The 59894-nt window shown below is 40.4% G+C and overlaps 1 protein-coding gene across 1 annotated transcript; it reads right to left on the bottom strand.

Moving 5' to 3' along the window:
- Positions 1–24424: 24424 nt before the first annotated feature.
- On the bottom strand, positions 24425–58524 carry DCT (dopachrome tautomerase). Its single transcript, XM_041731330.1, has 8 exons — positions 57944–58524; positions 48790–49089; positions 46297–46397; positions 45997–46163; positions 43345–43524; positions 41636–41771; positions 28690–28891; positions 24425–25189 (listed from the first exon to the last, which is right to left on the bottom strand). The coding sequence occupies exons 1-8, from the start codon at positions 58332–58334 to the stop codon at positions 25017–25019; spliced, it is 1650 nt and encodes a 549-aa protein (XP_041587264.1). The 5' UTR covers positions 58335–58524; the 3' UTR covers positions 24425–25016.
- Between the last annotated feature and the right edge of the window lie 1370 nt (positions 58525–59894).

Genomic DNA, 59894 nt, shown 5'->3' with positions numbered 1-59894 from the left:
CCAGGGCCTGATCCGGGAGACCAGGGATGGAGTCCCACGTTGGGCTCCCTCCATGGAGCCTGCTTCTCCCTCTGCCTGTGTCTCTGCCTCTCTCTGTGCCTCTCATTACTAAATAAGTAAAATCCTAAAAAAAAAAAGAGAGAGAGAGACAGAAAGAAAAAAGTGAAAAATAAAACCACCCCATCATCCAGCAATTCCACTTCTGGGAATATATGCAAAGGCAAAAGACGCAGTAACTCAAAGAGGTATCTGCAGCCACATGTTCTTAGCAGCATTCCCTACAATAGCCAAGACATAGAAGCAACCCAAGGGTCCATTGGTGGATAAATGCATAAAGAAGTTGTGGTATATCTATATCCTGGGGTATAATTCAGCCACACACACGAAAAACAGGGAAATCCTACTGTCTGTGACAGCATGGATGGCTCTCAAAGGCATGATGCTAAGTGAAATAAATCAGACAGAGAAAGACATACTGTATGATCTCACTTATATGTGGATTCTAAAAGAACCAAGAAACTAAAGGCAAAAAATCAAACTCATAGAAACAGAGCTCAGACTTGTGGTTAACAGAGAGGAAGGGTAGGAGGGAAAATTGGAAAAGACAGTCAGAGGTTGAAACCTCCAGTTGTAAGATAAATAAGTTCTAGGGATGGAAGGTACAACTTGACTCTAGCTAACACGGCGGCATGGTACATAGCAACGTTGTGAAGAGAGGAAAACCTAAGAGTTCTCATCACAAGGAGAAAAAAAACAACCATTTCCTTTATTTTCCTTTTAATTGTGTCTAGATGACAAGATGGACAATAGCTATACCTATTGTGTAGTCACTTCACAATACATGTAAATCAAACCAAAAAAGAATTCCTCGCTTTGCATTCTCCCTTCTCAGCTGGTTTGAACCAAAGCTGATAACATTGCCATGGTTCTGAGGTCAGGTCGCATCCATTTTCTAGAAGGGTTTTCTTCTGGCCTCCTCTCTAACATCTGAGATTATATAGGTTTTTATTTATTTATTTATTTTTTAATTTTTATTTATTTATGATAGTCACAGAGAGAGAGAGAGAGGCAGAGACACAGGCAGAGGGAGAAACAGGCTCCATGCACCGGGAGCCCGACGTGGGATTCGATCCCGGGTCTCCAGGATCGCGCCCTGGGTCAAAGGCAGGCGCCAAACTGCTGCGCCACCCAGGGATCCCTATATAGGTTTTTATTTATTTTTTTTTTTTTAATTTTTATTTATTTATGATAGTCACAGAGAGAGAGAGAGAGAGGCAGAGACACAGGCAGAGGGAGAAACAGGCTCCCACCGGGAGCCCGACGTGGGATTCGATCCCGGGTCTCCAGGATCGCGCCCTGGGTCAAAGGCAGGCGCCAAACTGCTGCGCCACCCAGGGATCCCTATATAGGTTTTTAAAAAGTCTTTTGATCTGGCCCACAACTGGACTTCTCTTAGGCAACTCTTCCTCCGTCCGTGTGGCATTCTGAGGTCCCCACCAGAGACCACTTGTGTGCGGAGGGGCCCTGCCTGGGGCTTTTGACAAGCTTTGGCCGGTCCCACAGCCCTGAGGCCTGGGAAAGTCGGCGTAACCGCTCTGAGGCCTACGAGAGACAGAAGGGAGCTATCATAAGCAGTATTTGAATATTCTTCTAGGGTCTTGCTGGCCTGCAGACTCCACTGATGCCCTGCGTGCCTTTGAAGAATACAGGGACTCGTCTCTGACCTCAGCCGGCACCCCCAGGGGCACAGCTGCCGAATGTGCCGCCCCCACATGCCTCCTGCACCAAGAAGGTACCGGTGGAGCTGCTAAACTATAAACCGCTTCCCTCCCTTCCATGATCTCTCTCCCAACGTGTTGTGGTGGGTTTTTTTTTTTTTTTAATTTGCTGTTTAATGCTGTTTGAAGTTTTAAAAGAGTTAAAATACAGCATGAGTTTTATTGGTCATCTTTATACTGTATGTTGACAGTTTTAAATGAAAATACAAGTGCACTTCACTCTCGTGCGGAAACCACTGAAATTGCACCATCTGTACTTCTTAGCTGGTGCATATGTATTTTGTTCTCACCAGGACAGTGAAAACACTGCACCAAACGAACTAGACTGTTTTCATTTCACTTCTTGATACTCACATCTTCTATCAACACTCTCTACCTGCCGCTTATCGCAGAGGAAGGAAGGCCAAGAGGAAAAGGAGCTATGGGTTGCTCTGGTTTCCTCCTTCCTTCGGTGTTGTACTGTGAGGGTGAGTCCTTGCCTAAAAGAGAAGTAACACAGCAAGAAACACTGTGATGAGGTCTGCTGGCCACTCGTGTTACCTAGAACACCATCACCCACTTTCTACATCCCAAGCAAGTTCTCATCCCAATGAAGGCATGGCCCTTAGGGGTCATCAGTGCTCCTACTTCCTAGTCTGGGTGCAACATGCCTGCTGGTACCCACTTTATATCTTGCTGAACTCCCTCACACACTGTGGGTGCCCTGGAAGTTTGGGTTCGTGGGGCATCTGCAAAGCTGTATGTGAGAGCAGGGGCAGCAGGCACACACAGCATGCATATTGCTGTCACACTACAGTGTTAGAGTGAGCAGGGGACCCTTCCAACCACAAGACCCCTGGGATGGTGCAGTCACACACCCAAGACACTGGACCTGGCACCCAGCCTGGGCTGGGCCATAGGCCTGGAGCCACGTGTGGCTTCTAGAGTCATGTATGGAAAACATTCACTACCCAGACAGGGGTGTCTTGAAAATAAAGATCCATTTCCCAGAGAATAACGAACCCTTGAAATAGTATATGTGGTCATTCAGCCTGTATGGGTGTGGGTTATCAAAAAGGAAGCTCTGGGGGATCCCTGGGTGGCTCAGTGGTTTAACACCTGCCTCTGACCCAGAGTATGATCCTGGAGTCCTGGAATCCAGTCCCACATCAGGCTCTCTGCATGAAGCCTGCTTCTCCCTCTGCCTGTGTCTCTGCCTCTCTCTCTCTCTCTCTCTCTCTCTCACACACACACACACACACACACACACACAAATAAATAAAATCTTAAAAAAAAAAAAAAAGAAGAAGAAGAAGAAGGAAGCTCTGGGCCTTAGAGTTCATTGAGTGTATTGCCGGAAGTCACTTTAAAAGGTGCTGAGATGATCCTATATATATATATATATATATATATATATATTTTTTTTTTTTTTTTTAATCTGAGAGAAAATCCGAGGTCTGAGTCAGAGTGAGGAGCTCAGGGAGCTCAGTGCTGGAAATACTTTAGAAATAGATGAACCGGAGCAAGTTTTTCAAGATCCGTGGTGCCTACGGACAGTGGTTTGAAGAAAAGGGGGTGTCCAGTCTGGACAGTGGAAAACAGCTCAAACCCTCAGACTGAGGCGGGGGCGGGCTGGTATACAGTCAAGAAAAGGAAGAAAGGAGGAAGAGATCCTGTTCTGGAAGCAGCCATGCAAGTCCCTTTGGGAAGCAGGGAAGATAGATTATCTGTGAGGTGCTGTGGTTTGAACTCTGAAGGTGGGAATCAGAGTTCAAACTCAGAAATCCAGAGGAAGCGATTGCCAGAAGCAGTGAAATGCAGGGAGTGAAGGAGAGGAGTGGGAAGCGGGGAGCATGTTGGCAGGGGCCTCTAGGCCTGCATGCCAGGGAGAGAGGAGGCAGGGGCCACAAATGGCTACTGATTGATGGTCTGGCTTTGCAGATTTGGATTGTCACTTGACTCTATTCAAAACTGACTGGCACGCACTGTTGTGTATCATGGTGTGCAGACTGCAATGGCTGAGCCCGGGGTGCCCAGGTCCTGGTTTCATGCTGCCACGTCTTCTCTTTCCTGTGGCCATGGGATACCGGTGACATGTTTCTAATCACTAGAAAACAACAGAAGTGACAGGAAGTCCATGGCCATATATGTGAGATTACATTTCGCGAGCCTGAAATGTCCATCGTGCTGGAAGTGTCTCTCCCTCGGTGGCTTTAGGAAGCAGGCCGCCTGCTGGTGAGGCCCAGGGAGCAAGGAACCAAGCCAGCCTTTCCCCAGTCCAGTGGCAACATACACTTTATGACCTGTAAGAGTCAAGGCAAGCCTTCTAAAGTTCCATACCCGTGTACTGGTTATCCACTGCTGCGTAACAAATGAACACAAACATGGAGGCTTAAAACAACATACCTCATCATCGCAGAGCTTCTGTGGGCATAGCTCACACCTCGATGGCAGTCTTGTGAGCACCCAGCAATGCTGTGCCTCTCTCCAGGCTCACGGGAACTAGGAGATATGTGTGTGCCTCTCCGGTGGTTTAATCCTTCCAGTCATCCTAACCTCAGGGTCAAACCATGTTGCACCTTTACTTCAATGGTTTGGTGGTCACCTCCTACAGAGGAGTTCCCAAACCAGTAGTTACAGCTCTGAACTTCCTCCCAAGTGCCAACTTGCATCTTTAATTTCCTAAAGTCGCTAATCCAAATAGTCAAACTTATTATCTATCATTCGAGTATCTAACCAATGTTTGCTAAGTGACTTCTCTGTGTCAGGCACTATCCTGGGCACTGGAAAGGAACAGACATCCCTGCCTTTGTGACACTTATTTTCTACTAAGTGGAAAGAGACAGACAGTGAATGTATGTTAGATAACGTTAAGAGCTAACGAGAATAAATAAATGAGAGAGGTGGATAAAAAGTGCCAAAGTGGGAAGCTGAAATTTTATATGAGGTGGACAGGGAAGGCCTCACCAAGAAGGTGACCTTGGCATGAAAATATGCAAGTTAGAGGGCAAGCCATGCATGTGCCAAGGAAGAAAGTACTCCCAAGAGAAGGAACAGAAAGTACAAAGGCCCATAGGCAGAATGTGCTATTTGAGGAAGAGCTAGGAAACCAGTGTGGCTTACATAGAATGACCAAGACAGGGAGAGTGATAGGAGTAGAATTCAAAGAGGGAAAGAAAGGGACAGATCTTATGGGTCTCATAAGTCATCATAAGGTTTTGACTCGCAGTGAGATGGGTGTGATTGGAGGATTTTGAATGGGGGTTTGCTGCTATAATAGACAGGATGGAAATAGACTGGAGCAGGATGAGGGCAGAAGTAAGACTTGCTTACTCACTTCTAGAACAGCATCAGACACACATACGTATTGGTCAAAAAATAAATGCTTAACACTTGAATGTTGTCAATCTATTGAGCATTTACAACTTTCTAAATTAATACTAAGTCTTAAAAATACTTTCCAAATTTGGTGTGGTAATTAGAAATGACCTTCCCTACGATTATATTATAAAGATAATTAACTTACATTTTCTTCTATTACTCTCACAATCTCATTTCTTAAATTTGAATTTTCATCTAGCTATAATCTATTTCGGTAAAAGGAATAACATTAGGAAGCCAGCTTTAAAATTTTCCAAATAGCTAGTCATTTATCCAAGCTCAATTTGTTGTATAACCCAACTTTGTCCTACTGAAAATCTGGTGAGATTTAGTTCTTTTTTTTTTTTTTAATTAATTAATTTTTATTGGTGTTCAATTTACCAACATACAGAAAAACACCCAGTGCTCATCCCGTCAAGTGTCCACCTCAGTGCCCGTCACCCCTTCCCCTCCAACACCCGCCCTCCTCCCCTTCCACCACCCCTAGTTCGTTTCCCCGAGTTAGGAGTCTTTATGTTCTGTCTCCCTTCCTGATATTTCCCAACATTTCTTCTCCCTTCCTTTATATTCCCTTTCACCATTATTCATATTCCCCAAATGAATGAGAACATACACTGTTTGTCCCTCTCCGATTGACTTATTTCACTCAGCATAATACCCTCCAGTTCCATCCACGTTGAAGCAAATGGTGGGTATTTGTCGTTTCTAATTGCTGAGTAATATTCCATTGTATACATAAACCACATCTTCTTTATCCATTCATCTTTCGATGGACACCGAGGCTCCTTCCACAGTTTGGCTATTGTGGCCATTGCTGATAGAAACATCGGGGTGCAGGTGTCCCGACGTTTCATTGCATCTGAATCTTTGGGGTAAATCCCCAACAGTGCAATTGCTGGGTCGTAGGGCAGGTCTATTTTTAACTCTTTGAGGAACCTCCACACAGTTTTCCAGAGTGGCTGCACCAGTTCACATTCCCACCAACAGTGTAAGAGGGTTCCCTTTTCTCCGCATCCTCTCCAACATTTGTTGTTTCCTGCCTTGTTAATTTTCCCCATTCTCACTGGTGTGAGGTGGTATCTCATTGTGGTTTTGATTTGTATTTCCCTGATGGCAAGTGATGCAGAGCATTTTCTCATGTGCATGTTGGCCATGTCCATGTCTTCCTCTGTGAGATTTCTCTTCATGTCTTTTGCCCATTTCATGATTGGATTGTTTGTTTCTTTGGTGTTGAGTTTAATAAGTTCTTTATAGATTTTGGAAACTAGCCCTTTATCTGATATGTCATTTGCAAATATCTTCTCCCATTCTGTAGGTTGTCTTTTAGTTTTGTTGACTGTATCCTTTGCTGTGCAAAAGCTTCTTATCTTGATGAAGTCCCAATAGTTCATTTTTGCTTTTGTTTCTTTTGCCTTTGTGGATGTATCTTGTAAGAAGTTACTGTGGCCAAGTTCAAAAAGGGTGTTGCCTGTGTTCTCCTCTAGGATTTTGATGGAATCTTGTCTCACATTTAGATCTCTCATCCATTTTGAGTTTATCTTTGTGTATGGTGAAAGAGAGTGGTCCAGTTTCATTCTTCTGCATGTGGATGTCCAATTTTCCCAACACCATTTATTGAAGAGACTGTCTTTCTTCCAATGGATAGTCTTTCCTCCTTTATCGAATATTAGATGACCGTACATTTCAGGGTCCACTTCTGGGTTCTCTATTCTGTTCCATTGATCTATGTGTCTGTTTTTGTGCCAGTACCACACTGTCTTGATGACCACAGCTTTGTAGTACAACCTGAAATCTGGCATTGTGATGCCCCCAGATATGGTTTTCTTTTTTAAAATTCCCCTGGCTATTCGGGGTCTTTTCTGATTCCACACAAATCTTAAAATAATTTGTTCTAACTCTCTGAAGAAAGTCCATGGTATTTTGATAGGGATTGCATTAAACGTATAAATTGCCCTGGGTAACATTGACATTTTTACAATATTAATTCTGCCAATCCATGAGCATGGAATATTTTTCCATCTCTTTGTGTCTTCCTCAATTTCTTTCAGAAGTGTTCTATAGTTTTTAGGGTATAGATCTTTTACCTCTTTGGTTAGGTTTATTCCTAGGTATCTTATGCTTTTGGGTGCAATTGTAAATGGGATTGACTCCTTTATTTCTCTTTCTTCAGTCTCATTGTTAGTGTATAGAAATGCCATTGATTTCTGGGCATTGATTTTGTATCCTGCCACGCTACCAAATTTCTGTATGAGTTCTAGCAATCTTGGGGTGGAGTCTTTTTTGGTTTTCTATGTAGAGTATCATGTCATCGGCGAAGAGGGAGAGTTTGACTTCTTCTTTGCCAATTTGAATGCCTTTAATGTCTTTTTGTTGTCTGATTGCTGAGGCGAGGACTTCCAGAACGATGTTGAACAGCAATGGTGAGAGTGGACATCCCTGTCTTGTTCCTGATCTTAGGGGAAAGGCTCCCAGTGCTTCCCCACTGAGAATGATATTTGCTGTGGGCTTTTCATAAATGGCTTTTAAGATGTCGAGGAAAGTTCCCTCTATCCCAACACTCTGAAGGGTTTTGATCAGGAATGGATGCTGTATTTTGTCAAATGCTTTCTCTGCATCTAATGAGAGGATCATATGGTTCTTGGTTTTTCTCTTGCTGATATGATGAATCACATTGATGGTTTTGTGAGTGTTGAACCAGCCTTGTGTCCCAGGGATAAATCCTACTTGGTCATGGTGAATAATTTTCTTAATGTGTTGTTGGATCCTATTGGCTAGTATCTTGTTGAGAATTTTTGCATCCATGTTCATCAGGGATATTGGTCTATAATTCTCCTTTTTGGTGGGGTCTTTGTCTGGTTTCGGAATTAAGGTGATGCTGGCCTCATAGAATGAATTTGGAAGTACTCCATCTCTTTCTATCTTTCCAAACAGCTTTAGTAGAATAGGTATGATTTCTTCTTTAAACGTTTGATAGAATTCCCCTGGGAAGCCATCTGGCCCTGGACTCTTGTGTCTTGGGAGGTTTTTGATGACTGCTTCAATTTCCTCCCTGGTTATTGGCCTGTTCAGGTTTTCTATTTCTTCCTGCTCCAGTTTTGGTAGTTTGTGGCTTTCCAGGAATGCGTCCATTTCTTCTAGATTGCCTAATTTATTGGCGTACAGCTGTTCATAATATGTTTTTAAAATCGTTTGTATTTCCTTGGTGTTGGTAGTGATCTCTCCTTTCTCATTCATGATTTTATTAATTTGAGTCTTCTCTCTCTTCTTTTTAATAAGGTTGGCTAATGGTTTATCTATCTTATTAATTCTTTCAAAGAACCAACTCCTGGTTCTGTTGATCTGTTCCACAGTTCTTTTGGTCTCGATATCATTGAGTTCTGCTCGAATTTTAATTAACTCTCTTCTTCTGCTGGGGGTGGGGTCTATTTGTTGCTTTTTCTCTAGCTCCTTTATGTGTAAGGTGAGCTTTTGAATTTGAGATCTTTCCAGTTTTTGAATGGATGCTTCTATTGCGATGTATTTCCCCCTCAGGACTGCTTTTGCTGCATCCCAAAGATTTTGAACGGTTGTATCTTCATTCTCATTAGTTTCCATGAATCTTTTTAATTCTTCCTTAATTTCCTGGTTGACCTTTTCATCTTTTAGCAGGATGGTCCTTAACCTCCATGTGTTTGTGGTCCTTCCATACTTCTTGTTGTGATTAAGTTCTAATTTCAAGGCATTATGGTCTGAGAATATACAAGGGACTATCCCGATCTTTTGGTATCGGTTCAGACCCGATTTGTGACCCAGTATGTGGTCTATTCTGGAGAAAGTTCCATGTGCACTTGAGAAGAATGTGTATTCAGTTGAGTTTGGATGTAAAGTTCTGTAGATATCTGTGAAATCCATCTGGTCCAGTGTATCATTTAAAGCTCTCGTTTCTTTGGAGATGTTGTGCTTAGAAGACCTATCCAGGGTAGAAAGAGCTAGATTGAAGTCACCAAGTATAAGTGTATTATTATCAAGGTATTTCTTGAGTTTGGTTATTAATTGGTTTAAATATTTGGCAGCTCCCACATTCGGGGCATATATATTGAGGATTATTAAGTCCTCTTGTTGGATAGATCCTTTGAGTATGAGATAGTGTCCCTCTTCATCTCTCACTATAGTCTTTGGGGTAAATTTTAATTTATCTGATATAAGGATGGCAACCCCTGCTTTCTTTTGAGGACCATTTGAATGGTAAATGGTTCTCCAACCTTTTAGTTTCAGGTTGTAGGTGTCCTTCTGTCTAAAATGAGTCTCTTGTAGACAGCAAATAGATGGGTCCTGCTTTTTTATCCAGTCTGAAACCCTGTGCCTTTTGATGGGGTCATTAAGCCCGTTCACATTCAGAGTTACTATTGATAGATATGAGTTTAGTGTCATCATATCTATTCAGTCCTTGTTTTTGTGGATTGTTCCACTGAACTTCTTCTTAAAGGGGAATTTTAAGAGTCCCCCTTAAAATTTCATGCAGAGCTGGTTTGGAGGTTACATATTCTTTCAGTTCCTGCTCCTGCCTGTCTTGGAAGCTCTTTATCTCTCTTTCCATTTTGAATGAAAGCCTTGCTGGATAAAGTATTCTTGGTTGCATGTTCTTCTCATTTAGGACCCTGAATATATCCTGCCAGCCCTTTCTGGCCTGCCAGGTCTCTGTGGAGAGGTCTGCTGTTACCCTAATATTCCTCCCCATAAAAGTCAGGGACTTTTCTTCTCTTGCTGCTTTAAGCATCTTCTCCTTATCTTTGGAATTTGCAAGCTTCACTATTAAATGTCCAGGTGTTGAACGGTTTTTGTTGATTTTAGGGGGGGACCTCTCTATTTCCTGGATCTGAATGCCAGTTTCCCTTCCCAGATTCGGAAAGTTTTCAGCTATGATTTGTTCAAATACATATTCTGGCCCTCTGGCCCTTTCCGCGCCCTCAGGAACCCCAATTAAACGTAGGTTTTTCTTCCTCAGGCTGTCATTTATTTCCCTTAATCTATCCTCATGGTCTTTTAATTGCTTGTCTCTTTTTTCCTCAGTTTCCCTCTTTGCCATCAACTTGTCTTCTATGTCACACACTCGTTCTTCCACCTCGTTAAGCCTTGTCGTTAGGACTTCTAGCTTGGATTGCATCTCATTTAATTGATTTTTAATTTCTGCCTGATTGGATCTAAATTCTGCAGTCATGAAGTCTCTTGAGTCCTTTATGGTTTTTTCTAGAGCCACCAGTAGCTGTATAATAGTGCTTCTGAATTGGCTTTCTGACATTGAATTGTAGTCCATATTTTGTAACTCTGTGGGAGAGAGGGCTGTTTCTGATTCTTTTTTTTTTTGAGGTGAGGTTTTCCTTCTAGTCTTTTTGCTCAGTGCAGAGTGGCCAAAAACAAGTTGTATTGGGAAAAAGAGAGAAAGAGAGTGAAGGAAAGAAAAGAGAAAAAGAAAAAAGAGAAAGAAGAAAAAAAAGGGGGGAAAAGAGAAGAAAAAGAAAGAAAAAGAAAGAAAGGAGAAAAAAGAGAAAAAAAAGGGGGGGTGAGGTGGGGGAAGCAATCAGAAATCAAGAAGAAAGAAAGAAAAAAAAGCACAAAACAAAACAAACAAAAAACAAAAACAAAAACAAAAACAAAACAAAACAAAAAAACCACGGGGGAGTATCTTCCGATTCTGTACACTTTAAGTCCCTTGACTTCCCTTGGAACTGGTCCGTCTCGCTGGTCTTCTGGGGGAGGGGCCTGCTGTGCTGATTCTCAGGTGTTAGCACTTGGGGGAGCTGCTCTGCCCCTGCCTGGTGCAGGGCTCGGTGGGGGTTGTTCACCCCGTGAGGCCCCGGGAGGAAGCCACAGTGGCGGGGGCAGCTCTGGGACCCCGGAGTCAGCCCCCGCAGTAGCTCTGGGGCTCTCCGTCTGCAGGGCCTGGGGGTTCCCGGGCGGGGCCGCTGATCTGCTCAGTTCTAGGCAGGAGCGTCCTTGCTGTCCTGGGCCCTCCCGGCCTCTGCCTGTCCCGGGGGAGGCCGGATCCTGGGCTGTGTCCCGGCGCCCTGTGCTCCGGGGCCTGCGCTGTTGGATTCGCGCTCCCGGCGGTGCAGCCCCCTCCGCGGAGCCGCCGCCCGAGCCCCTCCGAGCTGTTCCCGGAGCCCCGCAGCCCCCTCCGCGGAGCCGCCGCCCGAGCCCCTCCGAGCTGTTCCCGGAGCCGCGCCGCCCCCTCCGCGCGGAGCTTCTTCCTCTGCCCGGAGATTTAGTTCTGATTCTGACATAATATGAACTATTGATAAAAACCATTCCTTATGCCTACTTTGTCATGACACCTATACCCTCAACACAGGTATCTATGTACCACGTAAGGCGGTGGACTAACAGTTAGATCTCTTATGTTTCATCGCCAAAAACTGCTCCCTGTGATTAAAAAATCAGAAAGGAACAGATAAAGACAGAAACAAAAAAAATCACAAAATTTCCTCCAGTCTATGTGGTAACAGACTTGAATGTTTAGTATGACTCTGCCTCAGCACAGGATGAAAAGCAAAGAAATTAAGTTACTAGGAAAACCTTCTTCTTTCCCTCCGTCTTCCAATCCTGTAATATTTCCATTTTAATTGAAAATGAGAGATGGGGAAAATTATGTAAAGAACTCACCAGGGAAGAAAGCCTATTATAGTAGTAGTCATCAAAGAAATTTTGTTAGAAAGTCAATAACCATCATGAACAAAGTGGGGATGGCTGTGGCAATCCTGGGAGACCCCAACATTTGGGTTGAGTTATGTAACCCGATATTCCACTAGAGATTCAATCTGTCTTTCTGCATTGGGTTGATTTCATGTTCTCTGCTTCAAAGAAAGGGATGCCTGAATATGAGCCGGGTGTCTTAGGGAAGGTGAGTCATTGAATGTGGGTCTCTACAGCAGTGGATGTGGGACTCCATGGAAGCCTCCAAGATTAGCTTCTTTTGGAAATAAAAGCAGGTGGCACCATTGTCCCAGGAAAGAAGTGTGATCAGCCATCTGGACCTCCATGTCCCGAGGGGAAACACTGTCCTTCCTCTGCAGGGACAGAGACAGGGAGTTCAGAAACAACACTAATCTGATGTCAAACCCCATGGTCCTGGGGCAGCTGGTACCCAGGGTGAGGAGGGCATGTGTCATTGAGTGAGCTGCATCCAACTGCAGCTCAAGCAAAGAAAAAGAGACAGGACCCTTCAAAGGGCAGCCAAAGATAAAGGAGTACAGAACTTCTCAGTAAAGAGTGGGCCAGGATGTGGTTGAAGGGCATAAGTTCCCAGTTAAAAGATAAATAGGTGGTGGCGATATAAGGTACCGCATGATCGCTGTAGTTAACACTGCTCTATGCTGTATTTCAAAGTTGCTAAGATAGCAAATACTAAAAGTCTTCATTACAAGGGAAAAAACATTTTTTTCTTTTTTTAGATATCTACATGAGAGAATGGATGTTAAGAAAACTTGAAACTATTTCATAATATATGTAAGTCTAGCCATTGCACTGTACACCTTAAACTTAACATGGTGCTGTCAGTAATATCTCAATAAACTGAGAGGGGGGAAAAAAGAGCCAGAAAGAAAGGAAAAAGGATGTCAAGTAGTCACAACAGAAACTGTCCAACCCACAATGCCTAAAATAACTATTTGGCTCTTGACACAAAAAGTTTGCAAACTGCTGAGGTTTGCAAAACCTCAAATACAATAAATGCAGCTTTATTACTGCGAAGTTGAAAAATATGTGTAAATCTGTGGTTTTATATAATTGAAAGTAAATGAAATATTAAAGACAACTAAATTCAATTATTATTTCAAATGATTGGTCTTGTGTCATGGCCAGCAAGATTTGGATGAGTAATAAGATAAAGACGTAATAAAACTATAGATTTATTTTATAAATATTCCTTCATATGTTCCATAAAATTAAGCTTTGTCTTAATGTTAGCAAATTCAATGTTTTCTCTCTAAATTTTACATAATTTATGCTATGCTAGTAGCAAAGATTGGAGGATTAGAAATATAATATAAATGTACTTAAAGCATTCAATATTTTAATAAATTTTCATAAAACTGCAAAGTAAATGTAAATTTTAAATTACTTTTCATATTGTGGTTCAAAAATGTTTTGCTCTAGAATACTCAAAATGTATTAGGTTTTTACAAATAAGCAAGCTATTAATTAATTTCCAATTGAAATCAAAACTATAAAAAAGTCAAATTTGTATTTACTTTAAAAAAATTTTTGAAACATTACAAAAAAGTGAACCAAGGTGATTGGCTGAACTGTTTATAGCCAGTTTTCAAAATCCACACATGGAATCATGAGAAGCAATATAAAGAATGATTAATAATTAATTAAAAGCCAGTGCTTTTTCCCTCAGGGATGGAGTCAGACTAAAGATTATGCAAACCCTGGGAGTGTTGAGCAGGTCAGGAAGGGGAGAGCCCTGAGATGGAAATCCTAAATGTCTTACTATTGGGTCCAATATCATATAACTGGAAAAAAAAAAGAAATATAATTCTTTCTGGACCTTGAGGTTGCAACTTCAGTTATGCCTACTACTTTTGAAAGAGCCTTTTTAATTAGGGTTAGGAATATAATTACTATTTGTTAATTGAATTGTAACAGTGATGAGTGATAAAAGAGCCAAGTTACATTTGCTTAGTTTCTTTAAGCTTGTTCAGTAAGTATATAATTTGGAGAGAGGGGGAATGAAATTCATTTTGCTCAGATTTAGCACTTTAAATACGCAGACATTACTTTTACATGCTTAATAGCCTAATGAAACAGAATAGTCCAGGGTTAGGATTGCAAATTAAAATTAGCCTTAGCTAGGGGCACATGGGTGGTTCAGTTGGTAAAGTCATGGTCATGACTTTGGGGTCATGAGATTGGACTCTACACTCAGCCAAGGAGTCTGCTTGAGATTCTCTTTCTCCTTCCCCTTCTGTCCCTACCACTTCACACTCCCTCTCTCTCTCTCTCTCGATTCTCTCAAATAATTAAATCTTTATAAATAGATAGATGATAGATAGATAGATAGATAGATAGATAGATAGATAGATAGATAGATAGATAGATAGATAGATAGATAAAACTAACCTTGGCCAAATACCGTTTACTGGACAGCAGCCAAATCTAATTCTAATGATGGTAAATATCCAAAGACGTTGAGGTTGAATGACCAGCAGCAAAAATATATTCTCAGGGAGTGAAATGATATTCTAAACATTTCAAGTACACTTCACCATTTCCACATAATCTCTGATGATGCACTTTCAGGGTTTTTATTACCCTTTCTATTCTTTCCTTTTGCAACTACACCCACAGTTAACCAGGTAACATCCTGGGAGTGTTAAGTCTATCCCCACTTAATCACCATCTTCCATCCAGAGGTATTACATTTGTGAAACTTACCACTAGGGTTACTTTCTTATGTTTGTTTGTTTCCCACTCACCTTTCTAAAATAGTAAGGATTAAAATGAAATTAAATATTCAAATAAGTATGCAAACTGTGCAGGAAGAAAAACCTAACAACTCTGGAAACTGAGCCGGCCCTTGGCAGGCAGCCCCGCTGTGGGGTGTAGCACACAATCTTCATTGGTGCAATGATATATGCAAATCCCATGTGCAATGTGTAAGGCAGTCTAAAGGTATCAATGCATGATTTGGGGAAGAATATGTTGTCCAGCACTCAACTATGTGAAAGACAACAGACACAATATGAAAAGACCAAAAATTACCTCTGGAAGTTTGAAATTATAAATTGAAATCTTTGGGGTGATTGGGTAGCTTAGTGGTAGAGCCATCTACCTTTGGCTCAGGTCGTGATCCTGAGGTCCTGGGATCGAGTTCCCCAGCGGGCTCCCTACGGGGAGTTTGCTTCTCCCTCTGCCTGTGTCTCTGCCTCTCTCTGTGTCTCTCATGAATAAATAAATAATCTTTTTAAAAAATAATAAAAAATAAATTGAAACCTCCAAATATTTAGGTGTGTGCTAAGGGGCATGTGGCTTAGCAGGGGGCATCTCTTCATTTTTCCTGCCAGTAAATGGCTCACACTCCAGACAGAGATGGAGAGTTAGTCAACCCTTCCCTCACAACTGTTCAGTCTCCTGTTTATCTCCCACCTCCAAGCCAAACCAAAGGAGCAAACTAAGGAAAGGGCAGTGTCTAAGGATCCTGCGTATATCTGTGGTGAATCCAACTTGAGCCTGCCAGTAAAGTTCAATTCTTAGGAAGGACAGGAAACTAGGAGCATTTGCTCTGGCTTCACTAGCAAAGAAAGAAAAGAAAGAAAGAAAGAAAGAAAGAAAGAAAGAAAGAAAGAAAGAAAGAAAGAAAGAAAGAGAGAAAAAATGAAATTGGTAATGAAGCAGAAGCACCATGTCAGTTGCTTAAAGTTCACTCACATTTAACATTTCACACACCATTTACACTCCTGTTCTCTCTCCACCAAGTGAAAAAGGCAGTGGTGCCCTTTGGGGCTTCACAGGCTGGTTGGCCTCCTTGAAGTGTCTCTCTCCCTGTCACTTTCTCCCTTCCCCTTTTTCCTGACTCGGTAGTGAGAGATCTTCATGCCAGTTGAGACCATCTGTGGCTCAGTGACACTCCGCCCCCAGCGGAGCACCAAGAAATCACACAGGCCCTTCGGGCGTGAAAGAGCAATGATCCTCCAGCAGAATCATGCTTAGTTTTGCAGATAACTCTACAGACCCCATAGAGCCTGCTTTTGCGTTTCGGAGCTCTGATGGCTTGGCTTGATCAATGAGATTTCACCTGCAGCACTGATTTCACACACTGGGCATTCCAAAGAGATCTGACAGGTAACGTCAACATTTACTGAGTTGCTTTTCTGTTCCAGGCTGCTATAGGCTGAATTACATCCTGGTCCCACTTTATATGTTGAAATCCCAACCTGCATGCAGTATCTCAGAGTATTGCCATATGTGGAGATAGGGCTTTAAAGGGGGTGATTAGGTTTCAATGAAGCAATTAGGCAGCCCAAATCCAATCTGGCTGGAGTCCTTAGAAAAGAAGACATTTGAACACACACAGGGAGACACCAGTGGGGGCATGTGCACGGAAGAGAGACCATGTGAAGAGGCAGCAGGAGGGTGGCTGTCTGCAACCAAGGAATCATCAGAGGAAACCAACTCTGCGGGCACCTTGATCTTGTATTTCCAGCCTCCAGCACTGTGAGGGAATAAATTTCTCTTGTTTAGACCACCCAGTTTCATACATAGGCAGTGTTCTGAAGAACTTACGTATATGAACTCAATTCATTCCTACAACGACCTGTGTGTGGATGGAGTGGGAGGAGCATCTTGCAGACCAGGAAACTAAAGCCCAGACAGTGAAAAAAGAAAAAGCCCTTCTTATGCACCAGTGTTTTTCTTGCAATTTTTAAGGAACAAAGAAAATATGTTCCAATAAAGGCATAGATTATGGTGTCTGAAAATAAAGAAACCAGCTCCTCTGCTTTCTCACTTTATCTTTAAATTCCTTGAAGATGAGGGTGGCTCAGTTGGTTAAGTATCTGACTCTGAGTTTCAGCTCAGGTTATGATCTCACAGTTGTGGATCAAGCCCGGAGTTGGGCTCCGTATTCATTGCAGATTCTGCTTTAGAGTCTCTCTCCTTCTCTCTGCCCCCCCCCCACACACACACTCTCTCTCTCTCTCAAAAATAAATAAAATATTTTTTAAATTCCCTGAAGATGATTTACCTTCATATTGTAAGAGAAATCCCAGCTCAAACGTCTTAAAAGAAAGAAAAAAATTGCCCCCTTCACTATCAAAGTTTCCCTCAAGGAGACAAAATGGTTGCTGTGATTCCAGACTTCATGTCTCCATACCATAACACTCAAGGGTAAGACCTCATCTTTTGGCTTTACCTCCCAGAAACCTCAGAAAGATTTCTTTCCGAGGTTAAGTTCTTCCATTTTGAATTCATGGCTGAAACCCTACAGCCAAGGGGATGGAATGCAGTAATTGATTTAAGACAATAAGGTTCCCATCCAAAACACAGTTTGGGCAGCCCAGGTGGCTCAGCGGTCTAGCGCCACCTTCAGCCCAGGGTGGGATCCTGGAGACCCAGGATGGAGCCCCACATCAGGCTCCCTGCATGGGGCCTGCTTCTCTGCCTGTCTCTCTCTCTGTGTGTGTGTGTCTCTCATGAATAAATAAAATCTTTAAAAAGCAAAAACAAACAAACAAAAAACACACAGAGCTGAGGGTCTCAGGATGGAGATGGGAGAGTCTCCTGAATACCTTGTTAAATAAAGGTATCCAGGGGCACCTGGGTGGCTCAGTGGTATCTGCCTTGGGCTCAGGTCATGATCCCGGGTTCCTGGGATCGAGGCCCACATGGGGTTCTCCGCAGGGAGCCTGCTTCTCCCTCTGCCTATGTCTCTGCCTCCCTCTGTGTCTCTCATGAATAAATAAATAAATCTTTAAATAAATAAAAATAAAGATTTCCAAGGCCAGTGGAGAGGGGAGAATGAGGAATTATTGTTTAACAGGGCACAGAGTTTCTGTTTGGGATGACCAAAAAGGTCTGGAAATAGATGGTGGTGACAGTGCACAACACTGTGAATGTACTTAATGCTGCTGAACTGTACACTTAAAAATGGTTGAAATGGCAAACTACGTTACGTATATTTTGCCACAAAAAAATTAATTTAAAAAATAAAATTAAAAACTTTCTTAACACATTTCACTTGCATGCCAGCTGAAGCCAGTTGGTATTTCATCCGCAAAGTGCCCCTTTGCCATTGAAAATAGCCCTTGGGGACCCTCCCTAACCACTGAACCAGCGCCAAGGCCAACGGGCATAAAAAAAAAAACCTGCCAAATGTCAACACAGAAAATTATGCTCAGATTGTATTGAACACTGGCCTGTGACAGGGCTCAGGAAATACCAGGCTATTCATGAGAGCAGAGAACCCTTATCTTAGACTGCCAGATATTTCACACAGGGAGATAATTAAGGTCAAGTCTCTTACTGGTGGCTTGAATGGGAAAAAAAAATAGTGGGCTTTTTTAACAGATATCTTCTAGTGGCTTTTTTTTTAGTGTAGAGAGGAAAGGAACAAGCTCCAGTGGGGTAAGTGACAGCTATAAATGGGAAACGGGCTGCAGCATCTGTCTTGTCCTGCGTCTATCTATAGTGAGGTACATATGCAGAAGTCTCAGCCAAACCTTCCGGAGAGCAGAGTTCTTGCCTTCTGACAGCTACAACAGAGGTGAGCAGATTGCTCTGTGATAAAAGCCTGCATGCCATTGCATCCTGTCGCCAGCAAGTGGAAAACCAGGTCCGAGGCAGCCATCTAGCTGCAAGGTGAGTTCACAGTAACCTGCCGCTCGAGTAGCAGCTGTTCAAAACCAAGGAATTTACATCCACTACGCCCTCTGTCAATTTCCGAATGATTTTATCAAGCCTGCTCTTGTGCCGCTAAGCTGGAAAATGTGGACTGTGACATCCTGAAGCAGAAAAGGAACAAATTTGCATGTTACTGGGCTGGAAGAGCCCTTTGATTGTCAGAGACACACGATGATGCTGTCAAGCGCGGGCAGACAGGGCACCCGGGACACAGCAGATCTCCACTCCCGGCGGCTGACAGCAAACGATTTAGAGTCAGCACAAGATCAAAGAGTGGGGACTATCTCAAGTAAAAGTGTTAAAAACACAAAGAAGCCAACATCTTGATAAGAGGACATCGAGAGGAGAGAAATGCACGGAGAGAAAGAAAACGACCTTGAATGCATAATATGTTACAAGCCTCGGAATTGTAAAATGCCTGAAATGAAAAGAAAATGTGCAGCTGGGATGAGAGCTGCAGAGCTGAAAAGGTTGGAAGTTGTATGCTTGTCACAATGGAAGAAGAGACTATTGGGGGAACAATAGGCTACTGCAGGATTATGACTGAGATTACATGTCTGTGTTCAAGGCTGATCACTTGCCTGCAGAAGTAGGTCTGTGACTTCGAGCCCCAACACATATGCATTTTAGCCGAGTGTGCCTCCTTGGTATCAAACACAAGACTTTTGAAATACAAGTATTCTTCTAAGAAGAAAAGACCGATCCCTGGCAACAGTCGAGTCAAAGCTTGCTATTTAAAGAAGCACATAAAAATATTGGAAGTGAGACTTTCGGTAGAAACATTAATAATAAATTTGCTGCTTTGGGAATTAGCTTTTCAGCAAAGTGTGCCATATAATAACATATTTATCAATGGGGAATATATTAATGATTCCCTTCAAGAGAAGGCTTCATCTTCTGGAAGCATTCTAAGTGTTTCAAATCTGACTTCCCAATATTTTTTTGCCTTTTTCCTACTCTCCATAAAAACAGGTACCATCATTGTGTCTGGAATTGCCATTTGAGAGAACCACCAGAGAAGGAGAGTGACAGGTATATTAAGGTGCAAAATTTTGAGACTCCATTTTTCTCATGTACACACAACTTCTCAAAATAAGCAAAGAAGAAGAAGAAGAAGAAGAAGAAGAAGAAGAAGAAGAAGAAGAAGAAGAAGAAGAAGAAAAGAAAAGAAGGGAAAGAAAGAGAGAAGAGAAAGGAGACAAGAGGAGAGGAGAGAAGAGAGGAGCTGTGCCCTGTATTTCCTCCTTTAATCCTTGCCTGGGTATATATATTAGAAATGGAAACTTTATAAAAACTACATATAAAGCATGCTTTCTTTACTATTTGAGTCCTTTTTTTCAGTCACCTAATATCAGATAAACCCCCTGTGGGCACCCAAATAAAATACTTGCTTTTGGTACCATCATACCAGTTGTGTAGTCTTGAAAAGTGAGTTTTCCACAGTGAAGGATGTTGCCTGACACTATTCACACCCTCACCTGAACTCAGACACTTATTTATGCCTGGTTTCAACTCACCAATCGAGTAGTTTTTCTGAACACTTCTCAAAACTTTTCCAAAATTTACCAGCTTCTCAATAATAGATTTTAATTGAAAAAAAACATTTCCCCAACCTCCAGCTATGGTGTGATCTTATTAATAATATTGTATGATAAATTATCTCCTGCGTATATTTGACAAGCATAAAAGAGTTTTGCCCAGCAGCTGAAATGTTCCCCCAAATTTTTTATGGTTTGCATTTAACATTTCAAAATATATTAAAAGAGAGATTCTAAAAACTACTACTATTCTTAAAAACTACTACCTTGCTTGCACAGGAAATCATTTCCTTCCAAATAGTGTGCTTTATCTGTTCTGATTTCTGAACTGACAAATCTTGCAACATTTTTTTCCCCAATCTAGGCGATTAACCACAGTAAAGCTATGAGAACTTTAACACGTGGTGCAATTTTTTTTTTTTGCCATGGTGCAATTTTCTAATAAAACACAAGAGGGCAGGTTTTGCTTTAGTGTAGGCCTAATTTCACTCTGCTGTTCTTCAAGGTGGTCATTGTGCTAATTACGAATTCAGAAATGCTTAATAACAAAGTGAATGAGTAATCAGAGTTTGTGCTCTGGCAGTGAAAGCTTTGCTGCTTTAATAAATGACAAGCTTAAGTCTTTCTATGAGACATTATTTATGACACAGAGCACAATTACACTTGGGGGGACATGGGGGTAGCTTTACCAGAGAATGGCTTGAAGAAGAAAGAACCACATTCATATTGCATCCATGAAGTCTGACTTGAGTCAATGAGGCAAATTGCACAAATGGATTTAGGGTTTTTACCAAAGAGATACAATCTTGATGAAAATGAATAAAGCATACATGCTTTGAATAGAAATGTTGGGTTTTATTTTTTTTAGAAGACTTCAACTTATCCAATTGCTCACAATTTTCTTGCATGTTGTTTTCAAGATTTCATTAAACTACCACCAAAGCATAATTCCCGTTGCAGGAGTATTTTCATCTTGAATTACCCTTGTAACTAAAGCCAAAGTCTCATGTCATAGGTGGACAGTTTCTGAAGCAACCCTTGAGTCTGGCTTGCCTGCCTTCATTATTTGGCCACTGACTCCTTCCACTGAAACAAAGCTTTTAAGACATCAGATAGTGGAGATCCCTAAAATGATATCATGAAGTCTTCACTTTCTATCCTAGTCCCTACAAATGGTACGAATGAAGGCCTACTGATGGTGGGAAGAATATAGCTGAAAGTGCCCCCTTGCATTAGGGTGCACAGAGTAAACATCCAGGTAGCGTATATACAACTCAAAATCCAAAAAAGAGGTTGTTACTAATCTCATGTCAAGGATTCAAGACCTCACATGGTCTTCTGCTTTATCCAGCACATGTTAAAACAGATGCCAGAGGCCCTGAATGAAAAGTCCTACTTTGAGTTCAGTTTATTCAGTAAATAATATTTATAAAGGACTCAGGATGAGCATGGCTCTGTAGAAATAGGAAGAGTTCCACCTTGGGTTTTGCCATTGCATTGAGGAGAGTAACTATCTCCCCACTGGGGAGTGAAGTGGCTCTTTTATGTGCCTGTCTGATTAACCACCAACATTTTCTGGGTACTGAAAGTGCTTTGATACAATGGCATTGAACCTATACAGACAGGTGTCCAATCTGATCTCTAGAAGCTTCAATTCTAAATATGGAAACCAACTCCATATAACCTCATTGACTCTACCTTCTTTCTTCTGGGGTCTCCAACAAAATGTTTGAATTGGCAGGCTTTCCAGGAGGATCAGAAAGCTAGCTGCTGTGGGACCTTGGCTCCCTGGTCAGTGACTCGAAGTAGCCACCCTACCCCATCCCCAACCCCAAGACCAGTCTTTAAGACTGTGGGGAAGTCAAAAGTAACTCAAGACCTGGGGAGAGACGAGTGTCTTGTTTTTCTGCCTGTATAATTGAGAGCCAGGAAGTAGCAATTACTGAGAAACTCAAAAGAAGGTAGAAACATCAGTTTATCTAAGAACTTATTTTCAAAAGTGAAGTAGTATGTATTATATATACATATACATGTATACATATTCTAATATATGCATGCTGAGTACCAAAAAAATGGGAATGGATGTTCACAAATTAAAAAATAATAGCCCCAACAGATGAACAATATAATCTGCAAAACATTTATTTTTATTTTCCTCTTTAATAAATTTTTTATTTCTTGTTAATATGAGATTAAAATTATTCATTAAGATTACTATAATTAACAATGTTAAATCCTAAGCAAGACAGAAATTAGTATCAAAGAATTTTAAAATTAGAAGGGAATTTAATTCACAAAGGAAAGAGGCTATTAGATTTAATTTCACTTCTGAATGTTAACTTTATAACAGCATTTCTTTTGAAACAGTAATTCATATACATACAATTTTTCTAATTCTGAGGATATAAGCATGTAAAGTGGTCTATTCATTTTCTTCAAGGTTAGAGTTTTCCTCCATCATTGAGAAATATAACCAACCCTACAATGCTTCGAGGTATTTTATGAGCTGATTTGCATAATATTCATGTAGGTAAATACTAATTTTTTCATTCTAACAGGTTTGTTCTACCTTTAAATTTCTTAAAAGGTATTCATCATTGACTGACTGTAATGTCAGGAAATGTTAGAAAATTTTATTTCTCTTCTATGAACTACAAAATTAGGAAATCGTTTCTCTTAGGAAGACATTATAAAACATAATATTTATAAGAAGTTGCATCTGCTACAGATAAAAGTAGCTAAGTATAAATGATTACCCTCTATTTCTACCTCAGATCTTGCTTTAAATAAATCACGTGGGAACACAGTGAATGAAAATTCTGATGTACTGGAAAGGGAAGAGAGAGGTGGCTATTTGCTTTATAGAATTATTCATATGGCTCATCTATAAAAAGTCATTTTTCCTGCTACTTTTATTTTTTATTTTATTTTTTAAGATGTATTTTATTTATTTCAGAGAGAGAGAGAGCACACAAGTTGGGGGGGGGGGGCAGAGAGAAGGGAGAATTTGAAGCCGACTCCCAGGGGAGGCCTGAGCCAAAGGTGGCCTCTGTCTTACTACCTTGAGATCAAGACCTGAGAGCAAACAAAGAGTCCCTCCCTAACTGACTGAGCCACCCAGGTGCCCCTCCCCTACTATTTTTAACATGTAATTAATTTAAAGATAACTTTTTAGAAACACACCTACCATGAAAAGTTATGTCTTCATTTCAACATTTCTCTTTTGGCTTAAAAACAGGATGTAAAACCGTGTTCCCCAACAACCCTGAGTTCAGAGCATAAACCTTCCAGAATGAGTATGTTCATGAAACTTTGCTGTATTTTCCATAGATGCTGTTAAATGCAGGGATTAAGATCTACTTGTGGTGGTGGCTACAAAGGCCCATGCAGGGCTTCAGCCCATGAAGAACTCTGGGCTATCTTGATTCTCATCTGCTGAGCCCACTCTCAGATATGCCTGTAGCTTTATGAGGCTCACTCAGACTCAAATTCGGTTCAGATTGGGCTTTGTCCAGTTCTCTGGCTGTCACAGTGTCATTCTGAGGAGATAACACACCTTCTATTCCCCTCCTCCATATGTAGAAGACAGCTAACCCCAGGGTCCTCTTCCCATACATTCTTTACACACATCCATTCCAGTAGAGAGGAGGTAAAATGAATGGACAGACAGGCTACCTTCTAGAACTTTGGCCTCACCCCTGAAGCACATGTACCAGATAGGAGCAGATGAGATTTACCGTGACATCTCAGTAACTGCTAACTTCTCAGAAGTAGGGATCATCTTGGTAAGCCTGAGCATATTAGTAAAGATGGCTTCATTCTTATCTCTCGTGATGTGATGATTACGTAGTGGAATATAACCATTTAATTCTGAAGTGTTGTTTTGTATGGATGGTTTGCTTTTAAATGATAGGAGTTAGTTGATGAGCATCCCTAAATAACTGTCAGTACAGTGCAGCATTAAAGTCTGAGGTCAACTCTTAAAAATAAACCAACTGCATTATACGTGAATAATTTTTCATCTGAGGTTACCTGCTAAAGAAATTGGTTGGGACCAGCCAAATGAGACCTCAGAGCAATGGAACTCTAATCAAATTGTTAGGATTCTAGCCTCACAGCCTTTCCCAGCCACGCTTTCCTGGAAGAAGTGGTTCTATAAGTGTTAGTAGATTTAAAACAGTGTTTAATTAACTAGAAAACTCTGTAATTTAATCTCTCATCTATTTATCACTACAGGATCAATGTTTACCCAGCTATTGAATCTCATGATATGTCTACTGTTAAGAACTACAGATTTGGATAAATTCTGGAAAATCTAATGTACAAAAGAGAACCAAACTGATCATTCATTCATTCATTTATTTACTTTCCATCCTATTTGGAAAATAAGGCCTATTTTCATCTTCAAGTCCATTTTACAGGCTGGAGAAGACAAAAAAAAAGAAAGGAGAAAAATAAGCCACAGAAAGATGATCAGGAAGGCACCTAAAAGCATAGATGTTTATAGCCAATCTCATGGAGACTCAAGGAGTACCTGCCACCCCCGGCCCCCACCCCATTACAAAGGAAGACACTTGGGCTAAGAAAAAATGAACATGAACCATGTCCAGGTCTCAAATTACACTGACCTGCAAATTAAAATGAATGCTTCTCTTTCAATTGTGTGTGTGTGTTTCAGAACAAGGAGGCTTGATCAAAATGGGGAATTATTATCAGATACCACAAATTGTCAGCTTTACCTTCGTTTGATGGTAGAGATAGCCTCAAATATCCTAGTCTGTGTTTGTTAAACAACGAGTAAACTAGAAACTCGAGCTAAGCATCCTGTGTATTTGGGATAATCCCTGCAGTGGGGGACTATATGGAACATCTTCAGCTAAAGGAAGAACACTGAGTAATTGTTCATCAGCAAGGTCAGAACTCCAGCTTGGCTCATGCCTCTCTAGAGGAAGGCACGAGATCTCTAGGCTTCTTCTGTGTACTTCTTGTCGCTTAAATGTGTCTCCATTAGGGGTGTATAGCCTTTTCGGAGTCTTCGGTACTGAAGGAAAAACAGCACCACAAAAACACCAACCAAAGCCACCAGCATTCCCATGACCGCCAAGAGGGTTGTGGTCCAAGCTGGAGTTTCTTCAACTGGAATCAAAGCAGAAGATAAGGTTCTATGATTGGGAGTTTATCAGCTGAATATTCTCAGAGAAGAAAAGAATGAACCAATTTGCCTTTCATATGCATTTTTGTTGAAAAAGCAAAACTATACTGGCTAGAATAAAATTTATCTTCTTCCCCACCAACAATGTGTCATATCCACAATTGTTTGTCTTGAGGAAACGGCATTTCATTATTTAAATACAGCTGATTGCATTTTTTGAATTTCTTACAATAAACACTTATACAGAATAAACCCTCCAAGGAAGTATATAACTACTTTTGTGAGTTAGAAACTCATTTGTTAAAGTGGATGTAAAGTAGTATCTGGGGAACTGCAAAATACACAACCCTCAGGTGGAGAAATTCTGCTATTGTCTCTACCTTTTTATAGGGTGATAAATGTGTAAGGCAGATTAGATTAGCTATTGTAATAGGAGACATTCAATAGCAGTGCAGATGAAATTTGTATCCATTTAAATAGTTGTGAATAAAATCTGAATTTTCCACCTGATAAAGCTAATACTAGGCCCAAATATATTTTATAAGAACTCTCTACAAAATTAATGGGTTTCATTTTAATATATTGATGCCTATTTGTTGTTTCTTTAAAAATTCTCTTATTCTTGGCCAGCTATTTGGCCAAATTAAAATTTTTAAATTTTTTAAAAGATATTATTATTTGAGAGAGAGAGAGTGCGCATGCACAAGCAGGGGGAGGGGCAGCGGGAGAGGGAGAAGCAGATTCCCTACTGAGCAAGAAGCTGGGCTTGATCCCAGAACCCTGGGATCATGACCTGAGCCAAAGGCAGATGCTCAACCAACTGAGCCACCCAGGTTCCCCTTGGCCAGCTATTCTTAAATTCAATTTCTCTGACCTGGGTTCTTATTCTAAACCCTGCACAGGCCTAAATGTAAAAATCTTCCATCTAGTTTTTTCCTCCATTCTGCAGAGGGCCCTTACTCATCCTGAAGGGATTTCTCCAAGATTCTAATTTTTCTCCTCCAGCAATCCAGCATCTGTTGCCAGAACCATCTTCTTAAAACGCAGATGTTTATTCTGACATTTCTTTGTTCAGGAACCAAAATGACTATTCTTTTAATTGTGGAAAAATACATATGATGTAGATTTAACCATCGTAATCATTTTTAAATGCTCAGTTCTGTGGCATTAGCGCATTCACACTGTTGTGCAACCATCACTGCCATCTACCCAACAGGACTTTTTTCAGCTTGCAAAACAGACATAATACCTCCCCAGTGCCCCAGCCCACCAGCCCTCCAGCCCCTGCAACCCCCATTCTACTTTCTGTCTCTATAGGTTTGACTACTCTAGAAAACTCATATAAGTGGAATCATAAAGTTTTTACTGTTTTGTGCCTGGCATTTTCAGTTAACATAATAGCTTCAAGATTCACACACATTGTAGCATACAACAGGATTTCCTTCTTTTTTAAGGCTACATAACATTCCATTGTGTGCATACACCACACTTTGTTTATCCATTCATCCATCAATGGATATTGAGTTCTTTCTTTTGCCTATTGTGAATAATGCTACTATAAATAGAGGTTCACAAATAATCTGTTTGAGTACTTGCTTTTAATCCTTTGCTGGCTCGTATGGTAATCTGATGTTTAATTTTTTGAGGAGCTACCATATTGCTTTCCACAGAGGCTAAATACCACTCTACACTCCCACCAGCAGTTCACAAGGGCTCCAATTACTCCACAGCCTCATCGGCACTTCTTATCTACTGCTTTGTCAGTAATAGTCATCCTAATGAGGGGAAAGTGGCATCTCATTATGGTTTCTGCCTAGCTTTTAAAGCCCTCCATAATCAGGCTCTTCTCACAGATCCAGACTTAATTCAGGTAATCTTCCCAAGCCTTCTTCTCCAGCCAGGCTTCTTCACGCAGTTCTCTAAACAGACTACACCTTTCACAACTCTGTCCCCTACCTCTTTTCAATCTAAAATGCTCCCTTCTTTCTGCTTCACCAATAAAAGATCCACTATCTCTTTGAGTTGTTCAAAGACCCATCCCTTTCAAGAAGCCTGTCCCAAATGTCCTACTCCCTTCACCAATCTTCAGCTATCGTTGTCTCCCCAGATAGGATTGTGAATTTCTTTGTCAGACCAATAAATGAAATGTGAATTTGTGTCTTCCCATGTGTCTTCCCACATTCTGGGCATATTTAGACTCTCAGTCTACGCCTGTTAATTGGCTGATGTCAGAGGGACAAAGGCACATCCTAAACTTTGTGATTGTTACTCTATTCAATTCTAGAGAAACAAGAATGAAGTTTCAAAAAGATATCTCAGTTGTCCAAAGAAAGGAAACTTCAAATCAGTAAGGAGAACAGGCAGTCAAGGTTGCAGGACTAGAAGGAAAAGCAAGGGACAGATTCCTGGGTCTGGAAGACTCTGAAGTCAGAGAGAGAGAGAGAGAGAGAGAGAGAGAGAGAGAGAGAGAGAGATGAGCTCACAAGTCACTATGATGACACCACAGGCAGAGGTTTAGGGAAAATGGGATAGACACAAATGGGGAAAACTCACCAGCAGATGGACTCTGTTTTTTGGGGGTTCTGGACAAAATAAGATATTTTTAATCACATTATCTTTTCTTTCTCAATCTGTCCTAACATTGCCTAAGTGGCCCATGGAGCTATACTGGGCCCTGGGCCAATAGAAAAATATGTGCCCATATAGACACTTATCAAAACATCTTCCCATATTTTCAACCAAGTGGAAAAAGCCAATAAAAAACCTACAGTGAAAAAACATGACTTAAAGAACTTTAATTAAGAACACATATACAAAAAAAAAAAAGAACACATATACATGAATCCCCATGTAGCCCAATCTGTTTGCAGGCCAAGGTCAACCTCATAAACCGACCCAGCAGGGCTTGAAGGGGCTAATTGGAAACAACAGGTCTCATTACAAAACAAACAATAACAGCAGCCTGTCTTTATTTAAAATTTTGAGAGTGTATTCATCTTTTTTGCATTAATTTTGATTTTTCAAAAATAGTGCCTTACATTATTATTTATTTCAATTACTAAAGTTTTTGGTCCCCCCTCAAACTTTGTGCTCAGGGCCAGTGCTGCACTTGCCTTACCTCAAACCCAGCCCTACCATCAAGTAACCATTCTTCAAGTCCCGATGATCCCCATCCACATGTGGCTAATGCATTTTGATTTTATTGATTAGACATTTCAAACCACAGCTGTTTTTTTATTAATTCAGATTATTTACTATATATTTATTATATATTATTATTTATTAATTCAGTCACCAAATCAGTCCCTCTTCTGATGTTTAATTGGTAGTGTAAAGGCTCTTTTGCCTAACCTATATTCTAGAAAACTGCTAATAAAATTAACTAAACCTGAGTACTTGAATTCTAGATCTTGGTTTGCATTTTTAAAAAGAAAGGTCCTTCAGAAGATGAATGAATTACCCACTTCAAAGTTGTATTTGTTACCTGGTAGATCGATGGCATAGCTGTAGCCAAGTTGGTCTGCAGTTAAAAAGAGTTCTTCATTAGTCACCGGAGGGAAGAAAGGAACCATGTTATACATCCGATTGTGACCGATGGGTGCCAGCTCCTGAGGCCAGGCATCCACAGAAGGATTGGATCTTTTCATCCACTCATCAAAAATGGCATCAGTAAAGGAATGAAGTACCTGCAAGACAATTGAACATGGCATTGACATTGATCTATCTATTCCAATCAGGCCAGTCTGACTGGAGCTTTCTCTAAAGGGGAATGGGGTTCTTCCTGACATGAGGAGCTTCTCTATACCCAACCTTGTCATAGTGACATACCCACTGACATTTTTAGTTAAGTTTTCAAGGCTTCCTGACATCTCCCCAAACAGGATCATAAACCCCTTTGTCAAGCGAACAAATGAAAGGAAGTTCATTTGCAGATTTAACACTGGTTTGGAAACATCTGATGCTTTCAATAAGTGAGTGTTAATTATTAAGTTGAGGAAGATGCAAATATGATTAGATATATGTCTTTGGTTTGGTTTTAATAGAAGAGAAAGAAGAGGCTGTGTTTAACACTATTAAAATACAAATGAACAGGAAAGAAGAAAGAAGAAAAGAAAGAAAGAAAGAAAGAAAGAAAGAAAGAAAGAAAGAAAGAAAGAAAGAAAGAAAGAAAAAGAAAGAAAGAAAGAAAAAAAAAGAAAGAAAGAAAGAAAGAAAGAAAGAAAGAAAAGAAAGAAAATCTCCAAAATGAGTTTTCAAATTTTTTTCAAACGGATGGCTCTTCTATGTACTCATTTTATAGCCCTCTCATTTAAATTCTCAGTGTTAACGCCAGCAAAACTAAGTCTAAAAAATGTGATGTGCGTAGCGCTCATTTTTATTTTCTCACGGAAGCTATTAAAGTCCTTCTCAAATACAGCAATTATTACATGTCTTAAAATAATTAACAGCAAAAGTTCCACATTTATAGCCCCAATTTTGCAACACGATGTAAATGGGAAAGTTAGCCTTTCTGCTGGGTTCCTCTTTTATTCCTAGACTGTAAGTTCAAGGACCTAAGGACACTTCTCTTCTCGCCCCTGGGTCCTATGTGCTGTCATCCCAGAGCCTGTCACATGGGGGCAGGAGGGTACTGATTCCAATAAATAAATGCTTATCAAATGAATTCATTCACCTAATCAATCACCACTGTTCCTTGTACTCCAATTAGAGCACTGAACAAAGTATACTATAATTTGTTACTTATTTATCTATTTTCCTTAACAACACCTCTAACTCATAAAGGTCAGAGATCAGGTCTTTTCACCTGTGAAGCATCGGTTTAGCATTCAACCCAGACAGAATCAATGTTTAATAAGGATTTGTTGCCTGAAGACAGTGTCACGCAAAGCAGTTTTATCTTTTGTACAGTTTCAACTAAAGAGGCTCCTTTCTAACTGGTGCTGTTTCCTCAGCTTGCAATACCATTTCTTCTGTTTTCTGGTATCAGTCTATCAAAGACCAATGCAATGGTCTCTGCCCTGAAGCATTTTCCCTGATTGCTCCCAGCCTGGATTCATAACTTCTTGTACTTCTCAAACGCTTAAGTGCATTGCCCTGCTGGCTTGTGTTGCTGTTGTTTACTTATGAAATAATATTTTCAAATCTTACCCGAGGGTCCTTGTAGTTACTTCCCCTATCAAGCAACAGCGAGAACTTTCTACCTGCATTATCTCACATGACTACATACAGGATAGTTAAAGGAATCAAGTGATTTACTCAAGGGGTTCTTTTTTCCAAATGGATTTTTACAGTTCATGGCAGAGAAAATCATCTTAAAAACAAAAACATCAAATTTTAAGAACTGGGCTTTTGCAGAGATAAAAGATTTTTCTAAATTCTAAAATCTTAGCTTTGAATAACAAAACTGAAGCTCCAATGAAATAAAGATATAATGTTTATTGTATAAGCAACGACTTTGGAAGACACGTGCTAATGGAAGTGATCAATGTTTCCTACAAGGAGAGTTTAGAAAAAGTCACCAGCCCTGGTAAAAGAGCTAAATGTTAGTTGTTGGTGTAGGTTGCTGAAAAGGTACCTTATGTCCTGAATCCTGGGAACTCCAGATAAGGTTAGAAGTTTCCCACACAGAAAAGTTATGCTTCATCTTACAGCTGCAGCCTGGGGAGCCTGCCAGCTTCAAATAGAACTTTTGCCATGAGCATGGAGCCCAAGCAAGATGGAATGCCTAAGGATAACAAGCACTAAGAGTTGCTTACCAAATTTCCACCCTCCTCATTTTCCTCTGTAACTTCCTTTGAATTCTGAGTGAAGCAATGTATCAAACTATCTCTGAGACTGAACTAGGAGTCACTAGACATGACTTCTAAGAAAGGTATTTAAAGGTAGTGGTCTCAGCTTAAAAATGTCCCTCTTTCCCTTTCCATTTATCCTTGCTGTTTCCTGGAACATGGATGTGATGGTTGGTGCTGCAGCAGTCATCTTAATTACCAGTGAACAAAGTTAGGAAAAGAAGCCACTCACCCAAGGTGGTAGAGCAAAGATACAGAAGGGGCCATCATGACTATAGAGGTACTATACCAGCCTTGGACTGCCTGCCACTGGGGATCTTTTACATTAGGAGAAAAATAAACCTCTTTTTTGCTTGGGTTTCTATAACAGGTTTTCTGTTCTAAGCAGCTGAACCAAATCCTAAGCGATAGGCAGGAAAAGTATCTAGGGATGTACCAGAGTATATTTGCCAATGAAGGTCACATGGTATCTCCTGAGCTTTTAGATACTGAGTTCAAGTCAGAGATCAAATTGTAGTTAGAAAAAGAGACAAGGAACTCTCAGGACATAGAAAGGTCAGATTCAGTGCTGCAAGAAGCAAATAACTTTTGGAAAATACCAGAATTCACCCAGTGTAAAATTTAAATAATTAAGGAGGGGACAAGACTCTGCAGCAATTCATAATTTGGAGAGATAAAAGATCAGGGAAAAATAATGAGAGATTATAGGTCTCAGAAGGGCTATAAAATATTTTACAATAAATGCTCTACTAGGAACTATATACAGAGCACCCAATTTATAGAAGGTAGTAAAAGAGGCTAGTGTGTGCCAAGAAGATGCAAAGAATGCAATAAACAAAATGCTGCAAGCAATAACGTATCCACAGCCATAAAGAGAAGTAAGTAGTGCAACCTATAGAATAGGTATTTTTGTTAGAGTTGTCAACATTGTTCCTAAACAAGATACCTTCAATTGCTCTTGAGAAACTAATAGTATCTTTGTTTGACATGGGTTAAAAATGAGCTCAGTTAAAGTCTCTGTAAGGCTAAGTACAATTTGAGGGTACTTAGTAAAAAAAAGCTAAAGTAAAGTAACAGTATACCGTTGTTGCCTTATATCTGCTATAGAGATACATAGTTATATTTTGATATTAAATATTGAGTGCTTCAGATATGAGGTTACAATTTTGGTTTACAAACCCATTCTAGCTTGCTCCAACAACATAAGGATAGGTACAGGAAGAAACAAACTTTCACCTTGAAGGCAGTATTGAAGAAAATGTGGGGCAGCTTGGGTGGCTCAGCAATTTAGTGCCACCTTCAGCCCAGGGCGTGATCCTGGAGACCTGGGATCGAGTCCCACGTCAGGGTCCCTGCATGGAGCCTGCTTCTCCCTCTGCCTGTGTCTCTGCCTCTCTCTCTCTCTCTCTCTCTCTCTCTCTCTCTCTCTGTGTGTGTGTGTGTGTGTGTGTCTCATGAATAAATGAACAAATAAAATCTTTAAAAAAAAAAAAAAAAGAAAATGTGATTCCATGGGCTTTCAAGGTAAAAAATTTTTTTTTTAATTTTTTTTTTTTGTTTATTTATGATAGTCAGAGAGAGAGAGAGGCAGAGACACAGGCAGAGGGAGAAGCAGGCTCCATGCACCGGGAGCCTGACGTGGGATTCGATCCCGGGTCTCCAGGATCGCGCCCTGGGCCAAAGGCAGGCGCCAAACCACTGCGCCACCCAGGGATCCCCAAGGTAAAAATTTTTAAATGCAACCCTTGCAGAAAAAAAAAAAAATCAATCAATGGCTATTGTGTTTGCAGGCATAAAAGTACTTGAATAAAATACAAGGAAAGCGTGCATATATTTTTCAGGATCACTGGAGGATAAAGTTACTATCAGACTCAACCTTAACTAAGATATCTGCATCTGCACATTCGGATTCCTGCCACAATGACTGACACCAGTATGTCACCAAAGACCAGAACATTGTTATTTTCACCACTTGTGCTCATGCATTACTATCCAGAAGACATCATTCATAGTCAGAGTGACTCTTATTGTAGTAATGTTTTGTTCCTCTGAGAACTCATATGTGATAGACACCCATTTAAAACTTAAGGTAGGGGTGTCTGGTTGGCTCAGTCAGTTAAGCATCCAACTCTTGATTTTGGCTCAGGTCATGATCTCAGGGTCACGGGATCGAGCCCTGCAGCAGGCTCCACACTCAACATGAAATCTCCTTGTCCCTCTCCCTCTGTTCCTCTTCTCTCTCTCTCTCTCTCTCTCTTTCAAATAAATAAATAAAGTCTTAAAAAAAAACACTTAAGGTAGAAGGCATAAATAAAAAGTCAAGACAAAAGTTGTAAATAAAAGAATCCCTAATTGTAATTCCCAAAACCTCTCTCATCACACTTACTATTTCATGATGATATTTATTTACTCTTGCCTTGTTCTACCAAGAATTTGAGGCAATGTACTATCAGAATATTGGCTTTACATTCCCTAAAGAAACCATATGTAATACAGCATGAAATAGTTCAACACACACCCCCCCCCCCCGCCCTCCTTAGCTGACTCAGCTGGGACACAGGGAGGTGGATATGCCATAGATAGCACATTCAGTGAGAGACTTAAAACAATCTGAAAAAAAAAAGGACATTTGAGCAATAATAGTCCTCCAGGCAGTGCTCTGCCAGGATAGTGTATGGTTTCCATTTTGCCAATATTTTTTCTCCCTAACCTTTCCTACCTTCTTTCTCACTGAATCCTGAACAGACAAAATTGAAGATATTTTTCAGGCTTGGAGGAGTCACGCTGAAAAAGCACCTTTTCAGGTGCATGGGTGGCTCAGCTGGTTAGGCATCTGCCTTCAGTCCTGGGACAGAGCCGCTACATTGGGCTCCCTGCTCAGTGGAGAGTTTACTTCTCCTTCTGCCTCTGCCCTGCCCCACCACCGTTCACGCTCTCTCTTTCTCTCTCAAATAAATAAACAAAACCTTAAAAAAAAGAAAAAGAAAGAGCATCCTTTCTACATATATGAATATAATGGCATTGTATACAAAATACACATAAGTATACATAAAATGTATGCAATATATATTGTATGTAAGATACATTATCATGTATATAAAAAGAAATATCAATTATGTGTGGTGACAGATGACAACTATATGAATTGTGATGACTGTTTTTATGATATATACAAATATTGAGTAATTACGTTGTACACCTGCAACTAACTTAATTTTATATGTCAATTATATTTCAATTTAAAAAAGAAATGCTAGTTGAGCCTTTGAGGAAGAAAGCTTATACTTTAAGAATTAAATTTGGAACACATACAAACAGAGGACTACAAGAAGTTCTGCTATTAGACGAACATCCTCAGAAGAAGTCACTGATTCAGTCATTAGCACATGGGAGGGAGAGAACCAAGGTGATGTTAGCAGAGATTCTAGAGAAGAACTGAGATACTTCCAGGCCATTCATGTCTAAGGAATTATCAAAGCTCTAGGAGAAAGGAATCCAAATCAATGCTATAACCACTTTAAATTTGTATATAAATGTGGTTTGTCATTATACTACTTAATTTCATCAATGATGAAGAGTATGTAGTTCACCTCAGTATAGGTTTAATTTTTCTCAATACAGCATGGGTCTATCCTTATAAAGTTAAGAGCTGAAAAGAATTTCTTCAGGCATCATTTAGCCCCTGCCAAGTTAAAAAAACAAATTATCTCCTAGACTAAGCATATAGCAATCGTGCCACCTTGGGATTCTCTGCCCAAGCAGCCCAACCATATCCAATACCTCAGCTCTTATAAAATTCACCAAGGTGTCACACTCCTTAGGAATTGGTGACTTTATCTCAGTTGTTTAAAAATACATACATTAATTAAACAAATGTAGAATTATTTAACCTTCTGGAGGGCAATTTGTCAGTATTCACTGATATTTCAGATGCATTTATTTAATTTTTGACCTATTCTCCTGACTTATGCTATATGTTCATGCACTGTAATGTTGTTTGCAAAGTGAGAGATTAGAAACCACCTACACGACCATCAAAAGACAACTGGTTAAAAATTTCAGGATAAAGCCATCCTATAGAATACCATACAGCCATACAAAAGGAACTGGAATGGCCTTTATGAACTGAAATGGAATGATGTAGAATAATGAAAAAATACAAATAGAAGCAATGAAGTCACAGAAGTGTCTAAGTGTGCTACAATTCAGATAACATATTTGCTTGTATATTTATAAAATAAATCTGGAAGAATAGGGAAAAATGATAATGGCCAGCTGGGAGATGGCAGTGATACAGAGACTTCATTTTACATCTTTTATATTTGAACTCCTTCTGTGCATTATCTATTTTAAAATTTCGAAAAGAAAATATTTAGGAAACTAAGTAACAGCCTAAAATGTGTACATTATAAGTGCAATTGTATGAACATAGAATATAAGAGGAAATAAGCAGAAAATTGAGACTAAATTACAGACAGTTAAAAACCTTTTTGCCAATATTTCTGAAACTCTCAATTATTAAAAATTGTTAAACTATTTAAAAATTAAAAATTAACATAAAAGGTAGGCAATGTTAAATATTCAAGTTATTAGCTTAAGTATGCTTTTTTTTAAAAAGATTCATTTACTTTTTTGAGGGGGTGGGGGAAGAGACAGAGGAAGAGAGAGAAAATCTCCAGCAGATTCCCCAGTGAGCAAGGAGCCTGATGTGGGGCTTGATCTCATAACCCTGAGATTCTGACTTAAGCCAAAATCAAGAGTCAGATGCTTAACTGATATGCTTTTTCTTTTGTAAGAAAGAGAAACAAAATGGATCCATTTTTAAGTGCTTCACTCCTAGAGAGAGAAAAGCAATGTCCTATATACTTCTCTTTAAAAATTTTAACTAGGGATCCCTGGGTGGTGCAGCGGTTTGGCGCCTGCCTTTGGCCCAGGGCGCGATCCTGGAGACCCGGGATCGAATCCCACGTCGGGCTCCCGGTGCATGGAGCCTGCTTCTCCCTCTGCCTTTATCTCTGCCTCTCTCTATCTCTCTGTGACTATCATAAATAAATAAAAATTTAAAAAAAATAAAAAATAAAAATTTTAACTAAACTCAGACTAATTCACAAGTATTTTGTATGTTATTATGACCTATTCATTTTACTAATTTTATTACAGCCTAGAACAGTAGAGTCAGAAAGGGATTAACTTCACATAGTCCATTAGATTCTTATTTGTAGAAACTCATTTTCACTTTTCTTGCTTTTTTCCCCTAAATTAATGGAGCTATTTTATCCAACTATTAGTCATAGTCAAGAAATAAAAACAATGACAAGACTCTGTGTACATCTTATCCCATGTAGCATTTCAGTGTAGGAGGTGACAAACACATGAACTATGCAGTGAGTATTAGCCACGCAACCTATGACATCCCCAATCACTTAGGAATGGAAAGAATTAGAACTTGCCAGATGTACCTTTCTAAAAGAGTAACATCCAAATGCAGCCCGAAGAAGAATTGCTTTGAAACTGAGAGGAAAATATTTAGTCTCTAACATAGTTTCTTTCTTGGCAGTTAACTCAACTATTTAACTTTAGGGTCTATTGGTCTTTCTCTCCCCCGCCACTGTTAGATTAGGCCTAGATTCAATATTGAAGACAGCACTACTTAGCATTTCTGTGACCTAATCTTACTTTCCATGATAAATATGTGCATTTCCTTCAATTACCTTATGAATTATTAGGACTTCAGAGACTGGTTTCAGAGTTTTTCCTGTATTTTAACATTGTATCTTTTACTCATTATTGTGATCATATACAACTTTGTACCTCTCTTGCTTGAAGAGATTTCACTAAAATAATTTTAATAAATGTTGTATGTAATATATTTGCATAAATTGCCTTGTGAATTTGAAATTCCAGAAGCTATCACTCTTTTAATTGAAATGATTTAACCTGGATCTCAATATGTGCAAAAGTCATTTAAGCTTGAAATGGTCTCAACATGAAACTATATAAATAGCCTAAAGTAATTGTGAGTTCTGGAACTAGTGCTGAAACACTGCACGCCTGCAACAACAGCAAAAAAAGGCTGTGGCTTTTTGTCTATTTATATGCGTAGGACAACTTATATCAAAGAAAAACAGAATTTTAAATATTCAAGGTATTAAAAGTAATGAAGATGAGGATGATTAAACGTCTAGTATGTTGCATTACATGTAAGTCACATAATTCCTCATCCATAAAATCATAATGTGGGTTCTCCTAGAAGAGGAAGAGGAATATGATTGATATAAAATACTGCAGAGAGGGAACATTGATTCCTTAGAGCAGGATTTGGCAAACTAAAACCTGTGGACTAGGCTCTCTTTTGAGAGAGAGAGAGAAGGAATGGAGTGGGGGGGCAGAGGGAGGGGAGGAGAATCCCAAGCAGGCTCCACACTCAGATCAAGCCCAATGCAGGACTCAGTCTCACAACCCTGAGGTCATGATCCAAGCCAAAATCAAGAGTCAGATGCTTAACCAACTGAGCCACCCAGGTGCCCTTCACTACCTGTTTTTTAAATAAAGTTTTATTAGAACACCACATTGATTCATTCATGTATTGTCTAGGGCTGCTTTCACGCCACAGTGGCAGCTTTCAGTAGTTGCAACAGAGAGCATTTGGCCTGCATTCACGGAAAAGTGGTGCCTAGCCCTACACACTTACTGGGCAGCCTCCTAATAAGGAGATAAGATGTAACAATCCTTGAAACTTAAGGTGTTGAAAAGCAAGTTACTGGCATCACCCTTGTTTCCTTTAGTAGGAGAGAAAGGTTGTATGTGGACATATAATCCTCAATTTGTCAGAAGATTGTGCTGTTCTATTTATAATATTTTGAAGTACTGGATAAAGAGTGCTGTGACTTTTTTTTTCTCATGAATATAGACTGTGTATAAATTATATAGTTGAAAATATGTTTTATAAACTTAGAGAAATACAGTATAGATAAGCAGATTTAAAGATATAGAGCAGAGGAAGACACAAGTACTGCATGGCATAAGCTGACGGCGGAGATAAGAGCCAGAAAAATGATGTGAAATAACAGGTTAGAACCAATAAATAAGGCAAGCATCCTCCAGAAGAAACTAAGATGGCTGTGGAGAACTTGCACACAAGCCCCTGCCTTGCTGGAGGTTGGGAACAAGAATTCACATTTCTGACAACTCCTTCATGTTTTGCTACACACAAATATGAGGGAAGAAACACTTTTTAGAAAGAAAGAACAGTTCCATCAACTGCTCTGTTTTTGCATTTCCCACAGCTCACCCTTCCCAGGCATTCACCTATCTGGGAATCCAGAAAGCTACCTAGACCTTCATACCACCAGGCAAGCCTAGAGCATTGTGAGCTATACCTTTACCCTCCCTCTTCATATCTCCTTTTTTGTACCCTGGGTGGAGTAAAAATAATAAATCATCTTTGAAATACCTAAGTATTTCTTGTCAGTAAAATTGCCTTAGGGCACAACAGTCTGTTATGGAGAACAAGATAAAGAAATCTTAATTAAGGCTTGGAAATTCAGAGCCAACATACAGTTCTCTAATTCTTTCCCAGCGACTACCGTAAGAACACATTATTGTTTTATAATTTTTGTATTGTATTTGGCAGTTTCTAAGGCAGTCTCATATTATTCTAATCTATTAAGTGTTGCCTTAATGAGCACACCACTCTCCTCTAACACCACATCAAGCCCTGTGACCTGCCCTTTGCAGCATAGGAAACAGAGGCTTCACACAGTTCAGTGAGACTCCCAAAATTACACAATACAGGACTAAATAAAAAACTTATTTAATTTTTAATCCAGGGCTCTTTTGACGTGGCCTCCCTGGAGTCCAAAAAACAAACTGCTGTAAACTGATGGTTTCAGGATACATTATGATATGGACTGAATTATGGCCCTCTCAAAATCATTGTTGAAGCCCTAACCCCCAATGAGACTGTATTCAGAGATGGGACGTACAAGGAGGTTATTGGGTTAAACACGGTCATGTGTGTGGGGCCCTGAGATTATAGGACTAGTGTTCTTATAAGAAGAAACACCACTAGAAAACTCATTGCCTCTCTCTCCACTATGTAAAAACACAGCACCAAGGAGGCAGTGGTCTGTAAGCTAGGAAGAGGGCTTTCACCAGGAACTATGGCATTCAGTGCCTTGCTCCTGGACTTTCAGCCTCCAGAACTGTGAGATATAAATTTCTGTTGTTTAACAGTCTATTTTATTTTTGTCATGGCAACCCAAGCAGACTAAGATTCATTGATAAAATTAACATTACGGTTAGGAAAACTCTGGAAAAAGTGCTTATTACTATACAATCTATACTAATAACAATTCATCAAAATACTCTCAAAAAAAAAAAAAAAGGACCAGTGGTGCAATTTCTTCTTCTAATTGCTCAGAAACCATCAATCCAAGACACACAACCCTGAAAACAGACAATGTTAAAATAGTGGATAATGAGTTAAGTATCTGTAAAGTGGAGATGGTTGGAGGGGGTTAGCAGCTAGAATACAAATTTTTAAGATATCTAAAGGTTCTAAGCTAACTCTGGGTGAGCTGTATTTAAGGGGGGAAGAAAGTAACCCCAGACATCCTGGAGCTGGCCTGGCACTGTCTGGGAGGCCCTTGGTAAACACATTTTTAAAACTAACAAAACTTGGATTATTTACAATCCCAGCGTCAAGTTTCTTTCTGTTTTTCCTTTTGTTTTAAAGTGAGACAGAAATCAGACTCAAGCACATCAAGTGGGGGTCCATCACACTTTGAATTTTAAAGAACTATGAGATTTCACCCTAGTCAACAGCGGCCCGCTGTCCTGGCTGTATTTACTCTCAGGGATATGAAGGCAATTAGGAAATTAAGAAGCATCAGGGGTGTTTATTAGCTCAATGGTTGAGCATCTGCTTTCGGCTCAGGGTGTGATACTGGGGTCCTGGAATCGAGTCCTGCATCGGGCTCCCTGCATGGAGCCTGCTTCTCCCTCTGCCTGTGTCTCTGCCTCTCTCTGTGTCTCCCATGAATAAATAAATAAATAAATACATACATACATACATACAATTTTTTTTTTAAGATTTTATTTATTTATTCATGAGAGGCACAGAGAGAGAGAGAGAGAGAGAGAGAGAGAAGCAGAGACACAGGCAGAGGGAGAAGCAGGCTCCATTCAGGGAGCCTGACATAGGACCTGATCCGGGGTCTCCAGGATCACACCCTGGGCCGAAGGCAGGCACTAAACCGCTGAGCCACCCAGGGATCCCTCTTTTTTTTTTTTTTTTTAATTAAGAAACACCAAATGTGGTTTTTATATTAACTAAAGGCATGTGTCATTTTTTCTATCCAGCCTCCTTCCTCACTCTCCACCCCTCTGCTGACTAATACAAACTTTCTTCCCTGCAGGGAGCTCCCTAGAGTGGAGTGTGTGGGGGTTCACACACCTGCTCCGACAGAGGCGATGAACATGTGACCTTGCTCTGGCCAATCAGAATACCTCATTCCCCTTGCCACACTGGTTCACAGAAGGCAGATCATCCAGGCCTGGCCAATCCTGAGACTGTCTCCGTTACTATGGTAACATGGCTGCTCCCCCACTTGCTAAGCTGGTAGCATGCAGGTTCCTGGCTAGCTCAATTCCACGTGGGAAGAGGTTGCTTATGAAGACAGGGACAGAGCTGACATCATTTGAGCCCACAGATTCAGCAATACCTGAAACCAGCAGCACTCCTCAGTTTCCCAGTTATTTAAGTCAATAAATCAATTTTTCTCCTAAATTAGTTTGAGTAGAATCTGTTCATTTGCAAGCAAAAAAGAAATGGCTGAATATACCTGCAACTTTGCAAACTGACCCAAATCAATTTTTCTGTTCAGCACGACCGGGTGTTCATAGTGGGTGGGTATTGCCATAGTCCTCACCATCTCGAATAAACTTGTTACTAGGTGACATATAATCATGAAAGCAAGACCAGATTCTGGTAAACCTATGCTGATCAACAAGTAGACACCGAATGAGTAAAAGAACCTGTTCTTGTACACCCAGGGAGGTTCACACTCTCTTCTGACAAGTGTCTTACATGGAAGATTCAGTCCAAACTGGGACACAATGATATTATGACCCCAGGAGTAGCTCATTTTTAGGCATAATACTTTGTGAAGTGAGGGGGCCAGGGCCAAACACCAAACAGAGCTGTGGACTTCGTGTGCTGCCCCAAAGGTGCCAGGTGGCTGGGCTTCGTGCAAGAGTCATGGTGGTTCTACACTCATCTTCAGCATCACTCATTTTATCACTGAAAAATTATTGTCATTATACTAACTTGTTATATAAATTATGCTAAATTGTGATATAATATCATTATGCTAACTTATGAATCCACCTCTCAACTATAAACTCCTGTCTGGTGTCATTCCAAAACTAACCATCTCTAAAGCATGGGTGTGTGAAAAGGGGAGTTTAAATACTATCTAACCACCTCTAGGGTGGAGAATAAATAAATTTACATATGAATACATCCCTTTGTTCACAAAGAGAATAAAACACACACCAAACCTTAATCTTACTGAAAAGCAAATAAATCCAACATCAAATGTAGAAAATTTTTCATCTATTCTGAGCCTTTGAACATACCACAAAAACAGGATCATTGGCAGCAGAATGTGGCAAAGCGCTTGTCCCATTCAAGAAGGAATGAACCAAGTTGTGTAGGCTCATCACTTGAGAGTCCAGTATTCCATTTGCTTTATCAAATCCTTCCAGGGCATTCCTGAGAGAAAATCAGTTTGTCAATGACAACAGTTACAATTGACAAAGGTCTCTTTTTATTGTTTCTAACCTAAATAATAGTCTTCTAACTTGATATGGGGTAGGGAAATGGGCAGCTCTGTCATAGCTAATTAACTACAAATTAACTCCAACTTTTAATGATGATCTTCTATACGGGGCTGGAACTCTTAATCAATGCTACTTTTGCACCTGCTCAGTTGGATTAAACCTCTTTTATGTACTGTATGACAATTCTTCATATCTTTCTCCTGTGCCAGACTATGATCTCCTAGAGCACACAGACTGTTTTTTTCAGATTTTCATTGCCAGAGCTCAGTACCATGCCCAGCATAGGCTCTGTGATCAGAAATATTTTTTGAATTAACATATAATCTTATAGTCCCATTTTTCAACTAAGTAAACCTCTAGCTTGACTATAATATATTCAGCATTCTAAATTCAGCTCAACCAAATTCCTCCTATCCTTGTCTTTTTCTCCTCCTCATTTTTAGGAAATTCAAATTGTCCTTATCCTAACTCAGTGATCCTCAAATTTAAGCATGTATGGGAATCACTGGAAAAAAACACATATTTCATGCCCCACTTTCAGAATTTCTGATTCAGTAGGTGTGAGCTGGGTCTTCATATTTATATTTCTAACTAGCTCCCAAGTGATGCCATTTATGGTGGTCTAGGCACCGTATTTTGATAATCACTCCCTTAACTCAAATCTATAAAGATTGCACTCCATTTCAATAGCATTTTTACTACTGTGAAAAACGAATGCATTTCCAAACAATCTTAAATGTCAGCCTTTATATGACCTTTGACACTACTCTGAGAGCCATGTCCAACCCCCACACAGACTGTGAGCTCTGCTGCACTTAGCACAACCTTTGCATTTTTCAGTTTGCCCCACCCCAGCCCCATATAACCCATCAGCTGTATAATTCACACACAGTTAGGAGAGAGAGAATTTGGTTTGGGAAAAGACCATGAATCTATTCACCATGCCTTTTGGGAGCCCCATTCATCTTTGCTTAAAATCTTATTTATATCCCTACTTATTTCTCACAATTCTTAAAGTCTTTTTAGAGGGGGAGAATTATTAGTTGGCCTTTAAATTTCAAGTATTGTAATGTCATTGCTGTGCTGTAACTTGAGTTGCATTTGGCTTACAATACTCCTCTGAGATCTCAGATTTCAATCTTAGGTCTATGGCTGATAAATTTAAAAGAAAAGAAAAAGAGCATGAGCAAATATTTTTTAAATACTATATTTAGTGAAGTACCCTGGTTCTGAAGACTGTACCTATATATGTGAAATTAGAAATATAAATGATGGGTTTGAATAGCTAAGTTAGAAAAAATTAAAACTACACTATTCATTATAGTGGGTGGATGATGACTTTCCTAACACTGGTTCCTTATCCTCACATGTCAAGGCCTTCTGCTTACTTAGCTTTATACATGGCTCCCAACAACTGGATTTCCTTCCAGTTCATTACGACCAGTGGCATGAAAATCTTAAAAGTATTTTTAAAATGCCAATCTAACAGAGCTTAGAGCACCAACCTGAAGCTGAAGGTAGAGTTCTGGAAGAAAGGGGGGCTGTCAAACTTCTTGAGAGACAGACAATCTTGTATGTCTTTTAAAGTTGGCAATTTCTCACTGTTTAGTCCCACTTGATTTCTTCTTAACAGGCCTTCATAGGTCCCATTACACAGGGTGACCCGGCGGTTATAATCATCTAGGCTATAGGTTGTAAGGAGAGTAAAAATAATAAGTTTTAATTTGTGAATAGTATCAAAACTTTGGGCCAACCAAAAAAATCAAGATCTTAGTTGTGATTAAGTCTTATTAGAGTTACCTTAAGAAGGTCAAAAATACATGGTAAAAGTACTACCTCCAAAAGTAATTATGGATTAAGAAGTTTCAAAAACCCAGATGCACAAAATATGAATATATGCATAACTATGAAGACAAAGTGCCATTTTACTGGAAAGTAAGATCTCCAGAGCAAGATGCTGACTCCTAGGAGGTGCCTTTGAATGTTGTTGAGTAACTGAAGTTGAGCAACTGAGCAGAGTGACCTGTTTTATACGGAGCTAAGCCAGTTTTGGCAGAAGTGTCTGTGTAAAGCTAGGAGAACATTTTAGGCAAAATGAAGGCAAACGTAGGGTGCAAGAGTAAAAAGCAGATGAAACTAGGTAGAGGACAAATGTCAAGAGAAATGCTGTGTCAGAAAATGTTCCAAGGCAATGGGGATGAATATGGGGTAAACAAGGAGGCCAAAAAGGTTCCACACCCATTAAAGAGTATACCTGCTACGGTCTGGAATTCTACCAGTAGAGCATTACTTCGTTGTGGGATATAAAATATTGAAGATGTTTCTTTATGTGTGTGTGTGTGTGTGTGTGTGTGTGCGTGTGTTTTGAGATTTTATTTATTCATGACAGATACACACAGAGAGGCAGAGACATAGGCAGACAAAAAAGCAAGCTCCTTGCGGGGAGCCTGATGCAGAACTCAATCCCAGGACCCTGGGATCACGACCTGAGCCAAAGGCAGCCACTCAACCACTGAGCCACCCAGGTGCCCCTCTGTGTGTGTTTTAATGGGGATAGTTATGGGTATGTGAGAATAGAATCAGCACACATGTGAGAATCAAAGAGGCCAGTCCCTAACAATAAGGCAAAAAAAGGCCTCGAAGGCAGCATTTCTTAAACATGTGCCAGTGACATGGTCTATGAATTAAAGGTGCCAGAGTCAGGTAAGTTTAGGCAACCTCTAATAATAGACTTCCAGAGGAAAAGTTCTGAGATAGTTTCAAATTTAAAACCTTTTTAACTCAATATTCCCTAAATTTGATCATAGGAATCTCTCTTTGCATACCACCTACTAATACCCCAAGGCACTATGAGAAATGGTGCTTTATGGAATTATACCACCACATTAAAGAGCACTTATGACATCCCTACATGTTGTGGAGTAATATCCAGCAGGCTGTAGGAAAAGCTTAGGATGTAGGAGAGGGGATCCCTGCTAGGTTGGCCTACACCCCTGCAAACATGCCCAGACTGAAGGAAGGCGTTGACAAAGAAGCTCAGTGCCATGGAGCAGGAGAAAGACACAGGGCAGGGGAGCTAGGTAGCAATAGGGTTAAAAACCAGAGGATTTGGAGGAAACAGATAAATAAAGGAAGACAGAGGAGCCTCTTGGGGAATCTTTTTCTGAGATGTGTGTCAAGAAAAAAAACAAATGTAAGGTATCACTGAGGACAGGATTTTCCATGGGCTGCAGGTTTTTCAATTTGCTTATGATGTGTTCTTCAATACTTCAGAGATCATTCTGCCCTGCTCCATCCCCTGTCCCTTTCCGCTCACTCTCGCCTTATGGTCCAGCCATCCCAGGGTGTTACCAAAGACTTTTCCAGCTTTAGACATGATGTTCCCTCTACCTAGGACAGCCTTACCACACTCTCTTACGTCTGCTTGAGGTCTGTGCCTCTGCCTCTTAGAGACTTTCCCTCTCTTCCTAGCTTTGCACTTACATCAATCATGATACTTTTCACACTGTACTGTAATTTGTTTACAAGCAATCTGCCTTGGTAAATATAAAACAATATGCAAAAGGGAAGCTCGATTTTACTCATCCTTGTATTGTCATACGATTACACTGCTTGAGGAAAAAAAACAAAAAAAAATGATTACACTGCTTGGAATATAATCAGTACTTAAGAAATGTTTGGCTGAATGCAGAAACTACTTCTAATTTTATTTTTAATTTTTTTTAAGATTTATTTGTTTATGATAGACATAGAGAGAGAGAGAGAGGCAGAGACACAGGAGGAGGGAGAAGCAGGCTCCATGCCGGGAGCCCGATGCAGGACTCGATCCTGGGACTCCAGCATCATGCCCTGGGTCAAAGGCAGGCGCCAAACTGCTGAGCCACCCAGGGATCCCCTACTTCTAATTTTAAAACAGTTGATCTAGAAATGATAACCAAGCACATTCAATTCACAAGTGCGATTTCTATACCTCAATTTTTTTGAATAAAAGGGCTTAGAATTTCTTTTAAATCCCACTTCCCTCAGGAAAATCATTTTCGGAAACATGTAAAAAGAACCCAGCATGCATTCGGAACTGAAATATAAAGTGCCTCTCCATCTCTCATGCATAAGAAAATATGTCTCTGGATTTTTATTGCAGGTACATGTGACTTTACCTATCACAGACAATTTCCCAGTTGGAGAATCTTGAGTTCTCACTAATGAGAGTTGGATCATCTTGTCTCGCTGCCCCAAGAAGCTGGTCTGTGCACACATCACAATCATTCCTCCCAGTAGCAAAGTTCCAGTAGGGCAAAGCAAAGGATTCGTTGCCGATAAGTTGCTAAAAGCAAAATGCACAGCCAGTTATTTAACTCATAATATCAAATGCAATAAGAAAGCATATAAAGCAAACACTAACATGGGTCTTGACCAAATGCAAAATTAAAAATACCAAATGCTTAGTTTTGACCAACCTGGAGATCCCTTTCCAGCCACAACAAATGGTACCGGTGCCAGGTAACAAAGGCAGGACCTTGGTGTGAGAAGTCTATGGCCTTGTATGGGCGCCCTGGTCCTAAAACAGTTGGGAAACATATTAAAGATCGTGGAATTTTAAATGTGAAACCTTATGCCAGTGGGATGTGCCTGCAGAGCCAATAAGTCCATGCTGTTTTAATTGAAAAAAAAAAATTGTTTTTTTTTATTTATCTCTCTGAAAGCAACAGCAATAAAACAATTTCAGAAGCAACTAACACTTCTAGAATAAATTCTCCATCTCTCAAAAGTTTGATTGTCAACAGAGATCTAGAAACATTCAGGTCACTTTTAGCTTTGAGAGTCCCTGCCAAATATTTAATTTTTTAAGTAACATTACAGCAAGATGAAATAAGCATATCCGAAAGATTCGATCATCAAGACCTCAGGGAAATATATTTTGAAAGACATTTTCTAACTTATTCCTTACAAATGCACACATTTATAAGAGAGGGATTAATTAGTAATAAAGCAACTTCAACTACATTTCGTCCTAATTCAGGCATTTATGTCACCAAAAAGAACTTCTATGGATTTTGCCTCAGCCATCAATCAGTTACAACCACTAGCTGACAAGCATGGTTGCCAAGACTAGAAGAGAGAAAAATATATTCAAACCAATTTGGCTGGCCACTGGAACTGCCAGTTTTAGTGAAAAGCTTTGGGCAATTTAATGACCCCCTTACTGCCTGTTCCATCCTTCTTCTGCTTTCATAACAGTTTTTGATGGTTATGTAGAAACTTTCGCTAACTTTAGTTCTTTTTCAAAGTACCTATAATAACTTCAGAGAACTGAACAGACACGAATATAAATTTAATTCCTAGGTATGACCAGAAACTATAGTCTTCTTTCTCTCTTGAGATACTATCCTCTCATAAAACAAAAATTTCTCCAAGCGATGACAGGAAAGCTATAAAGGTTTATAGCCAGAAGAGCCTCCTTATCTATTGATAAAGAAAGACAGATGCTTACCTGAGAGGCAAGATTTTTTTTTTTTTTTTGAGAGGCAAGATTTTAAAGGACTCACACTGAGGAAAGAAATGCTATCGCTGCTCATGGCTATGTAGTCTGTCCTTTTTAAATGTTTTAATTCAGAACAAAGCTTAATATTCCAAAACAAACTAATGAGGTGACATCAAGCGACGGGGAACCAGTGATAAACACAAGGACAGACAATTCTAGTGAGAATCTGACTACTCAAAGGGAGCTTGATGCCTCAATTCACCCTGACCCCAACAAGGGGCCCCAAAGGTGGAGATAATAGGTACAGCCAAAGCTTCAGAACTGCACCAAGAAAAGAAAAAGAAAGAAAGAAAGAAAGAAAGAAAGAAAGAAAGAAAGAAAGAAAGAAAGAAAGAAAGAAAAGAAAGAAAGAAAAGAAAGGAAAAAGGAAGGTATGCCTCAGTGGCTCAGTGGTTGAGTGTCTACCTTTGGCTCAGGTCATGATCCTGCGGTCCTGGGATCGTCCCCCATCAGGCTGTCCATGGAGAGCCTGCTTCTCCCTCTGCCTATGTCTCTGCCTCTCTGTGTGTGTCTCTCATGAATAAATAAATAAAATCTTTTAAAATTTTAAGAAAAAAAATAACTGCACCAAGCAGAACCAGGAATGGATTCACATCTCCCTGGAGTGAAACAGCATCTGTGGCATCCACTGACTAAGAAATATCTGAGGGCATAACTGGTCCTCCTAGATTAATGAAGTTCCTAACAAACATCCCCCCCATTCCAAGTCTTACACAGGCCCCCAATTTCTAGGATCTAGAAAGGCAGGGCACCATGCTCCCGAGTATCCCCTCTAACAGTCCAAGGGGACTGTTCAGGAGGAACTCTACATTGCCTCTCCATTGCTGGAGCAGTTTATGCTCTTCCTTGACAATACAACTCCAAAAGAACCCGAGGATCCCAGCAGCGATGCACCATATTATGGACACCATAAATGACTCAAAAGTCTAAAGACCAACACACGTGAGTTTAATAAAATGCACTTTCTACACAAACACTCTAATTCTGCTCAAAGAAGCTTCATGTGCTTTAGCGCATGTCCAGTTAATTCCTCTAATCTGAGGACTAATGTCAGAGAAGGCTTCTGTGGCCAGATTTTGACATGTTTTTTTCTAGAATCAAAAGGAATTTGCCTCTGCTTCACCAACTCTTGCCTTTGAGGATTAACAGCTTCATAAAGGACAGTTTAGACTTTGAACCCAAAACACAAACTACAGGAGAAAACATTTTCCCAAATGTCAGCCAACATACTGGTAGAAAGTGTTTCATTGTAGCTTCAGGCAGCATTTGATCATCCTATGACTTTCATAAGCCTAACCCTCCCTGAGGTTGCTCTCTTGTTAATTAACCTGCCTGAAATTACTTCCCCACCCATTCCTCCACAGCCCCAAATGATAATAATATACCCTCGGCTAAGGAAAAAACCTACCTAATAAAGTATCCCTAACAGAGTAATAATGGAGCCATACAAAGAAATCATAAATGCTGCAGTTGGCAATCTGTGGCTGGGTCCCATTGGGCCCAAGCAGGCCGAGCCAGTGTTGTGTGGTGATCACGTAGTCCGGGTGTGTCGTGTTCTTTGCAAGGTCTAAGGCCTCCAAGAATTGCTCCCTCTCCTCAGGAGTCAAGGAATGGATATTTTTCCGAATAACCCGAGCTTTCCTCTGATTGCAGTCATGGCCGGTCCAGCCAAACTTGCAAACTCCACAGTTGTAGCCACCATAATGTCCTAGTTTATTTTTAAAAGAAAAAAAAGGAGAGATGGAAGAGGGAGTCAGTTTATGTAGTTGGAAGAAATTTCTGAATTTGTGCTCTGGGAAAGAAAAGAGAACATGAAGTTGTTACAAGAGGGCAAAGAAAGCCAATTTCCTTCCTTTACTCTTCTCTTGAAATGGTTGCATCTTCAAGTGAACTGAGTACTGGAGTTCCTTAGAAATACTCCCAGCAAAGAGGGGCACCCTGGTGACTCAGTCAGTTAAACCCCTGCCTTGGGCTCAAGACATGATCCCAGAGTCCTGGGATAGAGCCCCATGTGGGGCTTCCTGCTCAGTGAGGAGCCTGCTTCTCCCTCTGCTCTGTCCCTCCTCCTCCCTCCTCCCCCCATCCTCTCATCCTCTCTCATGCTCTCTCTTTATCTCTCTTTCCATCTCAAATAAATAAAATCCTTAAAAGAAGGAGGATGAAAGGTTTCACATGCTGTTATGGGTGGACCATGTCACTGTGTCCCTTCAAAATGTGTACATTGAAGTTCTAACCCCTACTTCCTCAGCATATAACTATATCTGGAGCTAGGGTCTTCAAAGGCTTAATAAAGTTAAAAATGAGGTCATTAGGTGGCCCCAAATCCAATACAACTGATGTCCTTATAAGAAGAGGAAATTTGGACAAAGCAGGAGGGAGGCCCAGAAGAATCTAACCCTGCTGACACCTCTATCTGGGACCTCAGTCCTCCAGAACTGTGGGACAATGAGTTTCTCTTTGCCACCCAGTGTGTAGCACTCTGTTACAGCAGCCCTAGCAAACCAATCCACGTGCCACTTTCCCAGATATCCCTCCTCTCATGGCTCATGCAGGTGTCCCTGCCCACACCATGTCACCCCACACACACAATGTCCTCCCCACATCCCACCACCCCCGCCCCCCGCCAGGCTACACAGCACTCTTGGGTGTCCACGCGGCTGAGCCCTACTATCCTGTGGCACACACCAAAGGGCCAACACAGAGTGGTTCCATTGATTTAGAGAAGGAAGAGAATAAACACCAAGCTCAAGGTGGAACCAAAATAAATAAGCTGATTTCCAGGAATTTAGGTGAAATCTAACATTACAAAAGCTGGTTTATTTCACAAAGGAGACAGAGTTAAGACAAAATTGATGGAGACTAGCAGGTCATAAAGGTAAATTAGCCACTATGGTATCAAGAAGTGCAAATCACTGCAGGGCTCCCCATCCACAGCACAAATGTCTCTGCTGTATCAACCTGGGAATGAGTACTAGTCATGTGAACTAAGCATCTTTCTGATTAGCATCTATAGTGGAAAACCTTTCAACTCGTCCTTGACTTTTCCCTTTCCAGTCTTAATTACTGCTTTTGGTTTAACCAGCACCTCATCCCTTAGGTGGTGATCAATTAGGGAGTAAACATTTAAGTATGATTGGAGCAAAATGTTGAAACCAAAGGGGATGGCAATGCTTATCTCCCAGGGGATTAGAAGGGCTACATAAAGGGGCACCTGGGTGGCTCAGTGGTTGAGCGTCTGCCTTTAGCTCAGGTTGTGATCCCAGGGTCCTGGGATTGAGTCCCGCATCAGTCTCCCCACAGAGAGCCTGCTTCTCCCTCTACCTCTCTCTCAATCTCTGTGTGTGTGTGTGTGTGTGTGTGTGTGTGTGTCATGAATAAATACATTTAAAAATATTTTTTAAAAAAGAAGGGTTACATAAAGCATTAATGTGGAGACCAATTCTGCTCTCCTCCTCCTCTTCCTCCCCTTCTTCCCCCTTCCAGACCTCTTTACTTGCTCTTACTTCAGTCCACAGCATTTTCCCCTCATCTCCTTAAATTCCTCTTTGCCTGGGTTGCCTACACCTGCTTGCAGCCTCACAGTGGGTGGTCTACAAGGTCATCCTTGACTCTACATGTCAGGGTCAGATGTTCTTGCCCTGAATTCCCTGGAACCTCCTATGCCCCTTCCATTAGATTGATCACACCAACAGTAATTATCTACTTGTCTCAGATACAGACAACTGGAAGACAGTTTCTCCACTGCCTAGGTCTGTGCTTAGCCTTGTACAAAATGAATATTTGTTGAATGAATAAAAGAAACATAAAGCCAAATCACCACGATGTGCACTTTAAAAATCTTGCACTTTTATTTATAGCCATATCTCAATAAAGCTGAAATTTTTTTTGAAAAATTAACTAAAAACATAAAAGTATAAATCATGTGGTAGATAATCCAATATACATAATATTTCTTCTCTTAAAATAAAAATTTCTTCTTTTTCTCCCTATCCTTATGGATTAGAGGAAAAGCAGGCCTTGCAAATAATTTTGATAAACTGTAAATACCAAAGCAGAGGTAAGCAAAAAATGCTATGACCATAGCAGAGAGAGGATCATTTGAATTTCTAAAGACAAAGAAAATTGTACAATAGCATGAAACAAAACAATTAGCATTTGTATTATGTAAACAAAAATACACAGTCCTCCTGTTCTACTAACCCAATAGACTTTTTTATGGTTAAAGAAAATGTCATTAAAAATATCATGAGTAGGAAGAATTTTTCTTAAGGTAATTTATTTGGGTTCTACCCTCCTTGTAACATACAAAATATCCTATGTATCCTCACATAGTTCAGTTAGCTGTAGTTTTTTATATTGTAACATCATATGAGAACATAAATAAAAAATTATTAAAAGGAAAAAATTCTACTAGTCCCAAGACTGAAACATGTTTTTTTAATATTTTTGGTTAAACATTAAAATTTACATTACTAGAGTGAAGCTATTACATACAAACTATTTATAAATATTTATTGAACAACTACTACAGTACCAGCTGCTATACATCAAGCTCTAGGGTTATTCCCCCACCCCACCCCACCCCACCCCCAGGAAACCTACTAAAATTGTATATCTGTTTCAAAACACCTTTGATTAAAATGTATCACCTTCTCTGGCAACTTTTACAGCAATATTTTTGAGGAGTGAGTGAAAAAAATACATCCAAAGACTACTAAATGCCCAAGCTTCCAGCTATTTACCTACCGCCAGATGACTGGAGATGAATAAATAGCCACACTTTACAATAGAAGAGTGAGTCTCTCCTTCAAAATGCTAAGGAATAGCACCCCCAAATTTTTATAATAATCAATTCATTTCTACATTTAAATGCATAAAACTTGTCTTTAAATTTTGCTGAAATTGAATAATTCATAACTTATGCCATGAGTTTTAATATTCCTTCACTTCCTTTACTACAATGATTTTTGGTTGCTGGAAACAAAATTATCAGTAGATAATTATCTCCCTCATTTATTTATTCAACAGATCATTCATTAACACCTGCCACCTAAAGGCCAGTCAAAACTCAGCATGCCTCTCTCTGTGTTCCCACTTGGTGTGTTCCCGCTTGAAGTTACATGCTTTGTAACTTTGAACTTCACTTCTCCAAACCTGTCATATTAGGATGAGAGTGCTACCTAATAAAGTCCTTGTGGAAAACAAGTAGATTAACATATTAAGCACTTAGAACAGTGTCTGGAACATAGTAAGTTCTATATTAAGTGTTATTATTATTACTAGATGCCACTTACAAGCAGTATAGTAAAAAATATTTTCATGTCTGTCTTCCTCATCGACTACACTGTGGACACCTTAAAAAAATCATGTTTTTCCCCTCTTTATACCTGAAGGGCCTAGCATAACTGGGGCTACATAACCATTGGTTGGGTGGGTGAATAATTGAATAAAAGGCATTAGTTACTAGAAGATACAGATAGAAATAAAGCACAATGGGGACCCCTGGGTGGCCTCAATGGTTGAGCATCTGCCTTTGGCTCAGGAGTGATCCTGGGGTCCTGGGATCAAGGTCCTCGCAGGGAACCTGCTTCTCCTTCCTCCTATGTCTTTGCTTCTCTCTGTGTCTCTCATGAATAAATAAATGCAATCTTTAAAAAAGAAGAAGAAGAAGAAGAAGAAGAAGAAGAAGAAGAAGAAGAAGAAGAAGAAGAAGAAGAAAGAAGGCACAATGCCTTCATCCAGGAGATGAAGGGCACATGTGCAATGGACCACCAACACAACTGTGGGAAAAGTGAAAACAAAAGAATAAACCAAACACCACAGAAGACAAAAGACAAAATGATTAATTCTGACTCAGAAGACCAGAGCTGCCTTACAATTATGTTGAGCAAAGATGTTTCTTTTTACAAAACCATCCTTGCCTCTGAAAAGCAACGTAGAAGGAATATTGAGAAAGAATTGAAGTGGGGAAGGAGGCAAAAGTGGGTGAAGGGGATTAAGAAGAACAAACATCAAGTGACAAAATAAAGAAGTCATGGGGGTGTAACGTACAGTATGAGGAATATAGTCAACATCACTAGGTATTAACTTCCACTGAACAGTGTATACAAGTGTCGGGTCACTGTATTGTGCATCTGAAAATAATATAATATCATATATCAATTACACCCCAATAAATTTTAAAAAGAAAGAAAGAAAGCATTTGTCTGAATGTGAGCTGACCTGTGCCCTAGAAAGGTAAAAAATTCCTTTTCCAGCATCTCTCCAAAAGCTCTGTAGTCAGGCCTCTCTTATGTTTTTGTTTTTTTTTTTTTTAAGATTTTATTTCTTTATTCATGAGAGACACAGAGAGAAAGAGAGACAGAGACACAAGCAGAGGGAGAAGCAGGCTCCTCGCAGGGAGCCTGATGTGGGACTCGATTCCAGGTCTCCAGGGTCACACCCTGGGCTGAAGGTGGTGCTAAACCACTGAGCCACCCGGGCTGTCCCTCTCTTATGTTTTGAGCTTCTAAATGTGACCTAAAGATTTCATTAAAATGCTGCAGACAACTGAAAAGTGTCTTCACTTGGAAGTCCCGCGCTCAAAATGTTTATTTCTCTAATTTAGATTCCCTAGTGGTTCCCTACATCAACTTAAGCTCAGTTCATTTATTCCCTTAATCTACCAATAGCAGCAGCAAAAAATACAAGGAGACAGGCCTTTTAGAAAAGATTGCATTATCTTACTGGAAAATGGAGTGAGAAACAAAACCAAAGGATCCCTAGATACCAATCTATCTACCACTGAGTATGTCCTTGGCAAAAATTAAATTTAAAAAGACAAAGTCCTAAACCTACTTAGGACTGGGATAGAAATGGAAAAAAGTGAGAACAACCAAACCGTGCATGTTCCTACATGAACTGTATCAGCTCACCTCAGAAGGCTATTAGACTAAATATGCTTAAAGACCACCGATTAGTGAATTTACAAGGAACTCTAAATAGCCTATTCCTTTTAATTAGAGATTCTATTATTTTAATAACAATACTTTATACTCACATAAAGCCTTTCATCTACAGAGCTCAAAAAGGTTTTACAAGTGTGGTTCATCATCATTCCCATTTCAGAGATTGGAAAAACAGAGGCACTTGGTCACTGTACAAACAAGAAGTTCAACAACCGTTCAAAAACTATTCAGTGTGCACATTTTCCAAAAGTCCAAAAACAACTGCAACTGATATGTTCTCAGAAATGCCAGCTGGCAAGTGAGATATATAAGGTGAGGAGCCAATGCCAAAGTCTCCTGAAATTCGACTCTTCCTGACAATTAAGTTCTGTAAGCTTCTGGTTTCAATTTATCCCTCCAGAGAACAGAGAAATTGTCTCTAGAGGATGTGAGCATATAATTTAGGGGATTTTTCCCCTTCAGAGTTTGTTTTTATTTCTCTTTGTTAAGCTATATCTTTTACCAGCTTGAAGCTGGTGAAGATTATGGAGTAGCTTTTTAAATCTTATTTTATTGTGGTAAAAACATTTCACATGAGATCTGCCCCCTTAAGGCATTTTTTTAAGGGTACAATATGTTACTGTTGACACTGGGTGCAATGTTCTAAAGTAGCTCTCTCGAGTTGAATCATCTTGCTTAACTGAAACTTTATGTGTACTGATTACTAACTCTATGTCTCACTCCCCAGCCCCTGGTAACCTCCATTCCACTCTTTGATTCTATAAATTTGAGTACCTCATTTAAGTAGGATTATATCCTATTTATCTTTTTGTGACTGACTTATTTCCTTCGTATAATGCCTCTTACGTTCATCCATGTTGTCACATACTACATGACTTCCCTTTTTTTTTTTTAATATACATCCATTACACCACTTAACTAAAATGTGGAGAAATGGAATCCTTGTGCACTGTTGGTGGGAACACAAAATGGTGCAGCCACTATGGAAAAAAAAAACTGTAGAGCTTCCTCAAAAATTAAAAACAGGGGATCCCTGGGTAGCTCGTGGTTTAGCGTGTTGCCTTTTGCCCAAGGCATGATCCTGGAGTCTTGAGATCGAGTCTCATGTTGGGGTCCCTGCATGGAGCCTGTTTCTCCCTCTGCCTCAGTCTCTGCCTCTCTCTCTCTCTCTCTTTCTTTCTCTCTCTCTCTCTCTCTGTGTCTCTCATGAATAAATAAATAAACTCTTTTTTTAAAAAAAATGTCCCTTGATGGATAAATGGTCTGTTTGTTTTTCCATTGCATTAACAAAGTTCAGGTCATCAATAATGTGGATTCTAGAAGCTAACCTATATCTCTTGCTTAATAAATATTGGGTGTCCTAGAAGAATCCTAGGGCCCTATTTGCAAAAAATTATGAAGATACCAGAGAGGAGAGCTTTTGGAGGTTCAAGGTCAGGTTTAAATTCTGAAGACTGCATCCCCAACCATGAAGAACTACTGCTGGGGGGCAAGCAATTCACTCTTTGGGGGAGAATAAGCTGAATGAAGGTCCTAGGTCTTGCTTTGGGACGTGTGGCCCATCACAGAATGATCATTACTATTTATAATAAATTGGTTCCCGGCTCATCCACTAGGACTTGTTCTGATGCTCTGAGACTCAAAGAATAAGACAAGCTAGTCAACGTAAGTGGAGCCATCCAGAATTGGTATGGAAAGAGCTATGGTCCTGAATGAGTCTACACAGATCAAATCATAGAAGAGGGGTGGGGAGCTATAGCCTAGTAGTTGGTCTCAAGAGCAGCCATGCCCTTGATAACAGCTGTAAAAAACCATACACACCAAGGGAACTCTGCTTCCTTGGACTGGCCTACGGACATGTGATGTCCTTAACAGTCTGGACTCACAGGACAAATCCTGTTTCTGACCCACTGCCTCCTAGGTATATGTTTATCCTCCTCAGAACAGAGGATCCCTTTTTATGTTAGGAAGAAGGCCACTGTGACCCTAACTTCCTGCCACTTCTGGAAGAATATTTATAGGTCTTCCTTCTGGAAAGGGAGATTATAATTACCCCTTCTATTCTGTTATTCTCTATTCTCTCCATCCCCGCCTTTAGAAGACAAAACAAAACAAAACAAACTTGATAGGTCAGAAATATAAAGCAGATGATGATAAGAACCGAGGTAAGAGTCATATCTGATTTCTTAATATCTTCTGCCCCAGGATTTCATAAATGGAGATGGAACCATTGTAAGTTGTGGCACTCTATCATTGGTTGGCCCAGAAACAAGTGTTCTAGAAGAATTTTTGAGTCATAGACAAAGAAGTTACTATATAATGTGGTTTAGATCACACAGGCAATATGAAATCTGCTGCTTCTCAGACTAAAGTCATGGTAATCCATGAGATACTGTCTATAGAAGACAGTGCTCAATTAGCTTAGAAAAAAATGGATAGAATATGCTCAATATACTTTTGTCACAATGAATACCCAACACAAAACTAATGGTTCCTTTGAATCACAGAATTAACAATATGACTACAAAAAGATTATACAGCCAAAACTTTTGCAAGTTAAAAAAACTAACATCATTCCTACACCAACATCCAAGTCCTTTGTACTTTTCCTTAGTTTACCTTTTTGTATCCTTCCATAGCCCAATTACCTGTATTCCCTACCATGTGTGAATGTAAGTAATAATAATAATAATAATAATTTTAAAAGGAGAACTTGTTATGCAGCTAGATGCTGTAGAACAGTGGCCAAGTGCTTTGCTAAAGTTCTTGCTTGCGCTGTGTGTCAAATGCCCTGCCAGCCTTTGAGTGTTTATCACTGCTGTGCATGGCTCCTGAACACAGACAGACTCCACTGAGGATTTGGGAAGGCTCAGAAGAGCTGGAGGCATAAGAAATGCACAGAGATTTCAAAGAAATGAGTAGTAAGAGAGACCAAGGTCTGAAAGAGGGACACTGAGCAAATTTCGAATTGCCCACATCCAATCGAGGTAAGAGCAGGAAAAGCCATTGTTATCTTATGACTCTTCTTCCCCAGTTCACTGAAGCCCTGTCCTACCACATCCTTCTGACTTTGGCAGAGTGACAACCCAGACAGAACCTTAACTAGCAAGATGTACTCTACCTGAGACCTGTTCAAAACGTTAGAAAGGCTGAGGCTGGGACCACGGAACACCTGCCTTTGACGCCTGCCTGTCTTCTAGATGCCAAGGCTACCCAACCCCCTCTTCTACAAGTGCAAACCCATTTCAGAAGGGGAGGCCACTGAATCCATCTTGAAAGGACTTGCTCTGAGGTTCAAAGCTGACTCTGGAGCTCGTTAGCTTCCCCTTCCAACAAACAAGCCAATGGCATGTTGGCATGAGTTCACATAACCAGGCTTGGCCCATGTTATATTCATTTGGTTTCCATAACTAGATATCCTAGAGGGTGTGAGAAATATAACCAAGACATCAGCCTTACTCAGTTCACTGCCTGTGAAAAACAAACTTGGTTGGCCATTTAAAGCGTAGTCTAACAATTTTAAGAGTCTCATCTCTTCCTGAGAAGGGGCTCCTTGCCCAGTGGGGGCCTCCCCACCTGGCTCAGGTCACGCCCAGCTCTGCCCACCTCCCTCACCTGTGCATCGGCAGGTCCGGTGGAAGAATTTCCTTGGCCACCCTTCTCGGTCATCCCGGTTCCGCAGGACATAGGGGCCACTCCAGGGCCTGGCGTCAGTTTCCACCTCCATGCATTGGCCCCGGCCCTCCTGAGAGCCGCAGATGTTGGCTGGCTCCAGACCCAGCGGTGGGCAGCACTCCTTAGCCATCAGGTTGTCCACAGTCATGCAGACCCGGGGAAACTGTGCCCAGGCTCCAGGTAGGAGTCCACCACCCAGGCAACAGAGCACAAGCCCCCACCCAAGTGGGCTCATGGCTTTATCAGCAGGAGAGCTCCCTCTTGCTTTCCACTCCCTGATCCTATCCTGTCCTTCTCCTCCTCTTCCACTCTTGAGCTCTTGAGGCTTCATTCAGTCGATTTTTGGTTTAGGGGGGTGGGGGAGTTGATAAAGTTCTGTTTTGCAGTTCTATTCCTCTCCTCCTTAAAAAATACCTACAAAAATCGCAGAGCCCACGTGTGTGCACATGTGTATGTGCACACGCACAGACTATTTTATGTGATTCAAACAACTAAAACAAATTTAATACCATTAGAAGCACCTCTAACAGCCAGATTTAATGAGGGTAGCGCTTCTCACCATCTTTCCCCCGTTAAATCAGGCTTTGTCTAATTGAGTTAATTTACGGGGTACTGCAGTCATACTACTTATTATACTGGTATTTCTAAACCCCTCCTTCCCTCCTTACCCATAACTTTAATTGCCTTGAACTCAGTTCAAAAGCCAAACACCGTGCTGCCTTTATTCTGTCTGGCGTGCCAAACCACGGGGCCTGGTGGGGTTTGTGTAAGGGCTGGGAGAAGCCATCATTAGGGGGATTAGTATTAGAGAAACCCTCATTGTTAGCACATGACCCAAAGTGTATAATGAAGTGCATACAGTTGCTGGCTTTGTTTCAAAAGGGCAAAACCATCTTCATTATCTGGGCTCATGTGCCCCAGCCAAGCTTGTGACCTCAGACTTCCCGGGGAGTCAATAGATGCAGTGAGCTCCTCATTGTCGTTAAAAGGCCTTTACAGACAAGCGTGCATTGCTAACCACAATTCACTCCTGACTGCTCCCTGACGTGCTAGAAAGACCACGACAGGAGGTCACACAACTTCAGAAATAAAGAAATATTTATTTAGGGCTGACATACAAGGAATTGCTTTGTTCCACAATTAAGGGCCCTCTTCCCTCCAGATAAGCGTGTACTATTCTCCTATTCAGCACATCTAGGCAGTAGATGTTTTTTAATCACACAAAGTAGCATGCCATCAGAAATTCAAAATTATAGTTATCTGGTTATGAGGATGGCAGTGGGACAGTTGGGAGCAAGGGCTTGCAAGTCACATCTTTTGATTTATGTTGAAGTTAAGCGTTGCCAAGCTTCAGTTTAGAACATAATGCCTCCCCCAGTTCTTCTGGGGCAGCGAAGGGAGCGTCCCGATCAATAATGACGGCTACCGTGAGAGCATCCGTTTATCCCTTCGTGGGGGAAACAGGACTGACTTCGTGCCATTAGAATCTGTGTAGACAGCCTACGTGACACTGCTTCAGATGGTTTCCAAGAATATATCTAGGCATAAAGACACAGAATATTTCAAAGAAAATTCCTAAGGTTAAAAAAATGTTTATATAGATGCTCCTCTCTCGGGCACTTCTGTCATCCCCATGATATTAAGTTGTTATGACTTAATTATTTATTTATTTATTTAGTTAGTTAGTTAGTTAGTTATTTTATTTAAATTCAATTTGCCAACATATAACACCCAGTGCTCATCCCATCAAGTGCCCTCCTCAATGCCCATCATCCAGTCACCCCATCCCCCCACCCACCTCCCCTTCTGCAACCCTTTGTTTCCCAGAGTTAGGAGTCTCTCATGGTTTGTCTTCCTCTCTAATTTTTTCCCTCTCAGTTCCCCTCCTTTC

Source organism: Vulpes lagopus, chromosome 16 (genome assembly GCF_018345385.1).
Source record: "Vulpes lagopus strain Blue_001 chromosome 16, ASM1834538v1, whole genome shotgun sequence".
NCBI classification, from domain to species: Eukaryota; Metazoa; Chordata; class Mammalia; order Carnivora; family Canidae; genus Vulpes; species Vulpes lagopus.
This window is presented reverse-complemented; position numbering and strand designations above follow the sequence as displayed.

Excerpts from the sequence above, each read along its gene's own strand:
- DCT (XM_041731330.1), bottom strand. The coding sequence starts at position 58,334 with ATGAAGCCTCAAGAGCTCAAGAGTGGAAGAGGAGGAGAAGGACAGGAT. Across the intron at positions 41,772-43,344 it reads AACTCTACCTTCAGCTTCAG|GAATGCCCTGGAAGGATTTG; the intron begins GTTGGTGCTCTA and ends ATTTTCTCTCAG. Across the intron at positions 25,190-28,689 it reads CTATGCCATCGATCTACCAG|TTGAAGAAACTCCAGCTTGG; the intron begins GTAACAAATACA and ends CTTTGATTCCAG.